Raw genomic sequence first — 72089 nt, forward strand, 5'->3', positions numbered from 1 at the left:
ATTGCAAAAAGGACTACAAACATGGAGCCTAAAAGTGTCACTGGACTACAAAACTTGGCAGAGCCTCTCGCAAATGGACCTTTAAATTAAACGCGGCAAACAAAGGACTACTGGCACGGACCTGTTGGACTTTCATGGTGCGAACACACGCGCGTGCACACACTCTCCAACGGACCACAGAACGACGTGGATCTGTCGAGTTTGAACACACACTTTTCTGCATTGTACACAGGCCCCATCATGAGGGCTGGTGGACTATGTTGTGTGAGGGAGACAGTTGGGGGAAAGGCAAGTTGCTATGGCGATAGGACATACACCATGGTGACCCTGACACACTTATATTGCTTAGTTTATTAGTCCAGAATACTAGGGCATGTGGGGACTGGGGATGAACATGGACTTCCTGGTTTGCCATATTGTCATTTTTCAGTTGTTCTCATTAGTTTCCCTTCATTTTGTTTATGGTTGATGAAACGTTATGAATATTATGCACAATGTGAATGGATTTATTGCACTGGACAACCATGAAATTGACACGTCTCGTGCCAAACTCACTACAGAATTGTTGTTGACATGACTGACAATGCCATGCAGATCACTATTCATATTGGCAAAACATTTTACTGTTTAATAGAAGTCTATCTTGCCATATTCTAATTCTTAATCAACTATTATTATTATTAATTATTCTTATTAATGTGCAATTATTGTCTAATGTTGTCTTAATGTTACATTATTTTTATATGATATGTTGGGCTTGAGAATAATAGCCATCCTGAAAAAAGTATATTATTATTGTAGTAAACAGAGAAGGTGTGAATGGCTCCACTCCACTTTGCTTTCAGGTGAAAAGGACATTGTTTCTCATGGGGCTGAAACACAGACACAGATGTACTATTTTAACTCAGTGTAACTGTAGAAATTTTGCCACAGTTCTCTTGTAAATAAATATTTTGTTGATTCATTGTCCATACATGTAATGTAGTTTAAGATAAAAAAGAAGAAAATTAATAGCAGGAAAAAAAACAAAAACAGATATGACATCACACCGGTTGACATGGTACCAAATTCAAAAATGTTACTGTTAAAAGCGCTTGTATGAGAAGCGGATCTGCTAACATACATGTACATAGGCTTGGGCTTCCAACACTCCGGTTTTCTAAGTTTGGTCCTTATTTGTATCCTGGCGAAGCACATGGAATAAATCGGACTTGTATGACCATTCCCTGCTGTGTGGCCTCAGCTTCCTCCTTTGTGTTTGGGGGCGGGAACAGAGACGGCGGCGTGTCACGCAATCGACCGACAGACTCCGCCCACGCTGCTCTGCATGCACGTCCGGTCTGTGGCTCTGCAGTCTGTAGCAAAGCCGCTTCGTCCGCTCACCTGCAATACACCACAGACTTGTATGAAAGTAGGTTGCCTTACCGGGGTGTTCTGAAGCATTCTGTTTCAATGTAATGCACAATAAAGTTGATTACCAGGACCTTGGTCCAGGCTCCTGCTTGATCTCTGCGTGCCACCCGTATCGGCAGGTCCAGTGTGCAGCGCAGTGTGATGCCCGACTAGTGGCAGTGTTTCTGTGGGAGAACACCAGACAGGGAGATCAGACCGGGCTAGGAGACACCCGCCGTCCTCTGGATGTAGGACTACAGGCACGCGCGTGTGCTGTCGGGTGTGCCGTTGCGTGTGCCGTCGTGTGTGCCGTCGGGTGCGCTGTCAGGGCCACATCTGGGTGATATGAGGCGCAATGAAAGATGCAGCTAGTCTGTTCTTTCATCCCTCCCTGGCTGTCATGTGTCTGCTGATCATCCATGATCAGTGATATAACAGCATGACCACCGATGAAGAGCACCGAACAGAGGCTACAGCTGGACCGTATATCCCATAATGCCCCAAGAGGCCTAGTGGAGGGCAGTAGCAGTCTTTACACCTTCATTTGCATGAAACAGTTCAAGACTCATGGACCATTTGAAACATGTACACTGACCAAATTCCTCAAATCACTGTTCACTAGAGTCAGCAATCACTAAAAGCAGGAGAAGAAACCTAAGTCTTAAGACGTTATTAAAAATGTGCACAGATTGACAGACACATTTGCCACAAAGTCCTGTATGCCACAAAGTCCTGTATGCCACAGTCCTGCTTTGATGTGACCTTGTTACAAGGAACAAACAACAGCTCCTGGTTTAATGATCTTAGGATCCTCATATTGACAGATTGGCATGAACATCTTTTAAATCAATTCTACAGCTCAGTGGAAAGCAGTGAAGAGAAGCCAACACTGGAGCAATATTCTTCCTAGTGAGACGACAGTCTGCTGCTTTTTGTACAAGGTAAGGCGAGCACTATTTCTCTGAGGAAACATAAAGAGACAATATGTATCAGTAATCCAATCGCAAGAATAAAAGTGAATTAATTTTGTCAATGTCTTGAAAAAGGTAGGCCACTCGTTACTGTAGGAAGAACTGGACTGGGTGAGATTCTTATCATGCAACATAAATCTCAGTGTTCAAATACCACATTTTCTTTAATATGCAGTCCGAAAGCACCAAGCGCAAGCTATAAATTCATGGGAGCATCTTTAAAGACCACAATAAGGACTTCCATTTACTCATCATTTTATCTAAATCGTAAGACATTGAATATTTAATGTCCTCCAGACAATCCAGATTGTCCAGTCTAGCAGCGTCATTATGTTTTATAGATAAATACAACTAAGAAATTGAAATAAGACTAAATTAAATAATAAACACTGTATAAACTCATAAGAAGCATATAAAGAGAGAATTCAATGTGGTGCCAGTTGAGAGCTGCAAGTTAATAGCAAATGTCCCTGGACCTTTAAAAAAACTTTGTAAGGATAACATCAAAGAGGAACAAAGTGTAGATATTGTGCCACTATTATCTATCATATTAGATAATATACTATTAATATAGTATATACTAGGACTATTACTATTATATTAATATACTAGGACTAGTATCTGCTTTTAAGAATTAGGAACCTAAAGCAGTCTTGTTTAGTTGAGTTTTTTCTCTTTTTATCGTAATATAGGACAGGCTGGGGAGGAGGGAGGTGTTGGCTCTCTGTGTGGAGTTGAAGACACATCTCCCCAGTGCTTTGTGCTAAGGTTATGTTTAGCTGCTGCTCCCGCCGGAGCGCTGTCTAATCTATACCGTGTAGACATGTCTAGCCTCACGCTCTCAACCTAAAAGTTTCATCTTCATTTGCTGAACTTTTGCTTCTGTGTCCCAGACACAGGAACAGTTGAAGGATATGAATATGTATTTAAAGTGTATGAATGATACACTTTAATTAGGTAGTATCACTGACAAGATAGTTTCAAATGATGCATTTATAAATGCATTATTATTAAAATAACTATGGTATTTAAAATTTTGATTTCATCACTTTGTGGATGGGAGGGGATTAAAAGAGCCCCCTGTTCCCAAATAGTATCAGAGGATATCCATTTATGTAATTACATCAAGAATGAATTAATTAACACTCAGAATGTGCTAAATAGGTTTTGAGTGATAAATGGACAGTGTAAGATTCTTGAATGTGCTATAAGCACAAACATCATAAGACATCAGAATGAGTATCACCTCAAACATCTTTCTTATAACATTATTGTTACTGTCGAGCAGACACAAATTTTAACATTGTCTAATTATTTGTAATGTTTTGAATAACCATATCAGACACTCAAAACAATGACAATTTCCACATGCAAACTCCCCTCATAAAAGAGGCTTTGGCATGTGGATGTGTTCTGACCCGTGTCTTAATGTGTTCTGACCCGTGTCTTAAGTGTCTTAAGTTCACTTGTCTCCTCACATACAGACTTGCTGCAGGAGTTCGTTAAGCAGACTTGATGGACCACGCGGCACGACCCTTCACCTCAGCGCCCTGGCTCGCAGATCAGATGAGACACGCTATCTGATCTGTCATCACCTCTGAGGGGGTACTGGGCTGGCAGCAGCTGGCACCTACCCTGTGCCACCTCCACCCCCACGCCAGCAGGGCTGCTGGGCGCCTGGCCAGGTCTCCCAGCAGAAGCTCAGGGGCTGGCCAGCACGACCCAGATGCACTCTGCAAGCCAGCCCAGCCACCGCCTCTGGAGCTGCTGACGGCCAACCGTGTCAGAGAGGGAGATCTTATAAAAGGGCAAATCTGTCAGAGGCACAATGACCCAAGATGGCCACCGTGAAAGGAATATATTTACAGCGTGTGTATATATTATTTTCTCAGTGCAGATTTACTACTACTGCTATATCAAGATAACATGACGCCTGTTTACGTGGCCTGTTCGGGTGACAGTCGTCAAGCCGGGGCCCAGCTCGATTTGGGAACGTTCCCCGCCTGCAGCTCCTGCACAGAACCCTGCACTGTATTGAGTAGTTTAGAGTGACAGCGTGACGTGGGGAAAAGTCTAATCAGCAAATGACGGCATTTACCTTCCCCCGCACGCAGGCTCACGTTTAGCAGGCTCACACCGGGTCCACGCTGGGGCACAGTCGCACGTGCGCTCACGGGCGAACACTGACACGTGCTGGCAGCACAAGACTCAGACACAGCGCAGATACTAAGGCAGGTGAGCGGAAATAGGAGGCCAATTTCAGTTTCAGATGAGGGCCAGTACTGCTCAAACAGCTGGAAGAAAAAAGATGTCAGGGCCAGCTTGCATTGTCAAATGCACCGTGTAATGTTTCTGCACCGTGTTGGTTATGCTTGCATCACAGGGCTTCATAAACGGTTGTTCTTGCGCGTCCCGTCTAACTGTGTGTGAGAGCAGGTGAGGAGGAGGAGGAGGAGGAGGAGGAACGATACTGGCCTTGTGTCACTGAGGGAGGAGATGGGGAGAAGAGTGATAGCACACTGACTGCAGGCTATGACATCCGCTCTCTTCCCCCATCTCTCCATCACACACGCGCTCGTGCAGACACACACACAGGTGCGCTCGTGGATTTGTGCCATCTGACCTGATGAGAGTGAGCAATAAAGTGATCCCCGGCAGCGTGGCCAGCTGACAGGAACCGTTGCTTGGCCATGGATCAGTGCGGGAGCGTGGGGGGAGAGATTACGCCTGCGCACACTCTGACGTACAGCTAGACTCTCTGCCCGGGGCAGCAGGAAAGGCGAAAGCCAGCTGGGTGACAAGGGCACAGGTGCACACTAGCTACCAGCGTCCACACGGTTCACAAGGCGTTCTGTGTTTTGTCATACAAATCCAAGTCATAAATAAGTTGAACAAAATCCTTGAATGGGAACCCTGATATTATGAACCTTTTAATTGTTCTTAAATATGAATGATGTTATTATACTAATAATTAATCTAGTTTTCTGTATAAGGTATTACATATTACATTTTAATTACTGAAGTATTACCAGAGCATGCTTTTTGATTTCACCGCTGGAGGGTTAGACCTCAGATGTTCAGTAATACATGGATCGTTCAAACAGCTTTGCAGACATAAAAGCACTATGAAGGCGGCAGCAGTGATATAATCAGAACCGCTGTCCTCTTTGCAAGGGGAGGTCAGTGAGTGTAACATCTTGGTCCTATAAGTAGCCCAGATTACACATCATGACTTGTATCAGTGTGTTAATCATACACACTGTCCGGTCACTCTGGACTTCTGGTCAAGCACAAGAGTTGTGGAGAGTCTCTACAGTGCAGAGTAATGCAGCGTGTATGTGTGCTGAACATGCCAGAGTCTGCCCTCCCTGTCTGAGGATTGTGTGTCTGAGGTAGTGTGTGTGTGAGTACTGGATGTCTTAATTCAAATGCTTTTCCTCAAAGCCTTTCCTGCACAGTGAGCTCGCTGTTTTTGATATGGGGCGACAGGACTTGAAAACCTGCCTTACTAAAGCTGCTGTTGAGTTCGCTGCTCTGTATCCCTACCATAACTAGAGATGGAGCAGCAAAACACGCTTCAGATCACCAGGACAGGTACCTTCAGCTAGTTATCATTCCTGAGCTAGTCTATTTCTGGATGTTTCATTCTGTCAACCCTGAAAGGGTTACAGGGTTTCTTTTTTCTCTTCTTTTCCATAAATTTTATCCGTAAATTTTTTCCTGACTCTATAGCTTGTGACTTTAACATCACGCAAACCATAGAACACCTGTTCACAATCACAGCTCAGACACTACAATTCAGGAATGCGCTGAATCTCTCACTTACACAGCTCTTCCACAGATGCAGAGTGACATAATTATAGGGTGATAATAAAAATGGTAATAGGAATTGCTAGATGTGACACTGTCTAATAAACCACAATGTGCCCTGTCAGCACAAACAGTAATGGGGAATGTAGCTGCGGGTGCCGCATCTGTCCTTTGTGTCTGTGGACGAGGCACTCAGGACGAATCTAGCATGGGGGCGGGCCTGGTGGCCATGGGGTTTTTTTTGCCGCAGTAGCTTCTGCCAGACCCAGGGTGGAGAATATGAAATTGAATTTGAATCAAATTTATTTATACCCAAGGGGCAATTAATATTGGGCACAACATCACAAAACAACGACAAACATAAACAAATATGAATACCAATCACAAGCAATGAGTCCAGTACCCAAAGATTAATATCAATGTTCATTTAGTAGTCTGGTGGCTTCTAGTGGCATTTAGTAGTCTAATGGCTTCAGAAACAAAGGTCACTCTCCGTCGAACAGTCCGACATCTAGAACAACGATACCTGTGGCCATGAGGCAAAAGTTCAAACTCATAATGAAGAGCATGTGAAGGATCATTAATAATAGACCGTCCTTTCTTCAGTGTTAACTGTTTGTGCAATGCACTTAAAGATCTAAGTCCGACAACTTTTGAACACGTAGATAATAAATACTGCAACCGTTTTCTATTTTTTAAGCTCAGAGACTGAAACCAACAGATAAAAGAAAATGATACAACACTCTCAATAAAGAAACAATAGAATGTAAACAACACAGATGTATCAACAGAAAAAGAAAATACATACGTTGCTGACCTTTTTTTAAAAATAGTCTGTGTTGTCTTCAAATTTGAATTTATCATCAAGAATTGTCCCCAAGTATTTGTAAGTGCTAACTCTCTCTACTGCTCGTCCGTTTATATAGGTATCAGAATTCACAGGTGGCAAAAATCAATAATCATCTCCTTGGTTTTTGAGACATTTATCACTAAGTATGAACGATCACACCAATCTATAAACTCCTACAAAGCTGAACCATGATCCTGATATTCACCAGAGAGCAGAGACAACAGAACTGTATCATCTGCAAATTTTATAATATACTGATTTTCATGACCACTCCCACAGATATCAGTGTATAGGATGAATAATAACGGGGACAATACGTACCCTTGAGGTGAACCAGTAGAAGTATACATAATATATGAAAGGGTTCCATTTACAAGTACTCTCTGTGACCTCCTGGTCAAAAAGTCCATAATCCAACATATCAGCCCATACTCTAATCTAAAGGAATGTACAAGTTTCTCAGCTAATAAAAAAGGCTGTAAAGTATTAAATGCAGAAGAAAAGTCCACAAATAGAATTATTGCTCTTGTCTTAGGTCCTTCAAGATGTCTATGAAGTACATCCAGCAAAAATAATTTAGAATCATCTACTCCCCTTCCGGGGCGATCACTGCACTGCAGTTTGTGGTTTTCTCTGACTGCGTGAACTGTCATCAAGGCCCTTGCACAGTCAATCAGAAGTTGTGGTCACTACACAATGGCTTTGAACCAGGAGGACAAGATCTAACCAGTCCTGCTTGGCAATAATAATACAGACACCAGACCTGCTGTGTGGCAGCCCACACCAGACTGGGAGAGGACTGACAAGGGTCTTTACTGTAAACACATAGCTCTGTCTCTGTCACAGCGCTTATTCAGACCTTTTCAGGCACAGAATGTTTTTCAAAATTGTTCGGTCATTTTGCAGACAGCAAGCATGATTGCTGGTTGAGTCCTTAGGTCAATAATGGGTTCAGCCTGAATGAGGTCACTGTGACCTTCTTTTAAACATTTAGTACACTGCTTCAGTTCTGAGCATTACTGAACAAGGTAACTGAGACTAGATTACATACTTCGAGTGGTTAGAGAAAATATTGAGTTTAAAAGGATTTTTAAGGACTCAATTGGAAATCTTGGTTCGAGTCCTCTAAAGAGAAAAATGTGTGTACATGGTTGCAATAACATTATATATATATAATATATAGTGGTAAGCCGTTATATAAAAAAATATCGCCATTTTTCATTTAGTAGTACAGGTTTGGCTGCTTGGCATCTCTGCCTGTTGCACCTCCTCCAGAGCACTTTGAGGTCAGCTGCCGGGTCATCAGCTAGTGCCACTTTTCACTGGTGTTTCCCCCCCTAGCCAGGACACCTCACAGTGAGGGGGCAGTGGTTCATGTGGAGACGTCTCCCCACACCACTCCCTGCAGTTGACTTCATTGCGGTGTTGACCCCCAACTGCTATCTTTTCTCCGCAGCCATATCCAGAAACTCGCCTTTTCTGCCTCTTCTGCCAACTCCTTGGTTGCCCTCTTTAGGCTTGCTCCAGTCATTACAGCAGCGTGGAGGAGTCGGACTGCAGACCCCCCTGCACAGCCCCTACATCCGACCTCCACAGGGTAAATGGTTGCGGGCCAGCCTCCACCTTTGCACTCCTGCGCCAGATCACTGTACTTGGACCGCTTGAGTTCATGTGCTACTGGTATTCCTTCCTCCCAAGGCACGGTCAGTTCAATGATGAGGACTTTCTTGGCGGCCATAGACCACATTACGATGTCAGGTCTTTGCATTGTCTGAGTTATCTCAGCTGGAAAAATGAGCTTTTTGTCCAAGTCAACACGCATTTCCCAGCTCTTGCCTGGGCTTAACAGACATGCTAACTTCCCCACTGCTGTCTTCTGTCTTATCTCTCCTGGTTTGATAAAGGCAATGCTTGGCCGCTGGAGTTCTGTTGAGCTGTTCGCCCCGACCCTGCACTTCTCCAACAGCTCTGCCAGCTTCCTCAGCACCTGACTGTGCCTCCACCAGAAGTGCACCTGCATTAGGGCAACGTTGCACCTTGAAAGAATGTGCTGGATGCCTGCATTGTCCTTGCTACACAGCGGGCACTTGCCTTTGCTTCCAAACCATTGGGAAAGATTACGAGGGCATGGAAGGGTGTCATAGGCTGCCCTCAAGAGGAAACTGACAGTGACTGTGGGGTTCACCAGATGTCGACCCATATTACCACTGTGTGTGGATGATATCCTCCCAGCGAGTCCAAGCTCCCTGTTTTGCCTGGGACACCGCCTTGATGATGTAGTGGTCCTGCGCCACTTGAGAGACCTCTTCCACTACCATAGCCTTCCTCTGCTCTCTTATGGCTTTTGGACCAAAACTGGATTGGTTGCCCCCAGCCTAACCCTGCCCAACTGACTTGGACTCTTCCAATAATCTCCTTATGTTGCAGCCTTGAGACCGCTTGGTCCACTTCTTCCTATGGCCTCCACTTCTGCCCAGTACGGATGGTCACCGCTGTTCCCTTCACTGCTTCGTCTCTGGCCTCCCTCAACTTCTCCTGTCTATATCCTGTGCTGATGGACTTCAGAGGGAGTTGCAGGACATTCTTGCCAAAGAGGCCAGTGTCTGAGAAACAGCTAGGCAGTCCCAACCACTTCCTGATGTACATGTTTGAGATGCTGTCCAACTTGCTGGTCATGAACGATGGGATTTCTCCCACTTTCAGTGGCCATATCACTCGATGGAAGAGAGTGACCTGGTAGCACCACACATTCAGCTTCCCCGGAAGTTGGCTACTATTGATCCTGGCAAGGCCCTCTCTTAACTGTTTCTGTACCATCCTCCCCATCTGCCTGTCTGATAACTTTGGTGTATACTCTCTCCCGAGACTTCATATGGGCTGTTCTGCTAGGAGCGGGATCTTCTCTCCTCCTGTTGTGAAGACAGTTCTGTCGTCCCTCACCCCTTTTCTGATTGAGAGGCTCCTAGACTTGGTTGCCTTGATCTTCATCCTTGCCCAGGCTATCAATTCATCAAATCACTTGAGGAGTGCTGTACATGGAGCAGTTTGTAAGATGCTCGTTACATCATCCATGTACCCTCTGAGCACAGGGAGTCTTCCGCCTGTTGGGGATTTTATGCCTCTGGCCACCTGCCTTGCTCCAATGAGTAATACTTCAAATGGAGCAACCCATGGCAATTCCAACCTCAAGTTGCTGCCATCCTGTCATGATGTCCTCTGCTGTGAAGCACATGTGGAAATTGGCAAAATACTTGCCAATGATGTCTCTGATGCATCCAGGGATGTGGAAGAACTCCAGAGCAAACTCTACCAGCTTATGTGGTACTGAGCCATTAATCTATTCTTAAAGTTGGGTTGGGAGCTGGGTCAAAATAGGTAAGCAAACTATGATGACTTTCACCTTGATAGTTTAGATCGGGTGTATTTCTAACCAAATTGCACAAGTTTTCAAACCTGTGAATTACAAAGACAATAAATCGCACGTGGGCTTACATGGATGCAGCCACGAAGCCACCAGGTTTGCTTCATGAAAAATTCATTTAAAAAAGCTTCCTAATGGAGACATTGACAAGACCAAAGTTGTTTGCACCTTATGCATGCGGAATTAGTTTACTGTAGGAGTTCTACCAGTCTGAAGTACCATTTAAACGCCAAGCACTCGTTTGCTAATGCTGCTGATCTACTCTGTTTGAGTGCAACCGAGGCAAGTCAGTCAGCGCAGCTCTATCAGACAAGTTGACCAATCTCCTCGCTTAAAAACAGGTTATCGAGCCCTTGTACTAAATGTTGGCTTACATTTCAAATCTCATGTTTAGCTGAATAAACAGGTTATCAACCACTTTTAACCGATCTGTGCAGTTAGAACACACACACACACACACACACACACACACACACACACACACACACACACACACACACACACACACACACACACACACACACACACACACTAGTGATTACTAGGGGGCTGTGGATCACACATGCCCAGAGCAGTGGGCAGCCCTAGCCCGGCGACCGGGGAGCAGTTGGGGCTAAGTGCCTTGCTCAAGGCCTCAGTCATGGCCTCAGGTCTGGGAATCGAACCCACGACCCTCCGGTCACAAGACCAGTTCCCTACCACCAGGACATGACTGCCCATAACTCCACAGAGCTGGGCTTTATGGAAGTGTGGCCAGAAAAAGCTCTCACATACAGACAAAAATAGGAAGGCTCATTGAGAGTTTGCGAAAAAGCATGTGTGAGATTCCACAAACGTAAGTTGTTGGTTCTCCACCAGTTGAGTATGATGAGGCTCAGGGATTCCGTGTCATACAGCGCCGTGCTCAGGGTCCTAGTGCCTGTAGAATTAATTGCCCGATTAACGTAATTTAAAAACCAGGACATTTCCACAGTTTTAAAAAATATCCCGGGACGCCCGGGACAGGACGTGAAATACGGACATTTCCCGGGAAATACGGACGTTTGGTCACCCTATCATAGGTGATTCTATCCCATGAAATTATATCACATGAAATTAGCTAATCTTCTAATCTTCCTGAGCTTTTTAAACCTGATCAGCTTCACCCTAACAAGGTTGGGACTCAAATGCTTGTGGATAATCTAATGTATAGAATCACTCACATGCGGAACTTGCATCCAACTGCCAGCAGTAATGTCAGTCACAGGAGCTCTTGATAGATACGCATTTGTTTACCTGGATGATATTCTCATCTATAGTCGTTCTGAGGCTGAACACGTTAAACATGTCCGATGGGTCCTTCAACTCCTGCTAGAAAGCCACCCGTATGTCAAATTAGAGAAATCCCTCTTCCATGTTCGGGAGGTGGCTTTTCTAGGATACCGGATAGCTCAGAACACCCTGGCTATGGATCCGTCCAAAATCCGGGCAGTTGCCCAGTGTCCATCTCCTACCTCACTACGGCAGGTCCAGCGCTTCCTAGGGTTTGCTAACTTTTATCGCTGGTTCATTAAAGGGTTCAGTACCTTGGCAGCCCCTCTCATCAACCTCACAAAAAAAACCCTGGATCCTTTTGTGTGGTCTCCTGAGGCTCAACAATCATTTGATATGCTTAAAAAACAGTATACGTCCGAGCCTATCTTACGTATGCCCGATCCTGACCTGCCATTCATTGTTGAGGTGGACGCCTCTGATTACGGTGTGGATGCCATTCTGTCCCAACGGTCCAGGACCCCCCAGAAGCTGCATCCATGTGCCTATTTTTCACATCGTATGACGCCAGCTGAGCGGAACTACGACATGGGAGACAAGGAGTTGCTTGCTGTCAAGCTGGCATTGGAAGAATGGAGGCCCTGGCTGGAGCGGGCCAAGCATCCTTTACTGGTTTGGACAGACCATAAAAATCTGGCCTTCCTCCAAAATTGTAGCGCCCATCCAATGGGATGTCGAGGCGGCCGTTAAACGGTCACTCACCCGCAATCCTGGCCCAAGCGGGGGACCACCTGGTCGTTTGTTTGTACATCCTAACATGAGAAAGAGAGTGATGGACTGGGGACACAACTCCCCTTTTGCCGCTCATCCGGGGTCCCGCCGCACTCTCGAACTCCTGCAACGAAGGTTCTGGTGGCCCGGGATGGCACAGGAGGTGGGAAATTTTGTCTCGGCCTGTGGGGTATGCGCTCGGAACAAGGTCTCTCACTCTAAGCCACCTGGTTTGTTGCGTCCTCTCCCTATCCTGTCCAGGCCATGGACCCATGTGGCCCTGGATTTTGTCACTGGATTGCCCCCCTCGCGGGGCAACACTGCCATCTTGGTCATCGTTGACCGATTCTCCAAATCTGCCAGGTTCCTGGCACTGCCTAAGATCCCCTGATACAGCGTCTCTGTTCCTCCATAACATTGTGAGGTATCATGGCTTTCCTGTGGATGTGGTGTCCGATAGGGGGCCACAATTTACAAGTCGGTTCTGGGGGGCTTTCCTGAGTCTTCTGGGTGCCAAAGCCAGTCTCTCCTCGGGTTTTCACCCTCAGACCAATGGCCAGACAGAGAGGACTAACCAGGACCTGGAGCAAACGCTCAGGTGTCTGGCATCCTCAAACCCAGCCTCCTGGTCTGACCAGCTCCTTTGGGCAGAATATGCTCACAACACCTTATGGCACTCTGCCATTGGCATGTCGCCCTTTGAGTGCCTCTACGGTTACGCGCCTCCTATGTTCACCGACCAGGAAAAGGAGGTTGGCTTCGGGGGCCCGCGCCTTGGTACGGCGGTGCCGGTTGGCTTGGCGCAAGGCCCATAAGGCCCTGTTGTCGGCCTCGGCTGGTTATCTCCGTCACGCGGACAAGCACCATCTTCCTGCCTTGTCCTTCCGCCCAGGGCAACGTGTCTGGTTGTCTGCCAAGGACCTCCTGGTCCGGGGAGGGACTAAGAAGCTAGCCCCTCGCTACTTGGGGCCCTTCAAAGTGGAGAGACGCATCAATCCCGTTGCTTACCGGCTGGTGTTCCCTCATTCCATGCGAGTTCACCCGGTATTTCATGTCTCCCGTCTCCGCCCGGTCCTGTGCAGTTTGCCCCGGGCTCCGGCGCCGCCAGCATCCCGCATGGTTGATGGCAGTCCTGTTTACACCGTCAGTCGTTTGTTGGATCATCGGCGCGTTCGAGGACGGGACCAGTACCTTGTTGACTGGACGGGTTACGGACCCGAGGAACGTTCCTGGGTTCCTGCCTCTCACATTGTTGACCGGTCCCTGATTCGCAACTTCCGACGCGACAGGGCAGTTCATCTGGGCCCGCGGGGTCTCGGGCCTAGAGGGGAGGGCTCTGTCAGGGCTGGCTCGGATGCCATGCCTTCTACCTCCACAAGAGGCACCCGAGTCAGTCCTAGACTGAATCGGCGCAATCAGCAATGATCCGTTTCACCTGTTGCCATGGCTTCTTAAGGAAGCTTGTGGAGACGGATCATTACTGATTCGTTTTGGTCATGCCGGTACGCTGTCAGCCCTTCTCTGTTTTCTCTGGTGTTGCGTTTTGTTGTAAGGTGTCTCGCCACCTTAATCTCTCACTTACCTATACTTATTCGAGTCTCTATCTCCTGCGCCGCTTACTGGCCCATCTCAAGTTTTCCTCCAGCTATCTCTCTTCCTATCCGTTACTCTTTTATTTTGGGAAGGGTTTTTTGTTGTGGCGCTCGCCTGCTGCCAGTCTTCCCCTGGCGTCCTTAGTTCCTTTGTCACGCGTTGAAGTTATTCCGCGTTTTTTTCTTTGTCTTTGTTATTTCCTCTCCTGTGTGTCCACGGTGTTGTTTATTTTTACGCGTCGAGTTTTCTGCGTCCTTTAAGTTTCGTTTTTGTTTGCCTGTGTGCATGTTTTCATGTGCACACAGTTTGGCTTTGCTGCCTTTATTTCCTGCCTGCTTTCTACGGCACTTGGGTCTGCCTCTCCCTACGTTTTCTGACTCGGTGTGTGCCTGGTGTACACCCCGCGTTACACTCAGAATCGAAATAAAAATGTAATCAGAAGAAAACATAGTACAAAACATTGTAACAAACAAAATTTTATCCCAGTGAAATGCACAAGTGATGTAAGCTATGCTGATCAAACACATCAAGTCTTCAAAGTCTCCTTATTAAATGTCTGCTCACTCACAAACAAGTCTTTTATAATAGCTAAATTAATTGAAGATTATTGTCTGGGCTTTCTTTTTCTAACAGACTTGGCTTGATAGCAATGGAGCAATAGTGCTAAATGAAGCTTCGCCTCCCGACTTTAACTATTTTAATGTCTCTAGAGTAAATAAGAGAGGTGGTGGTGTTGCATGTTTTTACCATAAAGCATTCCACTGTAAGCAGATCCCATTAGGGGAACATCCTACGTTTGAATATCTGGCAGTACAACTCAACAGTACTTATCCAGTTCTGTTGATTGTTATCTATCATCCTCCCAGACTACATACAAATTTTCTTGAAGATTTTGCAGAAATGCTTTCTAGGATTTTACTTGATTTTGATTATGTTTTTATTGCTGGGGATTTTAATATTCATGTGGATATATCCACAAATCCAATCTCTTCACAATTCATGAGGATGCTTAACTCTCTTAATCTCATACAGCATAAAAAATGTAAATGTGCCATATTTTTGTCAATTGTGATTTTTCACTGCAATCTAAATTTGTTCTCCGCTTTTTTACCCATCTGTGCAGTTAGAACACACACACACTAGTGATTACTAGGGGGCTGTGGATCACACGTGCCCAGAGCGGTGGGCAGCCCTAGCCCGGCGCCCAGGGACCAGTTGGGATTAGGTGCCTTTGCTCAAGGGCACCTCAGTCATGGCCTCAGGTCTGGGAATTGAACCCACGACCCTCTGTTCACATGACCAGCTCTTTACCACCAGGCCATGACTGCCCCAGCATGTATCAAGCCCAACTCATAAGCACGGCGACATTTTAGATTTGATAATTTCTAAACACATAGAGGTTAATAATACTGAAATTACTGATCTTGCAATCTGATCATTTTGGTGTATTTTTCAATATGTCATTATCTATTAGAACACTGTGAAAAGCGCACAATAACCAAGCGTTATCTCAGTGCTGGCAGTGCCGTGGCCTTCACAGACATAATACAGTCCCTCCCTCCTCAGAAAATGGGAATGAGTTAGTTGAAACATTCACACAGAGTTAGGAATTGTATTGATGCTGTGGCACCAAAGGTAACTAAAATTATCTCTGGTAGAATTAAGATGTCCTGGAGAAACACTCCATCTATTATAAAATTTAAGCAAGATTGTAGGCTTGAGAGAAGCTGGCGAAGGTCAAAATTGCAAGTGCATTTTAATATTGATAAAACAACATTGCAGAATTACAACAGTGAAGTGAAATTAGCAAGGAAAAACTACTTCTCTACCTTAATTGATTCATCCAATAATAACCCAGCTGACCTGTTCAAAAGTATAGATCAGCTAGTAAACCCCACCTGTGTCTTCCCTGAAACTGTTTCAGTAAAAATAAATGTGAGGAGTTTGCTATATTTTTTAGGGACAAGATTACTAGTATAAGGCAAAACATAGCAACAAGCACTTATAGACTATCAACCCTTATATCAGTTACTCAGCCTAACTTTAATATGTCTTATTTCCAAGAAGTTGACATGGTAACACTACTTGATGTCACTAAAATCCTCTACATGTGAACTGGGCCCTCTACCAACATGCTTTTTCAAGCAGGTTCTGAGCTCATTAGTTAATGAAGTTCTAAGAATTGTTAATTAGTCTGCAATTAGGAGAATTCCCTAACATTTTTAAAAACTACAATGGTTAAACCACTATTAAAGAACAGAAATCTTGATCCCACAATTCTAAATAATTATCGACCTATATCTAACTTTTCTTTTCTTAGCAAAATTATTTAAAAAGTTGTGTCAAGTTATGTCAAAGTAACTCAAATAAATGACACTTTTCAGTCTGGTTTCACAGCTCTCCACAGCACTGAAACAGCCCTAGTTAAGGTAGTAAATGACTTGAGATTGAATAAGGATGCAGGCATTAAATCTGCTAGATTTAAGCACCGCTTTTGACACTATTGATCATGAAATACTGCTTGATCGACTACAGAGCTGGGTAGGCCTTAGTGGCTTAGTCTTAGACTGGTTTAGATCGTATCTACCTGGGCGTGATTACTATGTAGCATTAGGTACCTCTTTCTCCACACATCAAAAAATAACTTGTGGCGTCCCCCAAGGATCAATTCTTGGGCCGTTACTATTCAACCTATATATGCTTCCGTTACCACATATCATTAACAAACATGGTATTAGTTATCATCAATATGCAGATGACAAATCAACTCACTCACTCATTTCTCTAGAACCTAAAGTCCTAAAATCTATTTTCTCAATGTTTGACTGCATAGATGATATACAGACATTTACATATATATACAAACATTTTTCTGCAATTGAATAAACAGAAGAGAGAGGTTCTTGTTCTTGGCAGTGATTCACAAAGGAATGATGTCCAGACTTATTTAAATTAAATGAATCTGAATGCCAGACAATGTGTTAAGAACCTGGGCGGCACCTTTGATAATGAGCTCAGCTTCAAATCACACATCATGACTACATGCAAGACAGCTTATTTTCACCTCCGAAACATCGCTAAGGTCCAAGATATGCTCTCTCCTGCTGATAGTCAAAAACTTGTCCATGCATTTATCACATCAAGGCTAGATTATTGTAATGCTGTTCTATCTGCTCTTCCAAAGAGCTCTATTTCTCATCTACAACGAGTTCAGAACGCTGCTGCAAGGGTTCTGACCCACAGGAGAAAGAGAGATCATATTACACCTGCACTCCATTCACTGCACTGGTCTTGCTCCTCTTTACCTCAGTGAAATGATGATTAGATATGTTCCAGTCAGGTCTCTCAGGTCTTCAAGCGGTAATCTACTGGTGATTCCTAAAAGCCGATTAAAGTTTGGCGAGGGTGCTTTTAGCCACTATGGCCCAAAGCTCTGGAACTCTCTTCCTGAAGAGCTCAGAGGCATTTCATCCCTGCACAGCTTTAAGAAACCTTCCTGTTTAGATCTGCTTTTAGTTTTTAGTTAAGCAACCCTAAATCTGTTCCATCTTTTTTACTTTATTCACTTTATTACATTATTTTATTGTTTCCTTTTTATCTTTAATTTCTTAATATTTTCCTTTGTCCTTATCTTTGCTTCCTTTTAATGTTTCTTCTTGCTTAAATTTATAATTTTAAAGCACTTTGAGTTGCATGTATGTATGAAAGGTGCTATACAAATAAAGTTTATTATTATATTTGTCACTGTGAGGCGGCCCCCTACCGGCCGCCTCCGTCCACAGCGGCTGTTGTTGTTGTTTTGTGACGTCATGTGCGTCCCTCAGGTGGGCGGAGCCCGTGATCCGTCTCACCTGAGGGTCGTTTGTTTGCCTATATATGTCTTGTCTTTGTACCAGTTGACCGCTGGTCATTATATCCTTAATTTGGAGATATTGCACGGGTTATTGGTTTGCACACTTTCTATTAAACCATCCTTTTTCCCTGAGACTTGGCGTGATCGCTTCCTTTTAGTTGCTCACCCCTGCCCGTCACAGAATAACCAGCCACCCTTCGGAAGCCGCCAGTCTCTTTTACTTTCTCCTTCGTTCGTGGTCATGTCTCGTGGTAAGTGTTTGTCTGCGTGGTGTTTTGTTTGAGGAGCTCTGCCGTACTTTTGTGTTTTGCGTGTGTGTGTGTGTGTGTGTGTGTGTGGTACGGCGAGGACCAGGGCAGTCTGCCCTGAGACAGCTTTTCATGTTCGTTGTCTGTTGGGAGAGTTCCGCCGTGCGTTTGTTTTGTGTTTGGCACGGCGAGGACCAGGGCGTCTTCCTGGAACAACTCTCTTGTTGTGTGGTGTTGTAAGTGTGTACGGGTGAACGGACCGGCGGATCAGTGTGCGTGCTCGTTTGTTATATGTTAAGTGTTTCATGTATGTGACGCGTTTGCCGCTCGTCACTGTCGCCTCGCTCCCCGTGTGTCATGTGTTTAATGTGGGGAGCGACTGCGACTCTGAGCGGCGCGTCACCACTGTTTATATGTAGAGCACGCACGTGTGGGTCCCGTTCGTTTACTGTTTGCGCACTATTTTCTGTTTGTGTAGTATTTGCGTGTTCGTTGTGTCCTAGCGTACTCATGACATGTCGTTGTTATATGTAATTCCACGCTTGCTCCTCCCCTTAAATATGTGTTTTGGGGGGGACCGGTTGTGGTCCTGTGCCACAGGGTATGGCACGAAGGGCGTCGGTGTGGCGCGTTTGTGTTGTGTGTTGGTGTGTGTGTGTGTGTGTTCTGTGTTCTGTGCAGGTGCTTCTCCTTGGCGGTGTTCCTGGACCTTGTGGGGGTCTCCACCTGGCAGGAGCCCCCTTGTGTTGTGGGGTGACCGGAGCCCGGTCATGAAGAGCCCCTCCCTAGAGGGCTGGGGCCCCCGGATGTTTGGGGACCATGGGGCTCCGGTCTGAAAAGCTCCTGCTGAGGAAGGAGATCCTCCCTTCTGCCCGGGGTGACCAGGAGGCCCTTGGGGCTGCTCCCTAGCCCACGTCGGGGGCGCTCTGGGCCTTGGTCTCTGGCGCTCCTGGGTTGGGTGGAGGAGTCCACCTTGCGATGAGAGGCCCCGGGAGGGGTTGGCTCCCCAGGAGGCTGGGGTGACCCCTAGCAGAAGGCAGGGGTCAGCTCTGGGAGGAGGTAGGTCCAGGAGGTGAAGTAGCCACGCCTTGGAGAGGTAGCCTGCACACACACACATACACGAGGGACGAGAAAGGAGCTGTAGCTCCTCGTCCTCACACCTGTGGGGCTCACCGGCTCAGGTCCGGTTAGGGCGTGAGGGCCCTGTGACCGACTGGGGCGTGGTTTTGTGTTGTTAACGGCCCGGTCGGTTCAGGGTCCCGCCCGGGGAGGTGAGCTGAGTAATGTTGTGTGTTTTATGTTTCAGCTCCCGGACTGCAGGAGGTGTGTCCCTGCCTGTCCCAGCCTTCCTGCCCCTTCATGTTTTGTGTGCAGCCGCTGTGCGCCACACACCCAGTGGAGGGGAGTGTGGCTTGGTGGGGGAGTCTGTCATGGTGAGGCGGCCCCCTACCGGCCGCCTCTGTCCACAGCGGCTGTTGTTGTTGTTTTTGTGACGTCATGTGCGTCCCTCAGGTGGGCGGAGCCCGTGATCCGTCTCACCTGAGAGTCGTTTGTTTGCCTATATATGTCTGGTCTTTGTACCAGTTGACCGCTGGTCATTATATCCTTAATTTGGAGATATTGCACGGGTTTTTGGTTTGCACACTTTCTATTAAACCATCCTTTTTCCCTGAGACTTGGCGTGAGAAGTCTCACGCTTCCTTTTAGTTGCTCACCCCTGCCCGGCACAATATTATTATTATTATTAATCATATTAGGGCTCCAGCGGTTACAGTCATTAGTTTAGCTTGAACCAGAGCACCGGACATTAGTGGCAACCTTAGACTGTTAGCTAAAAGGAGATATTCGAGGACAGTTATACATGCAGGGGCCAACAATATATGTTTGTGGCAGACGATGTCTGATGAGGTTATCTGCTCTGGTCCCATCCCAATGCGGCGTGGCGATGACAGCAGGCTCACTGTGTTAAACCGCTGGATGTCCAAGTGGTGTTCCAAAAATCAAGTGGGCTACATTAATAATTACAAAACATTCGAGGACAATCCTGGTCTCTTAGGTAAGGATGGTGCCGCCTTGCTATCCTGCAGCATAGCCCACAGCTTGTTAGTTAGTCGGCAGAGTAGTATTAGGAATTGCTGACAATCCAGAGTCATGACCAGGCCACAGACAAACAGGCAAAACCGACTGTCTGTGAGCTGCCAAGAGGCATCACCTACTGTAGTTTCAACAGAATTGAGACTGTGTCAGTGCCCTGGGTTAAATTCAAATAGTCCGTCCTAAGATTGTAACTAATATTTAATTGTCACATCCAATTATTAGTAGCAATATGACCAATCTGAAAATTGGCTTTCTCAATCTTGTCAACGAAATTATAAGCACCCAGAAAATTGATGTTCTGTGTCTCACAGAAACTTGGATTAGATCTGGTGAATATATAATTCTAAAGGAAGCCACTCGTGTGAGATACAGTTATGTACATAGACCAAGATTGTCAGGTAGATGAGGAATATGTATAATCTACTGAAATTCTTTAGAAATTCATCAGAAACACTTAGATATCTCCAATTCTTTACACAAAATGTAACAGGACCTACTCATTATTGCAATCATACCCTAGATTTAATGTTGACACAGGGTATCGCAATCTCTGACCACTATCTGGTCTCATTTGAGCTACATTTTAACCTGAATACCCGAGCTCCATTCAAGTATAAGGCCAGATTTTAAAAGCTTGCCCCGTGATACACCAACCAAACTCGAAACTTAAATAAACTTAAAACAAATAGCACTTAAATTAGAGTGGAAATGAGCGTAATAAAAAAAGCACTATATATACACAAATACATTTTGATGTGAACAGGTCGGAAATGGAGATTGACTAACCTGGAAATATTCCACTGTATCTGGAAGTACAGCCTTATTGAGTAAAAAAGGGCACTCAATTAAGCATGTTCAGCATACTTAGCCTAATTGAGAATAATAAAACAATCCTAGATTTCTCTTTAGTACTATTTCTAAACTCACGAAAAAATCAAGCAGGCTCTGAACCTCAGATTCCAGGAAACTTAACTAATAATGTATTCATAGATTTCTTTGATTATAAAATAGAGAATATTAGACTAAATATAAAACCTTTTATAAGTAATCCAACTGGTCCGTCATGTGATTTGGTTGATATCAAACAAAATTTTGCAGTAGAAGAAACGCTTGAAGCTTTTCATCCACTCTCATAAGCAAAATTGGAGGAAATAATTTCATTGGCCAATTGACTGCACATTAGACTCAATTACCTCAAAATTATTCAGAGGTATTACCAGTTGTGACTGAACCTCTTCTAACAGTAGTTAACTCATCCTTTGCCATAGGTCACATGCCCAAAAACTGTAAACTTGCAGTCATTAAACCCCTGATCAAGGAACCATATCTTGATCCAACTGTGCTATCTAGTTATAGACCCATCTTGAACCTATCATTTATATCCAAGATCATAGAAAAAGCAGTGGCCCAACAAGTATGCTTATAACTAAATATGAATCACATATTTGAAAAGTTCCAGACCTGATTTAGGCCTCACTATAGTACTGAAACAGCCCAAGTTAAAGTAACAAATGATCTCCTTCTTGCCTCAGATGTATCTCTCTATCTCAAGGCTATGTATCTCTATTAGTGCTTTTCGTTTGTAGTGCAGCTTTCGACAATAGTTCACAGGATCCACCTAGAAAGGTAAGAAAACAGGGTTGGAATCCTAAGTACAACCCTTTCATGGTCTAATTTTTAACCGATCACTATCAGTTTGTAGAGCTCAATAACATTCCCTCCAAACGCACAAAAGTGAAATATGGAGTCCCCCAAGACTCCATCTTAGGACCACTATTATTTACATTATATGTTACCATTGGGCATAGTTATAAACAAACAATTTTGACTGCTATGCAGACGACACCCAACTTTACATATCAGCCAAACCTGATGACAAATCCAGATTAGGGAAAATCGAGGCATGTGTAAGAGATGCTAAATGCCACAAAACTTCCTCCATCTTATGTTCTCATTCTGGCTCCAAAGGCCGCAAGACAGAAAATATCAGATCTAATGCTAAATCTTGCAGACTACCCCATTACACCTGACTCAGTAGCCAAATATCTCTGTGTCATACTCAACTCTGACCAATCATTTGACAAATACATAGATAATACTACTAGGGTAGCCTTTCTACATTTCCGTAACATTGTCAATCTAAGAAATGCATTATCCTGGCATGATGCAGAAAAATTTGTACATGCCTTTATCTCCAGATTAGACTACTGTAACTCATTACTGTTAGGGTGCTCAAATGGGAATCTAAATAAACTTAGTAGTTCAAAATGCTGCAGCCGGAGTTCTAACAAGAACTACAAAATTTGATTATAGAAAAATCATATCAGCCAGTCTTATCAGCTCTGCATTGGCTCTCAGTTAAAAATTCCAGTTAAACACTGCACAGGCTTGCTACTGATTACCTCCAAGAACTTATCTCCTATTATGAACCCCCATGTCCACTAATATCACAGGATGCTGGATCCTATTAGTTCCAATAATTAATAAGGTAACAGCATGTATACTGTAAGGCTCCACAATGTGTCCCGAACTCTGAAACAGTAAGTACAGGTACCTGTAGTCCCAGTACCTGTAATCTTTAAGGCAGTGGTTCCCAAACTTTTTCTGCCGTGCCCCCCTTTTAGATGAGAATATTTTTGCGCCCCCCCCTACACATACCCCCCCCCGTATTGACACATGTGCACATGTTTTACTTCCAAGCTCCACGCCCCCCCTGCAATAACTCCCACCACTTTGGGAACCACTCCTTTAAGGACAGGTTGAAAATGAACTTATTTAGTTTAGAATTTGGTAAACTAAAGGTACAGATTCAGGGGTTCATGGGCAAAGGGTTTCATGGTAAACTGGGGCGCTGGTGCTGTCGTCCTGTCTCTGCACGTGATCACTCAAGTTTGTTGACAGTATAGTGGATGGATGACATTGTCTCAGGATGCTCCCAAGTCTGTGTTACCTTCTGGTTCTGCCCTTTTAGTTAGGCTTCATTTTAATTTTAATCATTTTAATGCCGGAGCTGCTGCCACACTCCAGAAATGTTTACATTTCCTCTGTCTCACATATTGTCCCCTACAGAGCTAATTGTCCTTCTTTCTTTTCCAAATTCTTTCCTGCTATGGCTGTATCTCCACGGTCCTGGACTGCTATTACTGACCATCAAGAAGTCTAGGACTCTTAAGAATAATAACACAGGTCAACAGCATTTTTGGGGCCAAAGATATTTCAACGAATTTAGGGTAACTTTGGGGTGCTGATTCTGAATATGTCATCAGTTTTGCCAGATTGGCTCAAGTTTTTGAGATTTTTCGTGAAATGTGTAAAAAAAAAAGACGTAATTTGCTACACGCGCATTAACTTTATTTTATTTTATTTTATTTAAAATAGGCCAAATACACTTTTTTTATGAAGTCTGTTATGTTTCTTCTATGTTTTTGCAGTGTATATTCACCACAAATGTAACAGAATGTGTCTGGATCGTTTTCACTGGAAAACAGACAACAACATAAAGTTAGTGCAAAAATCAAGCTATGAACAAACTTTTAGAACACTAATTAACAAAAAACTATATTGAGAACTGCTCAGTTCAAGTACTAATCCCAAGAAATTAATGAGATGATGCGTCGCATTTACCAACAAGTGCTATAAATAAGATACCAAAAATCTCAAAAACTTGAGCCAATCTGGCAAAACTGATAGCATATTCAGAATCAGCACCCCAAAAATACCCCAAATTCATTAAAATATTTTGGACACCAGTAAATTTTTTTTTTTTTGTTGACCTGTGTAATTATATAGAGAACACATGTATAATACTGTAAATACACACAAAGATGAGAATTACTTATCATTCATATCACTTCTTTATGTATCTGTCTAATTATTGTTGCCATGGTGACCGGCATTGGCCAGAAGAGGATGGGTTCCCCCCCTGAGTCTTCCTCTCAAGGGTTCTTCCTCATGCTTAGGGAGTTTCTACTTGCCACTGTCACCCTTGGCTTGCTCATCGGGGGCTTGGACTTAGACAAAAAGCTGCTTTATGACAACTGTTGTAAAAAAGCACTATATATACAAATACATTTTGATGTGAACAGGTCTGTTCATCCTACAGTGGTCAACAGAGTGCAGAACATCCTACACAGACATTGCATTTCTTGACTACCTATATAGATTTTGAGAATGATATGCAAAAATATTTTAACTACCTTTTCTACCTTGGTCAAATCTAACAAAAACTGACTCAACGAATGTTTAGATAACACATTACATAGATTATGTATGGATATAATGGATTTTTAAAACCATTTTCTTTTGACATGAATACAATTGCAGAAATGGCAAAGAGATGCACAACTACTCAATGAAATCTGACATAAATGTTCTGAAGGACGAGCTAACCGTGTCTGATGTTTGGCCAATAAATGAGGTACACAATAAAAATTCTTGATTCTTGTTTTTTTTCCTTCAGTCTCCATCACGTAGTGTTTGATCAACTTTGCATACATTATCAAACCTTTGCTATTTCTCCTACACATCTGATCAGACTATGTCGCACAGGCAACAGCACTAACAAAAGGTTTTGCCTCCAGTATGCCTATAAATAGAACAACAGACTCCAAGGCCCTATTGAGAACTGACATAAAACTGACACAAAACATACACGCTGCATTCGTGAAAGACACAAGGCAGCCATTGATCCTTCAGCGTTCTGCATTTTCCTCCAGGGCTTTGTGTTTGGATGCCGATGATCGCCGCTCGCGGTTATATTAGTCCTTTTTTTCTGGTTGGTGAATGGTGGTGTAGTGGGAGGGAATGCAGAGAACTGTCTCACAGTCAGACACTGCGGCCCACTGTCTGTCTGCTCTCACCAGACAAGCACCAAGAAGAAGCTTCCCAGCCAGACAGGAGACGGAGCACGACCACACAACTGCAGCGGCACCACACGACTCTCTACAGCACGCACTCGCTGTCTTTTGTTCGTTTGCAGTCAGAAATGACAAACACCTCTTACACACATAAGACAGATCATTCTAAGACACACACACTGTGTAGAAAGCATAAAAAGGGGGGTGGGGGATGTAATGTAGTGTAGTAATGTAGGTCTTACCTACTTAATGTCACGTTAGTTGATTGTAAAATACATTTATGCTTGGCACTCATCTTTCAGGTCTGGACTATCCTAAAAAAATTAATACACAGGCCAAATCATCAGCCAAAACATTACAACCATTAACCAGTGTAGAACACTTATTATTCTACAGTGGCACCTCTGAAGGGATAAGATCTCCTAGGTACCTCCTAGGTAGGATCAGTTATGTAGGATCTCCTAGGTAGGATCTGTTAGGCAGGAAGTGAATAGTTAGTTATTGGAAGTTCATGTGTTGAAAGCAGTGTTGTGTTGAGTGGTTAGTACCTACCAAAAGTGGATCCAAAAGAAGACTAACGGAAGTCTGATGGAGCAACGGAGGAATGTGGCGTGATGTTTTTTTGCCTTCACATGGACATCCAGGTGTGTGTGCATCACTTCCCCAGGTAAGCGACGGCAACAACACTATGGGAGGAGTGTAGGCTGGAGGAGGGAGTGTGGTGCTCTGGGTAATGTGCTACAGGGAAACCTTGAATCCTGGCATTCTCATACATGTTATTTCCAGACGTACCATCCACCTAAACGTTCCTGGTGAACAAGTACACCCCTTCTCCATTATTCACTAACGGTAGTGGCCTTCAGCAGGAGAATGTGTCCTGCCACACTGCAGAAACAAACAGTTCTAGGTGTTGACATCAAACTCCCCAGATCTCCAAATTCCCCAGACGTCTGACTGAGCATTTGTGTGAGATGTGCTAGAAAAGTCCAATCCATGGAAGCCCCACCTTGCAACTTAAAGGATCTGCCACAAATACTTCAGTGCCAGTTATTACAGGGCATCTTCAAAGGTCATGTGGGGTCTGTTTCAATGGGTCAAATCTTCACACGCACACACGTATATAATAAACAAACAAAACAAAACAGGCAACGCTAACACTTTTATTGAAAAGTGTCTTGCAAAGTACACAGAGTTTACCACAAAGATGGGAACAGGAGTACAACCGATTAAGGTCAAACACTTAATTCCAAGAGAAAGACACCGGTCTGTAATGCGCAAGCATGTGTCATGGGGCCTGTGGAGGTTATTTTCAAAAACAAAACATTTTACACAAATACATTTTCATAGTTGATTCTGACAACACTGTTTGCAGAACACCAGCACCATACAGTCATATCCATCACCAAACAAAACAAACCCTTAAATTTATCTGAATATCTTTATATTATAGAATTTAGAATTTGTCCAAATAGTAATGCACCCACTACAGAAGTTAATATTGGACATATTAGGTAGTAATAGAGCCTGATGTAAAATACATCATTATATAATAATGCCTAATATAAAATAACAAAACGCAATTGATTACTCATCTCTTGCTGCTAAGCATATGCTGGCACATCAGAAATGCGATCCTCACAGTTCAAACCTCATTCCAAGTTTTTAAGACGCACCTATAGCTTGGCCCAGATCTGCCTTTATAGCCATCTTTGGTACAGGCCCTTTGCAAACCATGACCAAATTGCAGTTTTTATGGTATAAACAGTGTGTAGTTCTATTTTCTGCTGAAGCTCTATCTGGACTAATGACTCATAATTAGAGGGTTGAACCCTCACCCCCTTTTCCATTCTGGGGGCGGCTCCTGGCTACAGATCTCGTCACCTGCTACCCCACACCCCATCTGTCTCGGTAACTCAGCTGTATCTGGTCAGGGCAGAGGATGTGTGAGGAGACAAAACCACAGTCCTTTAGACAGAATGCTGATGCTGATCTTACCACAAATCCATTTTACAGCTTGTGGATTATTAGTTCTACGTTATTAAATGTTTTCATTATATTGTTCATGCACATAAAAGGTAGCACCGCCTACAGAAGTGTTGGTGAAGGATTCAGATGAGGCCCTGAGAATCTGCCTACTGCCTCGAAAAAGACAGAAATAAGCCAGGCTTTTGATATTATTGGTCATCAAATACACACTTCACATCTTAGAATACCAAAGATACAGATTGTCCTAGAAAAGCAATGATTCACTTCAAGTCAGTGCAACTTGGAAAAGGCAGGTAATTTCAGTTCATAACATTGTAACAATCAACATGGTAGAAAATCAGAATAAAGAGAAGAAAGCATTACTTGAAATAGTCAACATCACAAAATCATGTTTTACAAAGATTATTAGGAAAATTGCTTTCCCCAAATGTAGAAAGAATCCTTATAAAAGGCTGCAAAAACATAGAAAAGAATGCATTGGGAAAGACGGATCCCTTGGAATTCTCCTGGATCCTGGCTCTAGACTTCTCCTGGATCCTGGCTCTAGACTTCTCCTGGATCCTGGCTCTAGACTTCTCCTGGATCCTGGCTCTAGACTTCGCCTCTTCTCCACTACCCACTCTAGACCTGACCTCCCTCCACCTGCTTCAGGATGTACAGGATTCCGATGTTGTCGATGGTGACGAACGTCTTGAAGTCGGGCGAGGCGTGGATCTGCTTCAGATTGTTCCCCGTGGTGTGGAATGTCTGCAGGGCCTCTCCCCTCTCCACACTCCACCACTGCAGGAGAGACACGGCGGAGAAGCAGGCCGTTAGCAGGACGACCAAGACCACACAGAGCAAAATGCAACAGGGAAAAGTCCTGATACAGTAGCTTCTCAAGCAGCACATCTTGGGACTTGGGATGCCAGACGATAAGCTGCACCTCCTACTTCCTGGAAGACGTCTGGCACCCGAGTCGGCCCTCGGGGCAACAAAACTAGTTGTTTGTGGAGCGAACATCTGTGAGGTGCAGCTTCTTGGAGCATGTGTTAATGCAGCGTCCAGATGTCACCCTTAAAAAGGACACCGCCAATCTGTCCAGTGTGCTGGCTGTGGTACAGTATGATGTACAACTTTTCACTACTTTGTGGGGAAAAACCTCATCAATTTGGGGGAAATGAGGCCACTCCACTGCTAACAGCTAAAGCATCAGTGACAAGAACAGATGTGTTTAGCCACCACACACACACACACACACACACACACACACACACACACATCCAACAGATTCATTAATCATGGAACCCTATGAGTGAATAAATGTGCCTCATTTGCATCTACCAGAGCGCAGGGCTGCGTTAAGAGACGGTTTAAATGACAGGCCCATCTGAGGGGGAAGAGCCAGCCCCACATGGCTCACCAGTGGACAGAAGGCTCCACCCCCCTGCCTGACCCAGCACACCCACTTAACATCAGAACAATAGCACTAGTGCAGCGGTCATGAGTGGATGAATGTCCACACTTTTTCCATCTCTTCCTCATTTAAAATGTGTTACACTGATTCTTTGATACGTTATACAACTTTAGTTTTTTTTTTATTAATTTGTCAAAATCTCTAAAACATGTTTTGACTTCATAATTATGGGTAATAAAGTGTAGCTCGATATGAAATAGCAAAGGTATCCTTTCGCAAATCAAACACACAACTCTGTAAAGATTACTTTGCGTGTCCACATGAATGCTGCTCCCCACCATTGTTACGTCAAAATGATTTAGAAAACCCGGGTGTGACGGTGGGTGATGTGGGTGAATCTGCACCCCCTGGAGGCGCTAGAATGAAGGCACCTTCCATTATCTGCTGAGTGCCAGCACATCCTCCTAGACTCCCGGACCAGGAACACCGCAGCGCTACCTTTGGGAGGGAGGAGCAGACAGCGCGCCCTGGAGCAGACAGCGCGCCCTGCACCCGCCAGCGTGCCCTGCACCCGCCAGCGCGCCCTACACCCGCCAGCGCGCCCTGCACCCGCCAGCACGCCCTGCACCCGCCAGCGCGCTCTATACGCTCCAGCGCGCCCTACACCCGCCAGCGCGCTCTATACGCTCCAGCGCGCCCTACACCCGCCAGCACGCCCTATACGCTCCAGCGCGCCCTACACCCGCCAGCGCGCTCTATACGCTCCAGCGCGCCCTAGACCCGCCAGCGCGCCCTATACGCTCCAGCGCGCCCTACACCCGCCAGCGCGCCCTGCACCCGCCAGCACGCCCTATACGCTCCAGCGTGCCCTACACCCGCCAGCGCGCTCTATACGCTCCAGCGCGCCCTACACCCGCCAGCGCGCCCTATACGCTCCAGCGCGCCCTATACGCTCCAGCGCGCCCTACACCCGCCAGCGCGCCCTACACCCGCCAGCGCGCCCTATACCCGCCACCAGGAACTGGTGAGACGGCATGGGGCGGCACGGTATGGTGAGTTGGCACGGCGGGCCCTCGTTGTTTGGTAAGAGGTGAGAAATGAATGTTTCACAGAAGGTGTTGGGAGAGGGTGGATTTATTAAAGCAGAGACCCTGGCAGCTTCTCCACTAGAGGCGGAGCGTGAGAATGAAGGAGGCCCGAAAGACAGCACAAAGTGTTGTGGAGAAAGGCAACCAATGTGTGCCACCACGCATGGAAGAAACCACAAGAGAGGGATGGGGAGAGAGAGGGAAGAGGGTGCTCGAGGAGAGTGAGAGAAGGAGAGGGGGTCACACTATCAAAAGTATCAAAAGGCTGAATGGGCAAATACTCGCGCATGAAATGCACAATACAGTTTCCGAGAAAGGGCCGTCTTTACTAGAGAGAGGTAAAGATGTAACTAATGGTTTTGAGCTAGCTGGCCCAACAGCATGCCAACACTGTTGCCTGGCAGAAGATGAGGATTATTCATTGCTGTGAAGTTGTGTTGTGATGATGCCCTGGATAGTCTGAAAGCCGGTTTCATTATTTCAGTTCCACACATTTGTATCTGCTGAGGCAGTAGATTCTCCTGAAGTTCTGGGTCTCACTGAGCAGTCTGGAGTTACATAAACCATCATGTGAGAGCTTGTCTCATTAGTGCCAAAGGCTGGATGGGCTTCACTCACACACACAGTCAATTTAAGTTTTATTGATGTGTGTTTCTGTACATATGCTATGCCTACAAAACATTTACTCAATAAAAATCTTTTCTTATTGCTGCATCAGTGGGTCTGTCCTCACCGCCTCTATAACCATTTGGTTTGGCTCTTCACCTCACAGGAGGAGCCTGGCGCTTAATCAAGACGGCAGGGAGGGTTACGGAATGTGACCCGCCAACACTACATACAACAGTAGAGCCAATCTAATGGCACTACTGAACCTGTGACTGAACCCTAGACTCTCACCCTGAACCCTAGACTCTCACCCTGAACCCTAGACGCTCACCACTCTCACCCTCAACCCTAGAGCACTCTCACCCTCAACCCTAGACCCCCTCCTCTCACCCTGAACCCTAGACCCCCCAAATGTGAATCCAGGGAAAAAAATGACTTTAAGCCTGGTTTGCAGGTTCATGTCGATGTACGTACATACATGCAGACTCACATTTCAGTGTAAATCCATTTATTAATTGTACTATTCCAGTATCTTATTGGTATTACTGCTGAAAGTGGAGAAAACCAAGTTACTGCACCCTTAAGCAGCACGAATCAGCAGCTCGTATTGTCCTATGCTCGGATACCCTTGTTTGTATAAGGACATCTGATCTGATCTGATCTACAGTGGCTTTTCACTTTAACCCCAGAAGCTGAGCAGCCTAAATTACATGAGGAAGAAACCTCGAGAGGAACCAACGCCGGTCACCATAACAACAATTAGAGAGATACAAAAACAAAGAAAAGATGGGAAGGATAAACCTCATCTTTGTGTGTATTCATATACATGAGCTCTCTATGTAATTCCTATGCAGTGCTAAACTTCTTGATGGTTGGTAATGGTAGTCCAGGAGAATTTGGGGTGGTGAGAGGGTCCATGGCAGCGGGTTTATCCTCCTCCTACTACACCTACACACCTGTCCCTCAGGTAGGTCACAGTGATGTTTGCTGGTTAGACTGTGTGTGTGTGTGTGTGTGTGTACCTGTATGTACACCTCTATGTGTGGGCCCTGCATAACAGCTGGTCAAGCTCCTGAGGCCTTCAGACACAGTGCGAAAGGAGATGGATGAGAGAGATGAGAAGTAAACAGAAGTTAACAGGCAGACAGAGACTGAGGACCAGGCACAATCAGCCATTACAGTTGCAGGGCTGCCACAACACGTAGTTCATCCTGCACTGAGGCTGAAATACTGAAGCTTGGACAATCACTCTTTTCCTTCTTTCTCTTCCAGACCTGGGCAGAAGGGACCCATACATGTTTCACTGCTGCAGAAGATGTGTGTGTGTGTGTGTGTGTGTGTGTGTGTGTGTGTGTGTGTGTGTGTGTTATCAGGACTCCACAGGGACACTCCCGTTCTGTGCACACTTTGACATTCTGACAGAATAGTCATTACTGAGAATGGCAAAGCCACAGCAGCTATAAAACGTGTGTATGTTCCAGTCATTCCGCACACAATAAAACAGTCCAGTTATTATGCAGGACGGCAGAAGGCACGAACAGCTCTGCCTCCCTCATAAGGCCCTGGGACAACAAGGCAGCCCGGCGAACATCTACACAAACCACCATTAGAACAACTTCTACAGAGCCCCACGTTGAACAGCTTATGGAAGAGCTGTGTGTGTTTATGAGTGCAGTGTAATCTAGGGATCTGCATGATTAGGACAAAAATACTACACTGTAATTACATTATGTAGTACGATGTAATTATATTGCTACATACGGAAATTATGATATGCCCTTCCAATACAATAAAACACATTGGTTAACCAGTGTCTCTTGATATGACATGGTTACACTGGCATATTACATCTACTGGTGGGTTCACTTGCATATTAAGCCTTCTCAGGTATCAGTATTGCAAAGGTCGGTATCGCAATAACGATTAACAAGTAATATATTGCGTAGGCCTAATGTGGTCTGAGGACACATCCATATCACCTCCTTCTCAAAAGGGACAGATTTCTGACGTGGGCCATTTCTATCAAAGTCAAGCTGTTCCCTGCATCTTATCTCCTCAATTCGCTCCTCTCTGGAGAGAAGACCTACATGGACCACCGTTTGATCCTCTGGTTGCCAGAGACAGAACAGTGGACATCTCTAAATAGACGCATCTCAGCTTTAGCATGCCCTACAGAAAAACACACACTTTCTTTATTTTTCTCTCTTCCTCTTTCTGTCTCTCCCTCCCCTCTCTCTTCTGCTGAAGGTCAGTAGTAGAAGCCCCCCCCCCCCCATCACCCCCCCTCCCTGCTTCTCTGCAGTCTTGTCTTTTGTCTTGTATAATATTGCAAAGAGATGCGAGTACAGCTTCTATTCACCTCACTGATGGACTCCATGTTCTTAGACTCCGAATAAGGAACAAGCGCAGATTCTGGGTGACATCTTTGTCAATTTCAGGAGCCATTTCTAGGCGTTACTCAAATATTATCCCATTACATTATAGGGTTGATTTCGTTTTTTTACTTCTGGTGAAGATCTGGAAGTCTTGTGAGAAAGGGGTGTGAATTACTTTGGGCCGTACACTCACCAGGGAAATGCAGAGGAGAGGGGTGGGTTAAAATGTCCGTGTGCGCGTGTGAGTATGTGTGTTCATGAAGTAAAGCTTTCCCCCCAGTGAATAACATCCTGTCTGACCTACAAATCTCTCTTTTCTTTCCTCCAGGTAATCTTTATCTTTCACACACTATATTACACGCTGCCTCTCACAGGACCCAGACACATGAGTAATAACTGTTTGTCATTTATGTGAAGGCAAGGTGGCACAAAGACAGATATTGCTATACACAAATGCTATAGATCACTGGCTGCAACACACACACACACACACACACACACACACACACACACACACACACACACACACACACACACACACACAGAGAGAGAGAGAGAGAGAGAGAGAGAGAGGGCACACTGACAGTGGTGATATATATTTTATGAGAGTAGTGACAATGTAGGGTTAAGGTGGAATTGCATATTGTTCTCATAGGTTCTGTGTGGAGAGAGACATTACAAAGTCTGGGTGGATGGTGTCTCATGGGAGAAAGCTGATAAACACCCAAACACCCAAAAAAAGTGTTTTTGCCATGTAAACAAACTACTGCAGCAATATAAATTTCTTTAATGCATTTAGCACCAATGTGTAATGAGGTTTCTGATTATAGAAGTACTAACACATAATTATTCAGTGAAAATACAAGTGTAACTTCAATATATAACCAAACATAAAGATGTAAAAACATCACACTGATATTTAGATGCAAAACACTTGGTTTTAAGATCTAAGTGATAAATATTGGATTCCTATTTACGTTTCTATCCTAGTTTACTAGTCTTGTCTTTGCGAGTGTACTAGTGAAAAGTGTGTGTGCGTGTACGTGTATGCACATGTGTGTGTACATTTGTGCGTGTGTACGTGTGTGTGTGTGTGTGTGTGAGAGAGAGAGAGAGAGAGAGAGAGAGAGAGAGAGAGAGAGAGAGAGAGAGAGGAGGGGATCAGGACAAGAAGATAACAAGAAACCCCCTTTTCCACTTCAGGACCAAATGGATCAGAGTACGGCCAGTTACCACTCCAATCGCATTTCCACATGAACTGTGGCTTACCAGTCTCATGGCCCGTGGGGAGGAGGGCTTAGTCACACAGGGATTTGCTGATTCTTGCTACATCATATATCTTGTTGCCAGCATTTGGTATGTTTGTGCTGTTGGTATTTTGAATACATATAAGGAAACACCAAAACCTGTCCAAAAATCTCTGAATTATCCAGTACGATAACTGGCACATAATAATAATAATAATAATAATAATAATAACTCATATATAATAATAATAACTCATCAGCGCCACAAATCCTTCCTGGTCCTGGTTTCTGGAGCGACACCAGTGGATAAGGAGGCCGTAACGGGAGTCTGGAGTGGCCAAGAACAGTCTGACATGGCCCGGGTCACTGTGGCGCTACAGTGATAAAGCAGCTTAACTGTTCTGCTGTGAGTCAGGCAGGCGCAGGCCTGTGTTCTCTGTGCCATCACACTCAACCTTCATACTGGCCTGCTGGACTGTTATTAGGCTGTGTGCAGAGACCCACGAATGTCCCCCATTTTACATTGAAGGCCAGGCGCCCATATTGGCACTCAGTTGTATTACCGATGAAGGCCAAAGAGAATGACGGCGTGCCTGTTCCCTGTGACCTCCGCACCACCACAACACCAAACAAACAAGGAAGTGGGGGGGGGGGGGGGGGGGGGGGGCGCACACGTCTCCTCCCTGGCAGGTTCAGGACCCATCATGGCAACAGCTGAACTGAGAGTGAGGGAGGTCGGTGAAATATCTGCAGCTTGGGCGAAAGAGAGTCTGTACTTTGGTGTTCTCATCAATCAAACACGGCGATGGGGGAGAACAGATGATTATTTTTACTCTGCTACAGAACGGAAGATGGCCTTGTATGTTTCAATTCAGTGCAACAGCTCAGCTTAAGGAAACAAGAGATATATTACACCTCACCATACCAAACATGCCTTTAAGTGCATTTTACCATGCACACAGCGTTTACATGTCTGTGTGAATTTTATATAATTGTTTATTATATATTATGTATATAATTTCAAAGAAGTACACAAGGTTTCAGACTGAAGTGCTTTAGACCTTCATCTGCGGGATTCTGTCTGAAAATCTTGTGTACCTCACTACACTTCTCACTACCTCTACAACCTACTGAACCTATACACACACATACAATTGTGTATACAATTTACACATATATACACACACACTCACACACAGGACATCAGTGCCTGTCTCATTAAATACATTCAGCTATCTCAGACAGGCGGTGACGAGCTCCTAGTGGAGGCAGAACTGAGCTGAGGTCTTCTGGGACGGCGCCTGGCACCGTTTTCCGGGTCGGGCCACGACTTCACAACATACACATACGAGACGCCACAACTCCAGAGCAGCAAAAGCAGCAAAAATAGAAAACAAACAAGCAGGCAAAAACCAACAGCTATAATGAAAACAATAAAACAGCTAATATGGATAAGGCAGGCCCATGGCAAAGTAATGGTGTTAAGGCCAAGATATGTAAAATGACAACATAATTCACAATAAGCAGAAATTTAGCTGCATTGTATGATGTCATGTCCTCTAAATGATGAATGCAATATTTCTGGTGGATTTTCTGCATTTTTCTAATACATGTTTTAAATTCAGCATTTTATACAGCATTTAATATGCTGTATTCATGAGTTTATGATTAAATAGTGCAGTACCTTTACTTACGGATCAGCTTTCCACACACGTTTCTATACAATACCGCTAATTCAGTAAAACGATTAGGCCAAAATCACCAAAGTTCTCGAAAGTGTTTTTACAAAATGTCACGGGCGCAGTACGACTGGCCGGAGTTAATCAGAGAGACCCTTGTATGACATAAAGTACGCAAATCATCTTCAATCGTGTTATTCTAAAAGAGGCAGCAGGTTCACACTCAACAGGCAGCCTGACGTTGACGGATGACCCGCGCAGACACGCACGCTGGCGTGATGATTAATCCATCACCTCTGATAACACGCTGCAGCGTCCTCCGAGCGGAGCGCCGTCATCAATCAGCGCTCATTACTGTCCCTTCACGCTCGTCCATCACACACCCCGGACACAGCGCGGCTGGTTGAAGGTGCTCGATGAGACTGATCTGTGGTCAGTTCTGGAGTCGCTCTCATAGCGATTCAGGTGGGGAAGTGAGTGGGTGAAGAGGAGCAGAGGTCACCGTTCAAGAGACTGTAACTCTCAGAGGTTATATCCCTCGTATAGCTCCTGGGATTTGTGGGATAGGGCAGCGTGATTGAGATTGGAAAAGTAGTTCACAGGATACAACTGGCAGGACGTGTGTGTGTGTGTGTGTGTGTGTGTGTGTGTGTGTGCTGGTGTACCTTGATGTATCCCCCAGTAGATACGAGCACTCTGTTATCGGGAGAGAAGTGTAGGTCTGTTACCCAGCCACCGTGGAAGGAGTCCATGCAGTCCCTGGTGTTCTGGGAGCAGGTTTTCAGCAAAGCTCCATCCAGCATGCTCCACAGCTGCGGACGAGAGAAAGCCTCAGCCTCATGGCACACTGACCCGGCAACCCTGCCGGATCACACTCCGCACGCCGGGGCCCCGCCGGACGAGGGGCCGCTTCTACCGCTCACGTTAAGGATGCGTAGAAGACCTCTAAATGCTGGCTCTAACTATATGTTCCACTAGATTTCAGAATAAGGCTGGGAATCACAGAGACTACAATACTCAAGTTTCTATGGGAACCAAACGTGGGAGTACTTCCTCCTCATGCTCGTCCTTGCCAAACCAGTAACGAGTATATAAATAATGGTGGGCTCGTGCAAAGGGCTTGAATTACACACATCAGAGTGGTGTGGTGGTGCTGCTGGACTCCCCCCGCCTCCCTCTCTCTCTCTCTCTCTCTCTTTCCCACCTCTCTCTCTCTCTCTCTCTCTCTCTCTCTATCCCACCCACCTCTCTCTCCCTCACTCTCCTTCTTCCCTCATATCTCTCTCTTTCTCTCTCTCTCGCAAAGCAGCATGTTTAATGGATAAGGCACGGCTTCTGTAGTTGACACTACTGAAGACTAAACCTTTGCTCACAGTGAGGAGCATAAAGATAGAGAGAGACAGAGAGAGAGAGAGAGAGATAGAGAGATAGACAGAGAGAGACACTTTGAGGCCGACACTTTGACAGTTTGGCCGAGGAGCGTGGGTTTGCTGCAGATGAGCGTGGGGCTCACACATGTGGTAGGTGGGAACGCTCACGACAGCTTTCCAGAAACCTGCCCTCCGACTCACTGACGGCTCAGCCAGGAGGACAGAGAGGAGGCGTTCTGGCCGCCCTTCCCGCACACCCGGCAGTGGAACAGGGACGTCGCGCAGCACAGCCGGGTTCATCCCCTCTCCCGCCCCACAGCCGTCTCCCGGGGTTGCCAGATCCTCCTCGGTACCCCCTTCTGCAAACACAGTTCGGACACGCGCCCCCACTCAGCTCACCCTGATCTCTCCGTTGTCGTCGCCAGTGGCGAGTCGTTTGCCGTCCCAGGAGAAGCGGCAGCTGCGGACGCACGCTTTGTGGCCACTCAAGAAAAACTCCATCCCCCATGAGCTGCAGTTCCACACCTGAGGGCACAGAGGTTATTTGCAGGATGAATAGAATGGCAGTGTCAAGACAAGAGTAATGGTGCTGTATTAAGCCCTGGAACAAGAAAACGAGTCATTCCGACTTTCTTAAAGGATCTTGTTATAAGCACACAGTATTTCATAATGGTTCTGGTTATAAGAACACAGTATTTCTCAATGGATCTGTTTATAAGAACACAGTATTTTGTGATTGTAGTCAAAGCAGGACTCGGCCGTGTGTACATTTCACTGATGGCTGGCGGAAAGCCATGAACATGGCATCTCATTAAAGAGCTCATCAGCTCCCACAATAAACTAGAGAACAAAACACTGCTGCAGCTCATTAGACCCTTACTTACACACACACACGCACCCATACACACACACACACACACACACACACACACACACTGTAAAAGCACCACTGCTGTAGCAGGAACAGGTGTCTGCACAGCCTGAGTGTGCAGGCCATGCGCACACTGGGGGAGGCTGAACTCGCTTCTCCCCAAACACGCACCCCCTGCTGGCCGAGCCTGTACCTTACCGCTCAGCTGCCATTACTCCCTATCATAACTCTTCAGTAGCAAGGCCAGCATAGCAGTCCCCGTGCCTCACCTTAGCCGTCTTATCTGCAGAGACGGTGGAGAAGAAATGTCCATTGGGAGTCACATCTCCTGAGAGGATTGCAGCCTCATGGCACTGCAGGTCATGTAGCTTCTCCCCAGAGGTCAGGTCCCACACCTTATAACCACACACACACACACACACACACACACACACACACACACACACACACACACACACACACACACACAGAGTCATTTGCTGATGGATAAGTAAAAGCACAGGAATTTCACAGGCTCTTTACTAGAAAGGCTTCAGCAGACATCGGCGAGCATTAGAGAGGCATCTAATGACCTGTGACCGCGCTGCCTGTTATTGTGTTAATGCATATCACGCCACTCCAGATAAACGAGGGCAGTGGCCCTCAGCAGCTCCTTCAGCTGCAGGTACCTTCACAGTTCCATCAAATGACCAGGATAAGAGCATGGGCGTAGGAGAGGTGCTGCGGAGGAGGTGAAACTTCCTGACCGGCTCCTTATGACCTTCTAACACAAGACACTCCCCCGTCATCATCTTCCACACCTGCAGGGGGCGAGAGAGGGCCTTCAAAACTTGTTCTTTACTTGGTTTAAAAGGCCATTACAAGTCATATTTTCAAGAACGTGCAGTCGCCGAGAAGGCATGCTTCATATTACATGCAGGATTTTACATTACCCTGACTGTGGTGTCTTCCGAGGACGTGATGAGGATTTGTCCATCATCGGTGAAAAGGCAGTGGTGCACAGTTTTGGTGTGTCCATGGAGGGTTGCTAAAGTCTTACCAGAGGAAACCTCAAGCACCTGCATTAGGACAATGGAGGTCGGGGCGGGAAAGAACAACAGTACAGTTAAGTGTTACGTTTTAGGAAGTGTTAAATCAATCAAAAAGTACAAAACTAAATAAGATGGGGAGAGAGAGAGAGGGAGAAGGAAAGGGAGAGGGAAAGAGAGAGAGAAGCAAAGATGAAAGGCCATGGTATGAAAGGCTGACAGCAACAACGCACATCAAACGAAGCCCAACTCTGTGTGAGATTAATCAGGTCTGTCTGACAGACCAGGACTGACAGCTCCACAAATGTGTGCCATCCAACCAAAATCTCCCAGAAAAACATGAGTCAAACCAGTCAAAGAACCTCTATGGGGCTCTAAGCTGTTATCACACAGCAACAGTTAATTAAGTCCGTTCTGACATAATCCATCAAATGAGATAATAAAGATTCAAAATCACAAGGGTCTTCAGTGTGATCACAGAAGAGTTCTGTGACTTCTAAGGGGTCTAATGTCAAATTTTGATTTAGAATACACCAATTCTGTTATCATCTCCTATATCCCTTTATATCTCCTTGCCAATCCATGTTTAGTCTTAGTATCTTGTACATACTTAAAAGAAACAGGAAAAAAAAATCTACAAAATGTAACAAACACATTCTAACCTACAGAAGGTGACTGGTGAGAGTCATGTGACTGGTGAGAGTCATGTGACTGGTGAGCGTGATGATCTGTGAGCTCATTGGTCATATGCGTACAGGAGGGGAGGTGCAGCAGAACGGTTCAAGATGAACGTGTTTCTAGTGTCATTAAAACACACACCCCTGTGTATCAAGGTGCCACCACGTACTGCCCTCTATACTGATCTGAGACCAGTTCTACTGCTCCTCTGATCACTGGCAAGGTCTGCACATATGTAGCGGAAAATGTTCTTGGATCAGTGAAAACACGTTGGACTGCCGTACAGCTTCAAGCGCAGCCTTGCTCCATCTGAGGAAAGAACTACATGCTGCTAGATTAAGAGATTAAGCCTGTTTGAGTTTTAGAAGTCTTTGATATCCTAAGCAGATGGCCATGCACCTGCATTTTATATCCATGTGCGTGCATACGTGCAGGAAGCCTAACCGCTGCTGCACACACACACACACACACACACACAGGCACACGCATGTACACAGGCACACACACACACACACGTACACAGGCACACACACACGGTCAGGCGCACACACACACACACACACACACACACACACACACACACACACACACACACACACACACACGCATGTACAAAGGCACACACACAGGCACACACACACACAGGCACACACACACACACGCATGTACACAGGCACACACACACAAGCATTTACACATGCACACACACACATGCACTAGTACCTGTGCCGGCCCTAACTCTAGCCCTAGCGCCTGTGCTAACATACGCTGGGGACTGAGCAGCTGCACTGCTCTCCAACCGATGTTCCTCGGGGCCTTAGAACTCATTCTTCCTGCCTGAGACGGAGAATACACACACACACACACACACACACACACACGCACACACACACACACACACACACAGAAATGTCGCTCATTCCCCTTTACAACCTTTAAATCCCTTTGCCTTGTGCTCCATTCGTCACCATGGTAATCTCACCATACGACAACTTTCAAACACACAGCCATGCAAATCCAGCACTGGGACGATCACATCTCTCTAATTAAAGCTGAAAAGCTCCTGCAGTCTACCACTGCCCTCTACTGTAGAGAGGAGGTACTACATGCGAAACCTAAAGCAGGCACGGAAGACCTGCTGGTTAGGACACGGCTTTGTCTTCTTACACACTGCAATGACACTGCTATTTTAGTGCAGTGCAAAAAGCTGAAATGTGAACAGTCTGCTGACACTGATTACATCACCGAGCATCAGTGTAGGCGCAGGTTTAATCACACGCATTCGTGGGGAATGGGATTATGTTATTCTGGGAACTTGAGCATTTCCAACTTGTGTCTGATTAGAAGCCCACAGCACTGCAGGCGGTACAACTGACAGTAGGCCACGTGCTCCAGTGGGAGACTTTAATGCCTCATAACTTTTGTCCTGAACCGCACACCTGCGCCTGAACGTCAACATATGTTCAACTCCCACTGCACATCAGTCTCTCTGTCTCTCTGTTTCTCTCCCTCTCTCATAGGAACGCGTGTTATGACAGGAAGAGGCTGGTGCTCACCCAGAGGTGGAGAGGAGTGATTAAACTGGGGCCATCACTGTTTCTGCTGCTGGCCCAGGATAGAGGGCCTGTAATGAACATGGAGCTGCAGACACACTCAGTCCACACAGTGGCAGTCGGGAATCTCCTGGACCCCGCCCACACCCCACCCACACCCCGCCCATGCAGGTGCAAACCTCTGTAGCACGACCCAACCCGCCTCTAGCACTCAAACACACAGAGAGAGAGCGAGAGAGAGAGTGAGAGAGAGAGAGACAGAGAGAAAACACGCAAAAAGTGAGACAGAGAGAGCGAGACAGAGAGCAATGCTACACACCCGGTCGACAGCTGTGTCAGATCTCATTACAGAAAGTGAGAAGCAACCTCCTCGAGCAAGGTGAGAGGTATTTTTCTCACCGCGCAGACATACGGAGGCTCTCAGGTGGCGGAACTCTTCAACCTAAAAATAACAGCCTCCCTCTGTGGAAGCCCAGCAAGGATAGATGGCAGGCCAGAGACGATCGAGCACGTGTGTGTGTGTGTGTGTGTGTGTTACCTGCACGGTGCCGTCGTCCGTACCCAGCGCCACGGCTGGCCCCTGTCTGCAGATGCAGGTACTGCGGATTCGCGCCGTCTGCTCCTCTGACTCAAACACCGGCGTACCCGCCATCCCTGAACGAACCTCTCACACACACACACACACACATACTTAGTGCAGGGAGGATGAGTGGGCATTAATGCATTACCTTAAAACATTTCTAATTATGATTGATGCATTTATTCAAAGACTAATGGATAACTTAAAGGATAACTAATTAAATGAGCATCTGGACAACTAAAATGGCCAGAGAGGAAACTCCTGCGTGCGAGTCAGGTGAGGTACCTGCAGCCTGTTTCTGCTGTCCGCCGTCACCACGGTGACATCACCCTGATGGAACAGGACATCAAAGTCCCTCTTCAAAGCCACAGCTGAAGATGTATGCACACGTTCCGTTTCCCACAGCTGTGGCCACACACACACACACACACACACACACACACACACAATTACATCAAAATAACACAAATATCAAAATAAAAAACAAATCACCAAAAAAGTACGGTATTTGAATGTTTTTTTTCTTCATGAAGCGTCACGTGCTGTATCACATGATGTCCACGTCGCCTATAGTATGCCACACATGCCGTGAATATCAGCGTACACAGCACGTCCATTAGCGTGTCCAGCACTGAACTAGAAGGCGGAGGGTAGCTCACTCTGATAGTCTGGTCGTCGGAGCAGGACAGGAGGCGTGAGCCATCAGGGCAGAACTGCACGCAGGGGACCCAGCTCAGGTGGCCACTGCATTCCGCCATCTTCCTGTTCGCCTCGAAGTCCCACAGCTGAAAAGCAGCCCACACGTGCACCTCACTGGTTTGGGTGGTTCAGTGCGCCGTCCACCCCGACGTCACTAACTTTTGTTATATGGATATAAAGTCTACAACTATACATCAGCAAATAGGTCAAAGGAGCTGTGAATGTATTTACTGTACGTAAAGTACTGGATCTAAATTTTGCCCCAACGTTTACAGCATCCAGTTGGAAGGACTGAACACCGGCAACCAGATTAAAGAAGCTGCCGGTGTCGTGGCGCGCACGCACATGTATGTGTATCGCTTGCGATTCAGATCCAAGACCGGTCTGTAAAAACGGGGACGGTTGGTGAAGTGGGAGCGTGTGGGGTGGGGGTGTGTGGAGGAGGTGGTCAGCCCCTCACCTCCACGGTGTAGTGGGAGCGTGTGGGGTGGGGGTGTGTGGAGGAGGTGGTCAGCCCCTCACCTCCACGGTGTAGTGGGAGCGTGTGGGGTGGGGGTGTGTGGAGGAGGTGGTCAGCCCCTCACCTCCACGGTGTAGTGGGAGCGTGTGGGGTGGGGGTGTGTGGAGGAGGTGGTCAGCCCCTCACCTCCACGGTGTAGTGGGAGCGTGTGGGGTGGGGGTGTGTGGAGGAGGTGGTCAGCCCCTCACCTCCACGGTGTAGTGGGAGCGTGTGGGGTGGGGGTGTGTGGAGGAGGTGGTCAGCCCCTCACCTCCACGGTGTAGTGGGAGCGTGTGGGGTGGGGGTGTGTGGAGGAGGTGGTCAGCCCCTCACCTCCACGGTGTAGTGGGGGCGTGTGGGGTGGGGGTGTGTGGAGGAGGTGGTCAGCCCCTCACCTCCACGGTGTAGTGGGAGCGTGTGGGGTGGGGGTGTGTGGAGGAGGTGGTCAGCCCCTCACCTCCACGGTGTAGTGGGAGCGTGTGGGGTGGGGGTGTGTGGAGGAGGTGGTCAGCCCCTCACCTCCACGGTGTAGTGGGAGCGTGTGGGGTGGGGGTGTGTGGAGGAGGTGGTCAGCCCCTCACCTCCACGGTGTAGTGGGAGCGTGTGGGGTGGGGGTGTGTGGAGGAGGTGGTCAGCCCCTCACCTCCACGGTGTAGTGGGACAGAGCAAGCGCCAGCAGCTGGCTGGTGGGACAGGCCTGGCAGTACTGCACCGTGCTCAGGCGGCTGGTCCGGATCTCCAGCAACATCTCCAGCGTGGCCACGTTGAACACCTGCACCCATGCAGACACACACACACACACACACACACACGTGTAACAGAACAGATACACACCAGAACGCCAATTCACATTTGGTTGCAAATATAAATATAGTGACTTACGAGCACCGTATTCTTCGCTGCGCACATGATGCGAGTGCCATCTGCTGACCACGTACTGCACTTCACAGTAACGCTCGATTCCTCGTCGCCCTCCGACTGGAAATACTGGCTGATCTTGACGGTCTTCCACTCATTCGCAGACGCCACGTCGAAAAGCTGGAAGACGCACGTGGGCACAGCATTAAAGACACGAAGCGCAGGCGAGTCGGGACCAACGGGACGTTAAATGGCAGAGCCACACCTTCACGGTGCCGTCGCAGGACGACGTGGCCAGATACGCGTCGTCTGGGGAGAAGCAGCAGTGATTGACGGGCTCCATGTGGCCGAACAGGGTGTTCTGAGACGAGGGCTTGTTCAAGTTCCACAGCTGCGGGTGAAGAGGCACCAAGAACGTTCACAGTGATGAAGTAGGCCACATTATGGAAGCGCAACGTTAACAGTTCACTGTAACCTTTGACCTGTGTACCCAGGAGATGCTTCATTTAATCTCACCCTCTACTGTATACACTCCTCAACCAGCCTTTTCATTAGAAACACATATCTTACACCTACACCAACTATTCACTTTATAGCCATGCATTTTAGACATTACTAATGACAGACTGCAGTCTGTTGAATGAGCTAGCAAAGGTCTGGCAGTTGCACTGGTTTCTGATCGCAGTAGTAGTGATGACTGGATAATACTTGTGTAGTACTATTGGAACAGCGCACAAGTGCTGGTCGATGGGTCCTGTACATGACATGTGGGCCTCAGTCCTGGACTGTACGTTTCAAAGGATCACATTTGCTCTAAAGAACTACTCTGAAACAAGCAAACGGCACTAGACCTGTGGAACTGTGGTGTGTGGTTATGAATGGGGAGCTGACAACATTGGCCACATTAACCTCCCGTCATCATGCCGTCACACCACACCTTTGTCCTGTGGTGTATTTAAAGCCCCTGCTCTGTTGTCCTGGGTGAGCCGCTCTGTGAAGGACCCGTCCCTCCTTGCGCTTAAATCTAAGCGCCTGATCCAGTCGTCTCCTCTCCTGGAGTGGCTTCAGAAGGAGGTGTGATATGAGAAACATTAAGCTTCTAAGCTTCTATCTTGAGGATGATAAAGGCAGTGCGTCCTAAGGCGACTGCAGGAGTGCTGACGCCAACCTCAGCATAACGGGAGCGCGGCACAGTGGAGACTCACCACAGCAACACCATCTGCGGCTGGATCTACTCGTCGAACATGTGGATGGGGATATAAATGTGTAGAGCGGTCCAGCGCCCCCTTGTGGCGGTGGGGAAATAGGGCTGCAGCCGCCCACTCACCTTGGTGTTGGCAATCCTGTCATTGGAGCAGGTGGCCAGCAGGATGCGTCGCTGGTTGTTGGTGAACTGGCAGTGGTTGATCTGCTCCTCATATTCATCCTTAAACACGCGCAACAGAGTGCCTCTCTCCACATTCCAGATCTACACACACAGATCCATGACCACATATAAATTGAAAATTGAAATGTGCCATATTTGTCAATTGTGAATTTTCACCGCAATCGAAATTTGTCCTCCGCATTTACCCATCTGTGCAATTAGAACACACACACACACACACACACACACACACACTAGTGATTAAGTGTTATATCGTGATCGATCGATCGCCAGTGGTTGGCACCAGAGCGAACTAGTAACTCATTGAATCATAGATGTGGATCTGAGGTAAATAAACTCAACTTTTTTTTCGGCGTGAGAAATCGGAAGTGTGGCGTGAGAGCGTGTGAAAACGGTCAAATGCATGTGTCTCACTCTCAATGCGTGAGAGTTGGCAACCCTGCTTTAGACAACAGACTCCAGTACACAGACGAACGGTGTGTGGTGAGTGAACCGTCTGCCCGGGGGGGCGGAGACTGACCTTAACCTTCCTGTCAGAGGAGCAGGTTGCTATGTGACGGTCGTCAGGGGAAAAGGCACAACACAGAACCTCATCGTCATGAGCCTGGATCTCCTGGAGTCTCTCTCCAGATGTGCAGCGAAACACCTACACAGAGAGTGAGGAGAGCTCACGTCCTCGCACTGATCTGGCAGTTTTACTGTTCCAGTTTATTCAGTACTGAACAAATGATGAACAGCAGAGAATCTTTCACCCGCAGTGTGCTGCTGGCTCCACAGGAGGCGATCTTGCTCCCATCCCTGGAGAAGCAGGCGTGGTAGACGGAGTTCTGCTGAGGATGGATCACCAGCCGGGACAGACTCTCCAGACTGCTCTTGTTCCTGGAGCCACACAACACAGGAATGCTAATAAGCGACATGCAAACGTTCATATAAATCACAATTCATCTCCAAAATCTAAAAAGGCAGGGGAGTTTAGCACAATCAGGCAACCTCCCTGGTCAAGCACACCTACTAAACCTGCTCAGTACCAAACAGACTGAATCAGGTGTGGGGCGCCCCAGAAACATATGAACCATACAGTGTATGAGAACATTCACACCATTACAAGTGCCTCGATATACAGACACACACAATTATGCAGGGTTAACTGAAAAAAACAAACAATTATAGAGATCATGGCATACACCCAGTCCAGATAGAGCTGCCCCCTGCTGGCCCTTTGCTGCGCCTGCAGCAAGGCCTGTCTGTAGACCTCAGAGCAGCGGGGCTGTGCTAGGGCCAACTGCACCACATCGGGCTTCTGCTCCAGCTGGTGGCCATTCAGAGACAGGAACTCCTGGAACTGCAGCCTCACCTCGCTGTTCTGGAGAGGCAGACAGGGGAGACGTGTGCCTCCATCACGGCCGTTTCACACCCAGTTCATCCCCGACACGTTTACATGACGTTTGTGATTTGCTGTAAGAAGGCAAACTGTTTCTACTAAAAGAGGTCTGGCCTCCTAGTCCGCCATCGTCAGTACTGGACTGACGCTGCCCCGTTCACCCATCATACGTGGCCACCCACAGTCCCTCACTACTTCCACACTGACACCCAGTCACACTGCTGCCCTCTAGTGCACAGCACCGGTACCCAGAGCTCCAGCTGGTGCCAGGCACCTAAAGCCACGCCTTCTCTACACAGCTACTACTTCAAAGAGCCATGTGCAGCTAGTGAAGTCAATTAATCATTTACATCTAATGTCTTTGAACTGTTTATTTGTCTATCTACCACCCCCCCCGCAGCACTGTTTAAGATCTCTCTAGTATTATCAGTAGTAGCCTCATGTAGATATTGCATCTCCATACTGCCTGTTACTGCTGGGGTCTACATCTCATGTTCCTCTGAAAACCAGTGAAATTCACAAGTACTCTAAAGCAGACAGTGGAAGCGGAGGGTTAGGTGTCGTGTACCTCTTGGTCAAGAACTGCGCTGTACTCCACATAGTCATTGATTAAGTGAGCAGATCCCATCATCTGAACTTTATGTTTCACCCAGTCCAGCGAGAACATCAGGGAACACAGCTCCTGTCCGGGAGGAGTGGGGGGAGAGAAACACGTCCATGTGTGACACAAGCACGTCGGCAGAATAAGTTGCTCGTGTTTCGTGTCGTGTTTGCGCTGGTCATGGCAAACGTAAAGCAAAAAGGTACCTTTGCCATGCTGGCCCGGGCCATGTGATACGGCAGAAACCGGCACCAGTATAAGCCCTCTTCATCCACTGTAGTGGGAGGGCCTTCTGCATACGCGTGCTGGTACTGATGGACCACCTTACCATGCAGCTTCTGGATGGAAAACAAATGTAAAAAACAAACAACAACACATTTAACAAATGAACAGTGACACCCAGGATGCCATTAAGACCCATGCTTATGCTCACTCCAAAGAGGAACGCGATTTACTGTTCCAATTATAATTAGGCAGAGTTAAAGCGCTGCTCAAATACACTATTTAATTTATTAGGCAGTGGCATAACAGCTGACTGACTGCTGGCGTGTGCTGACGTGTGCTGATGTGTGCTGATGTGTGCTGGCGTGTGCTGACTGACTGCTGACGTGTACTGACGTGTGCTGGCGTGTGCTGGCGTGTGCTGACTGACTGCTGGCGTGTGCTGGCGTGTGCTGACTGACTGCTGACGTGTGCTGGCGTGTGCTGGCGTGTGCTGGCGTGTGCTGACTGACTGCTGACGTGTGCTGGCGTGTGCTGACGTGTGCTGACGTGTGCTGACCCAGTCTCGCGAGCAGAGTGCCTGCACCATTTTGCCTCTTCACTCAGGAGCCGCTTTTCTGGTCATGAGCTTAATGGTCATGATAAGTGCATTCAAATAATGAGCCTCTGGGAGAAACAACAGTGTTTCAACAAACGAATGAATGAAAGGACACTGTGACAATGGAGCTACTGGTTCAAATTCACACTGGTTTAAACCGATATGGGGTCTCTAGTGGATGGGGTGCCCTCTCGGTCTTAACATATACTGAATATGTTGCCAATGGGACAGTAGTGCTTCCACTAACGCACCCTAGTGGTGCGAGAGCGGAATGGGAGTGTCGCAGGTCGTCGTAGACCAGGCTGCATGGGGCCAGGGTAATGCTAGGTAGGCCTACGTGTTAAAGATGATGGGTCTGCACTCTGAGGCTGGGGGTCTGATGGTAGGGATGTGCCCTGATTCCAATATACCGTGCCCAACCTCTTTATGAAGGAACCACCATCTCACTTCTCATATACAAACACTGCATCAACCACATTGGAATCATGAAACAATCCGGACAATCCCAGCTCTGCAAGATGCTGCGACATCAGAACCAGGATCAAGTTCACTTTGATGGCCTTTGTGTGAATAAACACGAAGTGGACTGAATCCTCAAAGATGGGATCTTGTTATAGAATTGGAGTCTTCAGATTCATAATGGACAGAATATGAATATAATATAAATGTGAATTATTTATATTATTATTGAAAGTGAAATTCCTTTGCCATTATATTAGATCTAGTGAAATTAGAGACTTTTTCATTATTTGATTCTTGCAGTAAAACTTTCTGCTACTTTACAGATGATTGCAGACCTGTTCTGTTTGTCCAAAAGAACTGTGGCACTGGTGAGCTGCGACTCACCAGAGTGTCAACTCACCAGGGCCGCAACTCTGGTGCGCAGCCGCATTGCACTTACCGCTAGCTGTGTGCGGTTCTGTTCGGTTAGGAAGTCGAGCTGCAGGTCGTGAAGGTAGTAGAGGTACGGTCGCTGGTTGCAGTCACGAAACAGCAGTGACTTGTTCACAAACTCCTGCAGGACATCTTCAACCTCCTCCAGCTCCCGCGACCACAGCACAGAGAGGACCTGCACCCATGCCCAAACACACCCACGCATCACGTCCAGGTATTGGAATACCACAGGCCAAGTCTCAGGAGTCTTCCATTTCAGGCACCAGGACTAAACGGTTTGGCTTTTTACACGCTATTGAATACAGTTATATCATAAATGTGATCGTCACATACGGCAGCATAAACAGCATGCGACATCACAGCATGCGACAAAGTTCATGTTAAATTCTTACTGCCTGTTAAAGAGGTTTATCACATCCCTGTCTCACCTTGGCCGGCACTTTGACGTCCTTCTCCAACACACTCAGGTCTTTGTAGAGCTTGCGGTGCTCATCATCAAGCACCTGCATGCTGGCGTCCATGGCCTGGTCCAGGGCCTCGTAGTCGTACGAGGAGGACTTGCGTATGCGCTGGAACTGCTTCTTCTGCAGCTGCCTCAGGTAGTAGCCCCAGCGGTCGGGGAAGTCTCGGAGCAGCGCTCCGATCAAAGACACCACCAAAGGAGAGCCTAGGACAAGAAAGGGGACAGTAACGGAGGACAGGCACGGAGGAGAGGAACGTGGTCTTGGTTGTCAAGATTTTTTTTTTTTCGTTTATTTTTACATTAAAAATCTGATTCGATTGCTGAACAAAAAAAAAAAAAAAGTCAAGGCAACTGGTCTGTAGTATAAATCCTGTATAGATCCCCCTTGTTTCTCATAGTCTACATCAGAACTTTATGAATATATTTTGGTAAAAGTACCTTTACATTCCTTCACAATGATGCGGGCCTGCTCCGGAAGATTCTGAGGCTTCAAGTTCACATACAGAGAGAGAATCTCCAAAGCCTTCTCCTCATCCAGACCACTCTCAACTTGCACACTATACTTCTGACCTACAGACACAACACACACACCTCAAAACCAAAGCTCCTGCAGCACACTAGAAAACAAGACCTTGGACATGCAGAGCTATTAAAATAACTCCTCCTCCTCGGGTGTATCTGGCAAAACAAGCTGCATCACCCCAGTCCCATTTCAGGCAGTACAAACTGATCACCCACCGCTCACAGCATCAGTGAGATCCCGGTGCCTGGTGGTCAGAAGGACCCGGCACTGGACATCGAACGCTCTGAGGCTGCTGATGTCCCACACGTCATCCAGAATCAACAGAGACCTGCAGCACAAGGAGAATGTTTCTCTCTCAACGTTCAATCTGCACGTTTACCTTGTTTTTATCTGGTCTTCATGACCCATTATTTTAGTCATAACACATATATTATCAGTTATTATGCCTTAATGCTCCCTGTAATGAGCTCCTGCCACTACACAGCACAAGTGTAGTCACCTACCTGTTTTGTAACTAAAACTAATTGGCCCATTTATTTTTTTACACAGATCACGGTCCAGGGATCAGGAGATGCTTCTCCAGGATCCCATAAAGTATTAAAATATCTGTCATTGCATAAATCATGCTTCTCAGCATAAGACAGCTGTTCTAGGAGACGCTGCTTCAATTTCAGCACACAATCCCATGCGGGGACGTGACGTGGCCCCAGCAAGGTCCCGAGACCCTGCAACACTGAGGACGTGTGAGGCGAAGTTAGACGTGCGGGAGACAGGTGTGACGTGGGGTTACCTGGGAAACCTGCGGAGCATGAGGAAACGTAGTCGTTCTTTGGCCTCCTCGACGGAGCCGGGCGGGCGGAGGCCGGCCTCCAAGCTCTGACCCTGCTCCAGCCGAAAGCACAGAGACTGCATCCTCACCAGCAGCTCAGCTCGCTCACACTGCCCCACTGAAAGCCAGTGGACGCCGTCAGGGAAGCACTCTGGACATGCAGAGCAGACAGGGGAGAGAGACAGAGAGAGAGAGAGAGAGAGAGAGAGAGAGAGACAGAGAGAGAGAGAGAGAGAGAGAGAGACAGACAGAGAAGAGCGAGAGAAATGCATGAGAGGGAGAAAGGAGAGAGAGAGAGAGAGAGAGAGAGAGATACAGGAGCTCAACACGGTACCGCCAAGCATCTGAGCACCCTTGATAAACTCATGCATGTGGCTTCTGATGATACTTCGAAGTTTTGCACAAGAAGGACATGAATATGTATGCATATGCCAAATTTCCCCCCAAAAGTTTGTAAACATATATTTTTACAATTTACTTTACTTTACTTTACCGGCCCTACATCACACAAAACAAAAAACGCAGAGCCGTCGTACCTGTGATTAATGTGTGGTCTCTCATGGCTTCGGCAGCCAGCACGGACTTCCCTGAGCCTGCCATGCCGAACACAGTGACCCAGCCCACTGCTTTCTGCAGCCTCCTTAGCTTCTCCCGGAGCACAGAAAGCAGAACGGGCCGGTTGACGAACACGGTGGGCCTCTGGGGCACACCTCCCTCACTCAGCATCACCTGCACTGGGATCACAGCGTGCGCACAGAGCGACCCAACCTTACACACCGCATCACACACCAAAATGCCAAGTAATAACACTCTAATATCTGAGGTTTTAAAGCCACTGGAGGGACCGTGAAGAGAGAAGGATGACAACCTCGACTCTAAATCTGCAGTCACTGAAGAATTGTGGTGCTGTCTGCCCGTAGTTAAACAAAGGGAGAAATGTCAGGTTTACCAGTGGGAGAGATTCCGTTTGAGTGGCTGTTTTCCCCCTCAGGGCTGAGCTGTGGGAGGTCCCGGTACAGCAGGCTGGCCAGGTCGCCGTAGCCTTCTCTGATCAGGGCGTTGTAGAAGGAGACATAGGCCCTGTTGTCCTTTCTAAGGAGGAACTCCAGCAAGGTAGCTGCCTGCTCTTTTCTTGTGGCCTGGGTATAGAAGGAAAGATGACAAATTAGGCTCAAGGTTTTCACTGTTGCCATTAGAGTATTAGTGAAGGCTTAAAAATAAAATATTGCATTGTACCATATGTTTTACCATGTCTGTGCAATATGCTTCAAACTAGCTGTGTATGCTTGCTAAAAAACAATGTTTTCCCAGTTACAAAAACAAAATATGCAAAAAAAACCCAAATGAAAAATTCAGGAATGCAATACTAATGAGAAGAGAAACATATCACTTAAAGGTAATTCATAAATATTTAGCTTAATCTTAACACAAACATTCTTATATAGTGTAAATCACAATGTAAATCTCAAAAGTTACTTGAACATTTATCTGGTAATGCACGTGTATGTTTAGCACATGTGTGTCCCTTTGGCAGACCTTGCTCAGTACTGTGTCCTCCTCGTCTTGGGCCAGGACACCATCACTGACCATGTGGTCCATGAGGTAGGAGGCTTTGATATCCTGCTCCAGAGTAGACCTGGAGCGCAGCAAACAGCTGAGAGCCCGCTGATCCATCTCCACACACACACACCGTGGGTCCTACACACAATACATGTCAACACACAGAACTAGTTTAGAACCTCTGGCAGAGCCTGCACTTGTCATGCTCAAGGCGACATATAATGGAGTATTTCTGAAGGGGTAATCAGCAAACAGTGCTGCAGAACCATGGGTGAGGGTGCACGCAAAAGCACATGGCCTGGAAGCAGGCTAGCAGATGCAGACACGGCTGTCTAGAGGCCATCCGAGGACACAGACTGCCACCTCTTTCTTACATTAACACTATATCACTTGTATAGATGTATAATAATAGTGGGAATCTGTAGCCTACATTCCGTGTGTCTCACAAATGCCTTTGATGCCCAAAATCACTCTCTTGATGGCTGCAATTCCCCTCTGCATGCACCTGCGCCAAATCCAATGCTCCTTAAACACAGAAGACCTTATTCAAAGAACCACAATCTCCACCATAGTAATGAAAAAAAGCCTTCATACCTCTGGTACTTGAGTGGTTTACTCAAGTATATGTAGGATTTTTTTCACCTGATTCTCTAAACCCACAAAAGGTTTCCTAAATCTTTTTTTATTTTTTTATGAGGGACATGTAATTGTCACAAAGTCCACAAAGCATCACTCTTTCCACGAATATTTTCACCCTTATGTCACATTCATTACAAAGCACAGAGGTGATGGGTGTTTGGTCCATCCATCTTCATCCACTTATCCGGGTCCGTGTCGCGGGGGCAGTAGTCTAAGCAAACAGGCCCAGGTTTCCCACTTCCCAGCCACCTACTCCAGCTCTTCTGGGGGGATACTGAGGCGTACCCAGGACCACCGAGAGATGTATTCTCTCCAGTGTGTCCTGGGTCTTCCCCGTGGTCTCCTCCCAGTTGAACATGCCCAGAACATCTCACCAGGGAAGTGCTCAGGTGGCATCCAGACCAGATGCCCGAACCACCTTGACTGTCTCCTCTCTAAATGGAAGAGCAATGGCCCTACTCCGAGTCTCTCCCAGATAACCGTACTCCACACCTTATCTCTAAGGGAGAGCCCAGACACCCTGCAGAGAAAACTCATTACAGCCACTTGTATACGTGAACTCATTCTTTCGGTTTCTACCCAGAGCTCATGACCATAGGTGAGAACATAGTTCAGAACATGTACTGACCAGTAAATCGAGAGCTTTGCTTTTTGGCTCAGCTCTCTCTTCACCACAACAGTCTGGTACAGCATCCGCAACACTGCAGCCACCTGTCAACCTCCCGTTCCATCCTTCCCTCACTTGTGAACAAGAACCAGAGATACTTGGACTCCTCCATTTGAGGCAAGGACTCACTCCCGACCCAGAGATGGCACTCTACCCTTGTCTGAGTGTATGATGTGCACTGACAAATGTCTCTCAAATGTAAGAGACTGCCACACAATATAATCCTCAGATGTTTGATAACTGACGATTCTACTGTGTGATTCTTAGGGGTAAGGAACAATATAGTGAAAAATCTAGCAAAGATGACCCAACTATTCAGTGCATCTGATACTTGAAAATAGTCTATATTACAACTCAAAAATGTTCCGCTTTTATGACAGTTTATTATGACAGATATTCCTTAGTAAGACTCCAGTAAGAAGATTCACAAAACAACTCAAAGGATAGGCTAACCTAGATAAATATTACTGAAGCAAAATATGACTTCAGTAAAACCTTCGATCAGTAGATACCATTACTTTTCAATGGAGTTAACCAGCTAGGGTTAGGGTTAATCCTGACCCTAGGAGTAAACCCTAACCCTAACCCTATGAGTTAACTCCAACCCTAACCCTAGGAGTGAACCCTAACCCTAACCCTAACTCTATGAGTTAACCCCAACCCTAAAGTTAACCCTAATCCTAACCCGAGAGTTAACCCTAACCAGCTAACTAATTACAATGTCGCAAACGAAACCAAACTTGAGTTCACTGCTGAGTTTGAATTCAAGTTGCAGCAAAGTGACAGCAGTTGGAAACATAACATGACGTGAATGGACAAAGGCAACATACTCACAGATGTCTGCTTTCTTACAACATGAACATGAGTCCTAGTGCGCTATTCAGGCTCGGTTGGATTATATCAGTTTTAGTTGAATGTGTCAAATGTCTCCCGGTGTCTCCTACTCCCTAAACACCTCGCCCACTTTGCGATACGGAACGTTTCCTGGTTCGCAACAAAAACAGCTTCCGTCAGTGTATAACGACCAATAGAAACGCGCCAAAATGCGCACGCGACCCACTGACGCAATGCATAATCTTTCAGAGTAAACAGCAGCGCACTCTTTGGAAACTGGGTAGACAGTAGACGTTTGTGTGGATAGAAGCTGTAGTATGTACAATACAACAGACAATACTATACAATAGACCAAAAATAATAAACATGCAAATAAATAGTTCACCTATTGTTGACATTTGCTGATTACTGTGGTGCTGCAGTTTTATAACAGTATCCGCTAGAGGTCCTTTCTTGCTAATGTTTGCCAAGGTTTATGAGTTTACAACGTTTTCATTAAGTACAGGTTAAAGGTTAACGCTGCGCATGAAACATTCCTCTGAGTAATAAACCACAAAACCATTTGTTTGATTTGAGCAAGTGTCTGTGCACAAAACATTTCGAAGGCAAAATGAAACCCAAGTATTTAAAACCGACAAGTATACTCTAGTCTAGAGACGGTAAAGGTAAAAGCACCAATCTGTTTTCACTCATAGACGATTTATGGTGCAGGGATTGCTAGTTTTTATATCCTCTGGATGGCATCGAAGCCTCACCAGGATTTTGCTCAGGCTTCCTGGATTGTGTTGATTCCACTAATTTTACCTGGATTGCACTAATTAGAAAATCTAGCAAACTTGAGCAAAATCTGGTGAGGACTTTTACTTTCTGAACCTGGAAATGACACCTCTGTCATGCACTAACAAGCGACGGACCTTTGCTAATACGCTTGTGGAGACAAACAGTAGCCGCAGAATTGGTTTGCATTGGGCTCGTGCTGGGTGGAATTTGGAAATTGGGAAAATCAATAGTTTTGGAATAGAATTGGAATTTCATGTGGGACTTGAGGACTTCACCGAACGTGAGTGCTCTCAACACTAACGTGAAGGTCAAGTTGAACCTGTGTCAGAGTGCTATGACTGCCTGACATATTTTACAGTATCTACCAGTATTTACAAAGTAAGTCAAAGTAACCAAAACAAAAAACATTACCTCACTGGTTCTGAATATGTTTGGAAATACCTATATTTGTGGGCAGGCTTTTTGAAGTCAAAACTGTATTCTCACCTGATACAAATACTTGACACCATGTTGCTCCTGCCCAAAGCCCCACTCCTGAGTAGGTAAGGGCAAATATGTCCAGTATCAGGGAGTTTTAGGAAATAGGGTTGGTGAAACCTGTGAGCATTCCACCTTGTACAGTATTTGACTACATGTCTCATGATATCTTGTGTCAACAAGAGGTTCTAGCACTTTTTTGTAATAATTGTTTTTATTATAGCAGCATTTTATTTATTTACAGCACAGCAGACAACAGCATGTAGGTTTATTCACGATGAATAATCACACTCAGTTTATTATTATGTAGGTTTATTAACACTTTTAATTTAATTAAAATTTAATTTAATTTATTTACTGTTATAAAGCTGCAGACCAATTTGTTAACTATTTGCATGTTTATTTTTGGTCTATTGTACTGTATTGCACATATTGGCCTGCCAAAGGTGCTGATTGCCTTTTGTACTATTAGCATTACAGTCTGTATCTTTCAGCAAAATACTGACAGTGGTGGCTACTGGTGTGTGTGTGTGTGTGTATGTGTGTGTGTGTGTGTGTGTGTGTGTGTGTGTGTGTGTGTGTGTGTGTGTGTGTGTGTGTGTTTGTTTGTGTGTGTGATGCAGTAAACAACCCTGAGTTTGTAATAAGAGAGCAGCAAGCTTGATGCGAGTTGAAAGAGTACTGTTTCGCTCTATTTAGAGACTAGACTCAAAGACATGGCAGACTCATGCAGCAGAAAAAAAAACAGACGACTGGCTTTCGCAGCTACTGTTGTGTCTTATTGCTCTATTTTGATAATGGCGGCGCATTGACCACATTCAAAGGATACATTCACAATACCAACCTTAAGTAACTCAAATCTTATTTTTTGCCTTAATGTGACTGAAATCTGGAAGCCTATTTCCGTCATTTGAAAAAAAAAAAGGTCTAAACAGTATCTCATAATTATGACGTAGTATCTTATAAGTTTGGCTTACTATCTCGTTATTATGACGTAAAATATTGTTATGACGACTTACTATCTAATACTAATTATATACTAAGTAATAATTATGAGATATTAACTCATAATTATGACTTGCTATCTAATAATAATGAGATACTACTTAGTATCTTACACATGAATTAGACTTTTCACCCTCCTAGTCTCTGGGGATTAGGGACATTCTCCACATTGTGGGGGCCTCTATGGACTCATTTGCTAGCTTAGTGATTACTGTTATCATATTTCTGTGTTTCCAGTATGATAAAAGGGGGGACTGTAAGGGTCTGTGACCATTACATTGTCTGTGTGTCCGCTCCTCAATTAGAAATTCTCTTCCTCTCTCTCGTACATAATTATGAGATACTAAGTCAAAAATATGAGAAAGTAAGTCATAATTATGAGATACTAAGTCAAAAATATGATATACTAAGTCATAATTATGAGATACTGTATGGACGTTTTTTTTCTTCAGGCAGCAGAAATAGGCTTCCATACAGATTGGATTTTTCAAATCAGATATGAGGTCCTTTCATGCCTGGTCCTACATTCATATCTGATTTGTGACCATGCAACCTGAATGAAAATGTGCAGATATGGTAGGATTACATGTGTTATTTTGCCTATATGCACTGCTGTAGTCCGCAATGGAGGAGAGTGACTGCAGTGGTATCATTATCTAGGAAAACAGCTAACTTAACCTTGTGTGTGTGTGTGTGTGTGTGTGTGTGTGTGTGTGTGTGTGTGTGTGTGTGTGTGTGTGTGTGTGTGTGTGTGTGTGTGTGTGTGTGTGTGTTCACTTTTTCGACTTGATCTGACAAACTGTTAGGCAAACCTCAGTTTATGTCTATTATTTTAAGCAGCTATATGCTGCATATTGTGTTTCTTTAGTTCTTGCAGCAGCCAATTTATATATTTAGCCCATTGTCTTAGTGAACTCCAAGATTTAGCAGTGTATTGCCTGTTGAATTAGAAGCCTAAAGGGTTCATGAAACCTGCATGTTGTTAATAAATCAAATACCCAGTCTGGTAGACATTCAGGAACTTCAAGTATTTTCTTATATGTTTTTCAGATATAGTTTGATTCAAAGCTTAGTCTGCAACACACTTATGGCCAAACAGAGATGATATTAACATCCATTAAACATGATGTTCAGCACACACTATTTACAGTTCCATCCAGAATTATTGACACATTTGGTAAAGATGACTTGTTTAAAAATCAAGTCTTGTCTGGAAGAACGCTTGTGAATGATCGCGTGTGACAGAATACCTGGTCACATACAGATACTAAGAACCCTGTGAAGAGAGCACTGAGAACTTTTCTGCCCACCTTCCAACCCAAAGTCCACAACAGCGGCCGATCTTACCGACTGTGGTGTTGATGCTGAGAGTTGATTCTTCCAGCTGCTGCTTGACACTTCTTTATGCCGAGGATGGTTTCCAGAAATAGAAAAGAGCAAAATAGTAAAATAATAATTACTATTATTTACTTAATTCTCCCTGCCTCCCTGCCACATAATAATAATTATTATAAAATTATAATAATTCGGCTTTTATATTAAAGGAAATGGCTGGTGCAGAAATCGAATTTATGCTTTGTGTATTTTCTCTCACGCTGTCAAAACAAATATAATGAACAACCAAGGGTTTATTTGCACTGTGGATTGCTTACAAAGCTCTATAACAGTAAATATCATTACCTCACAGCGGTCATACTTTTATGAATCTAAATTTATTGGGCAAAAAAATAAATAACAGAATGAAAACTTCAGTGTGGACCCAGGACACACTGGCAGAACCTGGATTAGTGGGAGAGGATGGCGATAACCGCTTGTGTTCATGTACCGTGGTACTCCAAAAAGCAGTTCCTTTCAGCTGAAAAACACGGACGCACTCCACACTTACTGTTGACTGTGTGACCATTTAAGTCAACCTCCCAGACCACTTACATCCACACACTCAAGAATATTCACACCTGTTCCCACACCCATACAGTAATCATCCTACTCATCCAGTGTTTGCCATTAGATATCCCAGAAAACAGTATTTAATTTTTGCAGATAAAATACAGCTAAACTTTCAAATACTGCTACTTGAAGGGCTTGAAATACCACAGCAATAAATCATGTTGCCACGTCTAGCCACGCCCCCCACCTGTCAAGTGTACCTTTTGTTTTTCTAGCCATGTGTCTATGTTTTGGTTCCCCGTGAGTTTCTCCTGCCACTCCCAAGCCATTTGTAACCCGGCCTCATGATTATCATTCCCACCTGTTTCTAGTTGTTTCCCTTGTTAGTCCAGGGTATATAAACCCTGTTCTTTGCCTTGTTCATTGCTGGTCATTGTTTGTGTAACAGCTCTGTGGTTCAGCCCTGATGTTCAAGTATGTAAGTCTGCTTCTGTTGTTTGGTTTTAGTCATTTGTATATTTTTATTAAATATGGATTTGACCCTTGTGTGTTTATATGACCCTGACTTTGGATTGCCTTTCACAACACCTCGCTCTGCTCAGCACATGCATCCACCTCATCGCTCCCAGACACCACCAGCATTACACATGTTTTAATTCAATATTACTCAAATCTTTTCTTAACTGTAACACTGGCCATTGAGTGATTGAGAGGCGGATGCACATGCCGAGATGATTTATTGGGGGCAAATCCATAGTCAGAGACAGGAAAACGGTCTGGAGTTATAACAGGTGGGCAATCCAAAAGAGAACAAAAACTGAGATGGATAGTGTGATGGGCAGGGAGTGCGAACGGAAAAGAAAGCGATCACGCCAAGTCTCAGGGATAAAGGAGGTTTAATAATAATGTGTGCCAACCAATGACCCATGACAAGATCCGAATTAAGGATACAATAACCAGCAGTCAACTGGTACAAAGACAAGACATCCTATACTGCCGGATCCACCTCTTGATCCTCTGGGCCTGGACTTGGCTACTACCTCACTCTGGCTCACCCCCCCCAACTTGGGCCTCGTGTGTATATATAGAGGACGAAGATCCCAAGACAGGAGAGAGATTGAAGAAGACTGAGAGGCTCTGTGTGTGAAACTGTTGTATGCTGCTGTTTTGATATTGTGTGCTAGCTCATGTGGATTTATATAACTTTGTGTGTTGTCTCTCTTTGGTAAGAACACTGTTAGTCTTGTGCAGGGTTGCCAGGTCCTACAAAAATATCCCGCACAAGGTCAGTGTAAAACATGCCCTTCAGAAGCCTAAACTAGCCCAAAGCCCAAAGTTGTTGATGGGGGGGTGTGTGGCGAGTGTAAGTTGTCGATGGGGGGCTGGCGAATGTGTAAAATGGAGACAAATTAAGTATTATATCGCGATCGATTCTTAGTGTTGACTTGTAACTCCCGCGGTAGTCCAACTCAAAAGTAGCCCAAAAAACAGCACCCCGTTTAAAAACAGTCTTGTGTGTTAGAACACATTCATCTGCCAACGTAGGAGCGGCATACAAATCCTCTACCTTTTTCTCATTCAAGAACACAAAAGACAGACAAAGAAGACAGGCAGTTTTTTAAATTCTTCCAGTAATATCAACTCTTTAAGCTGATCAAAGGTCGTCACCTTACTAGCCATACACCATTTATCAAACGAACTAAATTTTTCCTGTGCAAATTCTATAAAAGTCTGGCTGGGTTTTTTTTTTCAAATTTCTGCCTGTATGCTTCGGGTACCAGCTCGTATGCTTTCATTATTGTGGCTTTCACACATTGGTAATCCAAACTTTGCTCCAAAGATAAGGAAGAACATACCTCCTGTGCCTTCCCTGTAAGCTTGCACTGCAGCTGTAACGACCAAACACCAGGTGGCCAGTTCAGTGTAGTAGCAATGCGTTCCAAAATAGGGAAGTAGATGTCTACTTCATGCTCCCTAACTATCGGAACCAAACCTATATGCCTATATATCAAAAGTCATGGAGTCACCAAAGGAACTGGCCGAACTAGTCAGATGACCAGAGAGACCGGTTTTGACTGGAGCCTTGGTACGAAAAGTAGGCTTTGGCGATTCCGAGATTACTTCAGGAGGAACAGACACAGGCTTCTCCAAACCCATGCTCATCCTCACCATAGCAATCTCTTTTTCTGCTTCCAGTTCAACCCCACATACTCGTAAGAGCTCGGTCTCATGTTCCTGTCTTTGAATTTTCAACTCCAGGTCTTTAAGTTTGATTGCCAGTATCTGATCATATTTCGCAGCTCGGAATCCACTTGTACCTAACCCTAATTCTGGCAGGTTCTGGATCCCGCAGTTTCTCAGGAACAACCTCAGAGGAATTAACTCGAGGTGGAAGTACTCCCTCTTTCATCAACCAAGCCTCTAAAGCAACCTTAATCTATAGTTTTGGAGCTGAGTGCGATACTTCTATGCTATAAAAATCCGCTACCAATAATAGGTCAACTTTACGCAGGCTTGCCAACTTTTGAAGATCGCTTTGCGTGAGATTTGAACCTGGAGGAGAGGTGGCGAGCGTAAGTTGTTGACGGGGGGGAGCGTAAAATGGACACAAATTAAGTGTTATATCGCGATCTATCGATCACGGGTGGTTGGCGCCAGAGCGAACTAGTAACTCATTGAATCATAGATATGGATCAGAGGTAAATAAACTAGATATTTTTTTTCGGCGTGAGATATCGGAAGTGTGGCGTGAGAGCATGTGAAAACGGTCAAATGCGTGTGTCTCACGATCAATGCGTGAGAGTTGGCAACCCTGTTTATGGCATTTGTCAATCCGCTCCCATGAGGGATACACAGATGGCAACATGAAGTTGGTTAAAGTGGCTGTTAGCATGGCTTTGCCCGTGAAAGGGATTTCATTTATTTTGGGTAACGACATCGCGGGAGGTTGTCTGGTTAGCCTCCCTGAAGTGCAGTGTTGGGAACGTTACTTTAAAAAAGTAATTAGTTATAGTTGAAAGAGCAGTTTTCACAGTCAGTTGACATGAGTAGATCAGAAAGGTGTTTAACTTTTGATATTTATTGCACATCAACAGACCAGTGCAGGATAAAAAAAAGCAAAAGTAAACAGTTACACTATATAAAGTTCATTTACATCTATCAAATTAAATTTAATTATCTCAACCTGAGACAACTTGTTTGTTCACAACAGAAGTAAACTTAACAATAAAACCTCTATTCTTAATTAAAGAAATCAAATACCCAGTCTGGTAGACATTCAGGAACTTCAAGTATTTTCTTATATAATGTTTATATCGCCACCTTGTAAATGCAAATTTTTCTTCGGCTTGCTCCTGACTCACCATTTCTGCCTCTTCTCCGTTTGTGTCGTGTCACTGATGTGTTTTGGCGCGCGTGTAAAAACACCAATCGCTTACTGACTTGTTACTGACTAAGTTAAACAGGTGTTACACCGAGATCTGAGATCTGTTACTCCTCACTAGCCTGGGCAGCGGTTCGCTCGGATTACTGTTAGTATATCAATATATAGTAATGCACCGCTTTTAATAACCAGTAACGTCAACGGCGTTGTAACGACAGGAAAAGTAATTAATTATATTATCCCGTTACTGACAAAATGACGCCGTTACCTAATGCCGTTATTTTTAACGGCGTTATTCGCAACACTGCTGAAGTGGTAGACAACCCTGTAGATTCCCCAGTTTTGTCTAGCCCAGAGATGGAGTCAGTATTTCCTGTATGTATCATGACTCATGGGCAAAGACAGAAAGTGGATGAAATCGGTCTGGATGAGACATTTAAGAATAATGTCTCGTGTGCAAAATTACCTAATAAAATGATGGAGCAAACTATCCACATACCAGATCCTTCATCTAGTAAAGACTCTGTGAGTCGTGTTGCCTTGGTTGCTGCTCAGAAGGCCGATGTCACTCGTGCCTTGTTTTGAGTCAATCACTGACAGTGAATTACCAACTACATGTTAGATGAGGTAGTAATGAGAACATGGTCTCTGACTAACAATAAGGAAGGGATTGAAGAGATTAGACAAGTAGTGGTTCCGAAGCCCTACAGAGCACATGTATTGGCTTTGGCTCATGACCATTCATTGTCTGGTCATTTAGGAATTTAAAAAACTATAGGTTGGATATTGCAACATTTCTTTTGGCCTGCGAACCGATGTAGTTACTTAATGTCAATCTTACCATACATGTCAACTTGTTGGTAAACCCAACCAGGTAATTCCCCGTGCTCCGTTGCGCCCTATTCCTGTAATAGGTGAACCTTTTGAGAAATTAATCATTGATTGTGTAGGCCCTTTGCCTAAAACTTCTTCAGGTAATAGTTATTTGTTAACCCTTATGTGTTCCTCTACCAGATTCCCGGAGGAATACCAAAACCATCACCAGAGCCATGGTGAAGTTCTTTACTACATTTGGCCTACCTAGAACTGTACAGTCTGACCAAGGATCTAATTTCATGTCGAAGCTTTTTGCTTGGGCTATGTCTGAATTAGATATCAAGCACCAAGCATCTAGTCTGTATCACCCGGAAAGCCAAGGATCTTTAGAATGCTTCCATCATTTCAAGAATATGCTTTGCTCATATTGCTTGGATTCAGAAAAAGATTGGGATGATGAAGTCCCTCTGCTGTTATTTGCTATACGTGATACTGTTCAAGAATCACTAAGGTATTCTCCAAATACTCTTGTGTTTGGTCGCACCGTATGTGGACTGCTAAAGATGTTGTACAACTCTCGGTTAGCTCCAATTTCAGTTTTGAATCCAGTCACATCTGTGGACAAGTATGTAAATATGCTTCGGGCGCGTTTACAAACTGCTCGTGAAAAAGCCAAATAAAACCTTGGAACAGCCCAAGTCTCCTTGAAGGCAAATTATGATCAAAAGGCAGTTGATCGTTCATTCGAGCCTAGAGAGCAGGTTTTAGTGCTTTTGCCAATGGTGGGTTCTGCTTTGAGTACACACTTCTCTGGCCCTTATGAGATCCAAAAGAAATAGTCTCCTGTGAACTATATTTTGAGTACTCTGGATTGCAGGTGAAAAACACGTCTGTGCCACGTTAACATGCTTAAGCCATATGTAACGTCCCAGCAGGGATTACATCCAAAACCCGTGCTGATTACAGCCATTGCATCTCAATCCACTATCCAACCGTTGATGTCATGCTTCTCCCCAGAGCAAGATGATCTCAGTCTAGGTAGAAACTGTGTGCCTACGGCTAGACTTCCCATCTCTGAAGCCTTACGAGTTCTGCGCAATAAACGCTCCTACTTACCCCTAGCTGCCCAGAATGATATTAGTAAATTGATAGATGGGTTTCCTTCTCTTTTTGTGGATGTACCTACTCGGACTCATGTCCTCATACATGATATTGATGTGAAAGGTCATCCTCCCATTAGACAACATCCATATAGAGTAAGCCAACAAAAACGTTTACGGTTAAGTGAAGAAATAGATTACCTGTTGGACAATGGTCTCGCCACACCCAGTGCCAGTGCTTGGTGTTCACCATGTGTGCTGGTGCCTAAGCCTGATGGAACATATCGTTTGCGTATGGACTATCGCGTTAACTCAGTTATTGTACCCGATTCGTTTCCTCTTCCTCGTATGGAAGACTGTGTGGATAAGGTAGGCTCTGCTCAATTTGTTAGCAAATTAGATCTCTTAAAGGGTTACTGGCAGCCTCAGAGATCTCTGCATTTGCTACACCTGACAGTTTTTTTGCAATATACCGTGATGCCTTTTGGGTTACAAAATGCCCCAGCTACTTTCCAAAGATTAATGAATATAGTACTTAAGGACATACCTGTCACGTCTGGCTCCGTCCCCTTCTAGTCTCTTGACGTTTTTATTTTTTACTTGTTCTTGTCACGCCCCTCAGTTTCAGCTGTTCCGTGGTAGCTCCTCTTAGTTTTACAAGTGTATGTGTGTATATATAGGCGATGTCCAGACTATGCCTTCGGGGATCATTGTCGTTTCTTTAGCTCCTAGTTGGATATGCACGGTATTCACGCCTTATCTGTGATTCGTGGTTTTAATTGGCTTCGTGTTTGTGTAAGGTTAAAGTCTGTTCCATTTTCAGGTTCGTAGTGTTTTAGGTTTTCAGTTCATGTTTGGTCTCTGTGTTCTCTAACGTGGTTTATGTTACGGGTTTGTTTGAGTGCGTGTTTCTTGTCTATGTACGGACTCTTGTGCTTGAGCACGTTCTCTTAGTTCTGTTTGGTATTTAGTCTTTGTCCTATTTCGAGTTGAGGTTTGTCATTGTCGTTTATGTAGTTCTTGCTCTGTCTGTAGTCTGTCCGTTTGGCCTGTGTAGGTTCCCTGAGCTTATGTTTAGCGTTAGCCTATTGGGGTGTTGTGCCTGGCAATACAGGTACGTTCTGTTAGTCTTCGTGTTCGTGTATGGTTGTTACTTGCTTCCCATATGTTTGTTCATGTCAGTGTATGTAACTATTAGTTGTACTCTTGTTTGTGCCCTTGTCGTTTCAGCTGCCTTTGAAGTGTATTATATGTTAGTTCTCTATTCATCATGCTTCGTCATTCGCGGTCCACTCGCATGTCGTCTGTAAATGTAAGATACGAAATAAAATCAAATGAGATGGTACTTCGCATTTGTGTCCTCCCCCCCTTGATTGCTCAACAGCCAAATCCCTACAATATCTTGTTGTGAAGCTTACCTCGATGACTTAATTATCTTTTCAGATACCTGGCAGCAACATTTGAAAACACTTGAAGCGGTTTTCTTAAAATTGCATGATGCAGCCTTGGTGTTGAATCTTGAGAAATGTGAGTTCGGCAAAAGCAAAAAGTGAACTACCTAGGCAAGATGGTTGGTTGCGGTCAAGTTCGACCTTTGGATGCAAATATACAGACTATCAAGGCTTTTCCCATTCCCAAGACTAAATGGGACTTGAGGCGTTTTTTTAGGAATGGCTGGTTACTACCGCCGCTTTTGTAGGTATTTTTCTCATGTGGTTTTACCGTTAACCAATTTGTTGCATTCTTCCATAACCTTTAAATGGTCCCATGGGTGCCAAGAGGCATTTTATGCAACCAAGTCTCTCTTGTGTAGCTCACCTGTGTTGCGTGCCACGATTTTTCGAGGCCTTTTAAATTAGAAGTGGATGCTAGTGGTTCAGGTGCTTTTCTGTCCCTGCTACCTCTGTTCAAGTGAGATGTTGATTTGAGTACTGAGCTGTGGTGGTGCTGTAAATGTCTCTGCATCGTGTTCAATCATTCAATCATTCTCTTACCATTTATCATTTCTGCCGGCTATCCAAAATGCTGCCAAACAAACGATTTGAAAGTGGCGGGTGCATCATCAATAGTAATACCTGTATTTGCAACGTCATTCTGGCTGCTTGCTGGATCACAAATCCCGTGAGACAGATTTTTAACGTGAGGAGAAATATCGCTGAGTTACATCTCATCACACCCCTACTGGCAACACATTGAACTAGTTTGCTTTGACGAAAGAAAGGGTGTATCTAAAGTACGTGGTATCCAGCTGTTTAAATACCCCAATCAGCCATCCATCTCTCTCTCTCTTTTCCTTGACCGACACATAAGTCAGACCTATTAAAGAGAGGCTCTGCCATTTCTCTCTCTATGGTTTTCTTTATTGAGAGCACGCAAACTTTGATACGACTAACAGCAAACAGCTGAAAGTCATATTTCTTAATTAACGAGCCCGAGTTACGGTGCAATTAACAACCAACCGATCAACATTACCACTGCAACAGATTCACCGAACTGTTTCTATCAAGCTTGCTAACTCAGCCACATGGACTGAAACAAAGGCGATCAATTCCCTGTTAAACCGCGAAAGAGACTCACATTCCTGGACTCCATATCCAGAAGGACGATTCCCAACACACCTGGACGATATGAATGAGGAGCCTGTGGTGGAAATTCCCTCCTAATTCCAGGAGAATTCAGAGAGGATGATAAAACCACCCAAAAATACTCAACACGTGAGAGTCTAACCGCTGGGCATAGTTTATAAAAGGGCATAGTTACTTGAACTGTAGACTTAACTAAGTTTTGGCTAAAACCTTCTCAGTGTTTTTGTGTTCAACTTTGTTTAGTCTTCATCAAGATTTGTATATACAAAGCTCTCTTTGTTATGCATGCCACCATCTTTTCTTTATCTGATTAATTGACAACTTGTAGTCTTCCCCATTCTCACACACCACATTTTTAGTTAGAATTTAGAATAGTTAGAATTTTTTGTTATTAAGCCAGCACCATTACCCTTTGTTCTAACCATGTTGGAATAAATCAGCTGAGCTCATTAACATACAGCTGCGCTGCTCTACTGTTTAAAGTCGGCGCCATTTTAGTTGCATTGTTTTCCATAGGAGAACTGAGATTACAACTCTCGCCTCCTCACGCATACCCGCACAAGCGCACGCACACATTTACTCTCCTCCCCTTTCTACAGACACACATGCACACACGTCTTCACTGTTAATATACTGATCACTGTTGATACTGTTTGTGTTTTAGAATAGTTGGTTTTAAATAAATGTATCATTTATTTTCACCAAATTGTCTGTGTTGATATCATTCAAAAGTGGTTGTTGCCAAAACCTCCAAAGAATTCACAGTTAAATCCATCAGATACCAAACCATTAATTGCCTTTAGTTGATAACTAAGTTGTGGTTCTGGTATAATTAGCATATGAGACTGATTCTAAATTAATGAGACTGATTAATAATTAAGGTAAAACCTAGTTGAAAAATATCTTGGTGTGGATATAACATGGCATAAAGACTCTCACTTTACTCACTGGAAATAAACAATTTACAACAGGTCCATGGACTAATAAAGGTATATTTGTATTTGAGGACATTAATAGTGAGGAATCACTATTAAGCTTTCAAGACTTAATTTCTTGATACAACAATAAAAAACACTCTATTTTACTATCTCAGATTGAGATCTGCATTGAAATCCCAAAAAAATCAGTTGGGAAGCAGGACTAGAATATCACCCAATGATAGAATGGATACGGAAAACCCCTAGAAAAACTATGTCCTTTATATATTTATCCTTACTTTCTCATTCAAAAACAAAGACACATAGTAGGAAAGACTGGGAAGCAGATCTCCCTCTCAAGGATGTAGAGTTAGATTGGAAAGTTATATGGAAAAACATTACGGCTTCTTCTAACAATCCAAATCACCAGTTTTTACATTACAAAATGTGTCATAAAATGTATATAACCCCACGGAAAAGATGCCAGATTGGATTAGCCACCCACCCCTACTGTACATTTTGTAATGACAATACTTGGCACAAGGTACTTTTATGCATACTTTCTGGAATTGTCCAGAAGTATCAACATTCTGGAATAAGGTAATTAGAACTCTCTCTTCATTAACGGACACAAATTTCCCAATAAGCCCATCTCTGCATCTTTTACTTGACAGTTCTACTTTTCCTGTGGCAAAGAGAGTACGGAAAATCTGGTTGGCTGGCATGACGGCCACTAAAAAAGTGATTGTTCAGCGTTGGCTTCCGCCCCATTCACCTTTTCATGCTGTAACACTCTCACCCTCAGTGCGGGGAAAACATGAAACTCCAGGCCTGGAAGTCGTGTGGTGTAGCATTAGCCGTCAGCATTCAGGACACCATACACTCGGAGGTGGGCAGCATGAGGGTTTATTGGCTACACGGACCATACGAAGCCAGGTCACACGGCTGTTACCCAATTACACATAAAAGGATGAAACAGCGTTGAGCCTCACAACAGTGTTACTGTAGTAATAGAGAGTCCACTAATACAGATATAGGAAGGTACGGACTAAAGCCGTTGTACAAGCATACCGTCTTCTTCCCCGGGACTTCTACTATATCTCACTCTCTCTCTCCAGAATCCTCCCCAAAGACACACCCCCTATGAACAAGAGTTATCTCTCCCTTAAAGGCACAGCGTAGCTGTAACCGTTACATTTCTCCCCCGACAAGAAAGAGGCTGACCCCAGCCGTACACAGTGAGGAACAGACCAACAAAAATTTTCATACATGGACAGGGTGAGAATTGTCAAAGCAATATTGAGAGAATATACACGTTAAAGCATACTCAACTGGCATACATGTCAGTAAATGCCACAAACTAAACAAAAAACATGCAAGCGCTCAAGTAAACCCTCTCTGTGTAATGCCCAATCAAATGTCGAACAGTTAGAACAGATGTAAACCACATTAGAACGTGCTTTTTTGATAAGTGAACATTAATGAATGGTAACAATATCAACAGCCCTTGAGCTCTACCTAGAGCATCACTTGACTAAATGTTCTTTCTGTCAGTATGGTAAGGGTTGGTCCACCTAGACGATGACCAACCTGATGTTACCCTGGGAACCCTTCTAGGCCTAAGGTTGTATGAACTAAAGGCGTCAGGGTCAACCTCACAGTCAGTCAGTGGGTTTTGTTCAAGGTATGGGCTTTCAGTTGTCATGACCGGGTCAGTTAAGGTCAGCTCAGTATTGGCAGAGTCATAGTCAGGTATGTCCTGTGGTTGAGTGCAGAATGAGTCAAAAATGACCCTAGAGGACTCAGTAGGCATGTTTTCCGGAAAGGCTTGGTCTGGCTCACTGCAGTCAGGGTCCGACGAGTCCTCTTCTCTCTCCAAATCTGGGCACTCAACGAGAGGCTGTGTAAGCTTGTTAGGAGCAGCTGTGTCCCATGTATGGAAGGGCTGTAAGTTGACAACATGGAAGACACCAGCGTCTCGGCCTGTATCCACCTTTTCCAGCCTGTATGTCACGTCAGAAAGTTTTTGGGTTACACGAAATGGTCCGCAGTACACTGGGGCTAGCTTGGCTGTTAAATTTGCGACAGCGTCTGACCTAGGGTGAGTCTTGACTCTGACGAGCTCATCCAGCTGATATGACACAGGTCTACGTTTCTGGTCATAGTAGTGTTTGCGCCTTTTCTGGCTCATCTCCAATGCTTCTCTAGCATGATCATGTGCTTCCCTCAGCGAGGATCTTAGGCCCTCGGGGTATGAGACCTCAAGTTCTTCTGCACCCTCACCGGAAGGCTGTGTGATGAGGTCGAGCGGCGTTTCCAGTTCTCTTCCATAGAGCATCACTGATGGGCTGAGTCCAGTACTTTCATGTGGGGCAGTTCTCAGGGCAAAACAGATCTGAGGGATATACTTATCCCATGAAGAGTGTTTGTCGCCCACGTACGCACGAATGGCTGTCTTCAGGGTGCGATTAACACGCTCAGTTGCGTTTGTTTGCGGGTGGTATGCCGTTGTAAGTCTGTGTTCAGACCCAAGGGCGACCAGCACACGTTCAAAAAGATCACTAATAAAGGGTGTACCTCGATCGGAGATGAGGTATTTGGGGGTACCATGCCGAGCAAAAACTTCACTCACAAACTTACTGGCCGCAACCTGAGATGTTGCCTCCCTCACTGCATTAATCTCCACCCATTTTGAGAAATAGTCTATGAAGACAATGATGTGCACGTTCCCACAAGACGTACGTGGCAGAGGTCCCACAAAATCAACTCCGACATACTCCCAAGGTTTTCCAGGTGTAATGGGTACCATGAGACCAGCAGGCTTCCTCTGACTTGGCTTTGTGAGTTGGCAGACGGCACAGGATACCACATACTCGGAGGTGGGCAGCATGAGGGTTTATTGGCTACACGGACCATACGAAGCCAGGTCACACGGCTGTTACCCAATTACACATAAAAGGATGAAACAGCGTTGAGCCTCACAACAGTGTTACTGTAGTAATAGAGAGTCCACTAATACAGATATAGGAAGGTACGGACTAAAGCCGTTGTACAAGCATACCGTCTTCTTCCCCGGGACTTCTACTATATCTCACTCTCTCTCTCCAGGATCCTCCCCAAAGACACACCCCCTATGAACAAGAGTTATCTCTCCCTTAAAGTCACAGCGTAGCTGTAACCGTTACATTGCACACTGGTTGCACTCTTTCTTAGATATTCTTTACTTAGAATTATCTTCAGCTAGAGTCAATAGAGCAAATTCGGATATACAATCGTGGCCAAAAGTTTTGAGAATGATACAGATATTAATTTTTACAAAGTCTACTGCTTCAGTTTTTATAATGGCAATTTGCATATACTACAGAATGTTATAAAGAGTGATCAGCTTAACAGCAATTAATTGCAAAGTCAATATTTGCCTAGAAAATGAACTTTATCCCCCAAAACACATTTCAACTTCATTGCAGCCCTGCCTTAAGCCTGGTTTAAGCCTGGTTTATACTCGACGCGCCGCGAGCGGCGCGAGGGTCCGCGCGGCGAAAATGACGTAATCGCTGTGGCTCCGCCCGTGCGCGAGGGCCTCGCGCGCTGTCGCGGCGCGCACCTCTCGAATTTTGTAACTTCGCGCGCGCGCCGCGCTTCAGCGCGATGGACAAAGTCATGTTTGCCGGGTTCATACACCTATACAAGGTGGAATTAAAGCACTTGTACGTCACTTTAAAGGTCCATTTCAATATTTCCCAGCACGTTAAACTTAATTAAGTTAAATATTTATACATATACTCGAAATGAATCGAAATAATTCGCTTTTTTATCACATTATTTAATGGTTGTTTATTTTCAAAACGCCCAATCTTAACGAATTCACGTTCTCTCATGTTTCGTCCTGGAATTACAAGAGGCTCGTATTTGTTAACGTAATTTCAACATTTTCAAGTATTTTAGCCTAAATTCCAGCACTTTTCAAACCTGAAACACAAAGCAACATTAAAATGCGTCAGGTAAATGTTCATTCCCTTTTTTTGAGGGGTGTTTCTTTATACTACCACATATAGTTTCGGACAACATTGCAAAGTCATATTTACGTTTGATGCCTGATGTGTATATATACGGTCTCTGGTCAGGTAAAAATGTTCTTTCCCCGGTTTTGCAGAGGTTTTTTATTCTCCACTGCCACCTATCGCCACCTATCGTTTCGGAGAACACTGCAGCGACGCTCGCGACGTTCGCGAAAGTATAAACGCCTACACCGCTCGCGCAGGGTCGCGCGAGGTGGGCGGAGCCGCGCGCTACGGTCGCTCGCGAAAGTATAAACCAGGCTTTATACTCGACGCGCCGCGAGCGGCGCGAGGGTCCGCGCGGCGAAAATGACGTAATCGCGGTGGCTCCGCCCGTGCGCGAGGGCCTCGCGCGCTGTCGCGGCGCGAGGTCGTGCACCTCTCGAATTTTGTAACTTCGCGCGCGCGCCGCGCTTCAGCGCGATGGACAAAGTCATGTTTGCAGGGTTCATACACCTATACAAGGTGGAATTAAAGCACTTGTACGGCACTTTCAAGGTCCATTTAAATATTTTCCAGCACGATAAACATAATTAAGTTAAATATTAATATATATACTCGAAATAATTCGAAATAATTCGCTTTTTATCACATTATTTAATGGTTGTTTATTTTCAAAACGCCCAATCTTAACGTCTTCACGTTCTCTCATGTTTCGTCCTGGAATTACAAGAGGCTCGTATTTGTTAACGTAATTTCAACATTTTAATGTACTTTAGCCTACATTCCAGCACTTTTCAAACCTGAAACACAAAGCAACATCAAAATGCGTCAGGTACATGTTCATTCCCCTTTTTTTGAGGGGTGTTTCTTTATACTACTGTTGGAAAAAAGAAAATTAAAGGCTAATAACTTGAT

General features: G+C 45.3%; 2 protein-coding genes across 7 annotated transcripts in view; one reads left to right on the top strand and one right to left on the bottom strand.

The window, feature by feature from the left end:
- The window catches only part of LOC143514954 (ankyrin repeat and sterile alpha motif domain-containing protein 1B-like), a 53697-nt gene extending 52473 nt beyond the window's left edge, over positions 1–1224 (top strand). Inside the window, 1 exon segment of the mRNA XM_077006783.1 lies at positions 1–1224. This exon segment is cut by the window's left edge and continues 1392 nt beyond it. The gene's annotated coding sequence lies outside the window, so the exon portion shown is untranslated.
- A 25035-nt stretch (positions 1225–26259) lies between these two features.
- apaf1 (apoptotic peptidase activating factor 1) lies at positions 26260–54375 on the bottom strand. 6 transcript variants are annotated; one of them, XM_077006786.1, is made up of 29 exons: positions 54225–54375; positions 52515–52609; positions 52061–52222; positions 51474–51663; positions 51061–51258; positions 50486–50675; positions 49911–50023; positions 49611–49742; positions 49138–49376; positions 48717–48884; positions 47202–47333; positions 46963–47076; positions 46198–46376; positions 45766–45892; positions 45534–45659; positions 44954–45094; positions 43892–44017; positions 43651–43806; positions 43412–43540; positions 42230–42355; positions 41856–41975; positions 41529–41654; positions 40161–40274; positions 38664–38789; positions 38400–38531; positions 38001–38126; positions 37260–37385; positions 36156–36302; positions 26260–27879 (listed from the first exon to the last, which is right to left on the bottom strand). In XM_077006786.1, exons 3-29 carry the CDS (start codon positions 52196–52198, stop codon positions 27721–27723), a joined length of 3900 nt encoding a protein of 1299 aa, XP_076862901.1. In that variant the 5' UTR covers positions 52199–52222; positions 52515–52609; positions 54225–54375; the 3' UTR covers positions 26260–27720. The 6 variants fall into 6 exon arrangements, 4 of the variants coding, with proteins under 4 accessions (XP_076862901.1, XP_076862900.1, XP_076862902.1 ...); XM_077006785.1 differs by lacking the exon at positions 52515–52609; XM_077006787.1 differs by lacking the exons at positions 40161–40274; positions 52515–52609.
- Between the last annotated feature and the right edge of the window lie 17714 nt (positions 54376–72089).

The sequence above is a fragment of the Brachyhypopomus gauderio genome, chromosome 5 (genome assembly GCF_052324685.1).
Source record: "Brachyhypopomus gauderio isolate BG-103 chromosome 5, BGAUD_0.2, whole genome shotgun sequence".
Classification (NCBI taxonomy): domain Eukaryota; kingdom Metazoa; phylum Chordata; class Actinopteri; order Gymnotiformes; family Hypopomidae; genus Brachyhypopomus; species Brachyhypopomus gauderio.

Excerpts from the sequence above, each read along its gene's own strand:
- apaf1 (XM_077006785.1), bottom strand. The coding sequence starts at position 52,198 with ATGGATCAGCGGGCTCTCAGCTGTTTGCTGCGCTCCAGGTCTACTCTG. Across the intron at positions 48,885-49,137 it reads ACGTCAAAGTGCCGGCCAAG|GTCCTCTCTGTGCTGTGGTC; the intron begins GTGAGACAGGGA and ends GCATGGGTGCAG. Across the intron at positions 41,655-41,855 it reads ACAGCAGAAACAGGCTGCAG|GTTCGTTCAGGGATGGCGGG; the intron begins GTACCTCACCTG and ends TGTGTGTGAGAG.